General features: G+C 41.8%; 2 protein-coding genes and 1 long non-coding RNA gene across 3 annotated transcripts; all 3 read right to left on the bottom strand.

The window, feature by feature from the left end:
- Positions 1-25,909: 25,909 nt before the first annotated feature.
- Positions 25,910-27,642, bottom strand: kcna1b (potassium voltage-gated channel, shaker-related subfamily, member 1b). Its single transcript, XM_034163186.1, is given in 4 exon segments — positions 25,910-27,135; positions 27,138-27,412; positions 27,415-27,505; positions 27,507-27,642. Coding segments are annotated over 4 exon segments (1,491 nt in total). The 5' UTR covers positions 27,621-27,642; the 3' UTR covers positions 25,910-26,124.
- A 10,406-nt stretch (positions 27,643-38,048) lies between these two features.
- Positions 38,049-41,867, bottom strand: LOC117503902. The gene is made up of 2 exons (XR_004558689.1): positions 41,445-41,867; positions 38,049-38,513 (listed from the first exon to the last, which is right to left on the bottom strand). It is a non-coding gene; the product is annotated as an uncharacterized LOC117503902 (long non-coding RNA).
- Positions 41,868-43,414: 1,547 nt separating this feature from the next.
- On the bottom strand, positions 43,415-45,338 carry LOC117503901 (shaker-related potassium channel tsha2-like). The gene has a single exon (XM_034163187.1). It carries the CDS (start codon positions 44,949-44,951, stop codon positions 43,527-43,529), a length of 1,425 nt encoding a protein of 474 aa, XP_034019078.1. The 5' UTR covers positions 44,952-45,338; the 3' UTR covers positions 43,415-43,526.
- Between the last annotated feature and the right edge of the window lie 23,340 nt (positions 45,339-68,678).

The raw sequence follows: 68,678 nt of genomic DNA, 5'->3' as shown, positions 1-68,678 counted from the left end.
AGTCTTTATGACACCACAGAGAGCCCAAGACTGAATCCAGAACACATGACAACTCTGAAGCAGCTACAGAGACACAGATGCTTCACCAGTGTGAGTGGAACACAGAAAGACTTGGTGAAACGAAAACATGAATAAACATATTTACGCGCTCGCTGAGCGCTCCTCTAGTTTCTGGTGTATTTTAGGTTCCCTTTAGAAGCAGCACTTGTGCTGTTGGCACATGCACGGAAACATTTCCATACGACCGGAGCGCAAAGGCCAGATTTCTTCTTTGTGATGTTTCTGCAGCGTTGTGGCGACTCCTCGTGTTCTCTTCAAAGCTGTGGTGGGTCGGGCCCCGGGGCCCCTCTGCACTTATCCCAACATTACTTCAGTCTGTATGAAGAAGGATGGCTTTCTTCACCTCCACAAAACAGGCAGACCTACACTCCAAACTCTGACATGCCTGTGATCAGCATGTTGGCTGTTTGTTCTCCCACCAGCCTGAAGAACTCTACTGTCAGTGCATCAGTCACACATTCTTGTCTTCACAATAACTTAAAGTTTATCCTATTGTCACAAAATTTGAAATGCACATCCCAATTGAGAGTTTCTTGGAGGAGTTCAGATTTGAGCATGATGAGGTTTCATCTTATCAGCCCTTAGCTGATATTTACCTTGGATTATATAGTTATTATCTGATATTTATCCTTAGCATATTAGCCCTTATCTGATATTCATCCTTAGCGTATTAGCCCTTATATGATATTTAGCCTTTGCGCATTAGCTCTTATGCTGATATTTAGCCTTTGCCTATGAGCTCTTATGCTGATAGTCAACCTTAGCCTATTAGCCTTTAGCTGATATTTACCTGAGATTATTTTAGTTCTGATTTTCAGCCTTAGTGTTTTAGGCCTTAGATTATATTTCTCCTTAGTATATTAGCCCTTAGCTAATATTTAGCCTTCGTGTTTTAACCCTTAGCTGACCTTTAACCTTAGCATATTAGCCCTTAGGTGATATTTACCTTAGATTATTAGTTATTAGCTGAGATTATTATTTATCTGATTTTCAGCCTTAGTGTTTTAGGCCTTAGATTATATTTACCCTTAGTGTATTAGCCCTTAGCTAATATTTAGCCTTCGTGTTTTAACCCTTAGCTGACCTTTAACCTTAGCATATTAGCCCTTAGGTGATATTTATCTTAGATTATTAGTTATTAGCTGAGATTATTATTTATTACCTGATTTTCAGCCTTAGTGTTTTAGGCCTTAGATTATATTTCTCCATAGTATATTAGCCCTTAGCTAATATTTAGCCTTCATGTTTTAACCCTTAGCTGACCTTTAACCTTAGCATATTAGCCCTTAGGTGATATTTACCTTAGATTATTAGTTATTAGCTGAGATTATTATTTATTATCTGATTTTCAGCCTTAGTGTTTTAGGCCTTAGATTATATTTATCCTTAGTGTATTAGCCCTTAGCTAATATTTAGCCTTCATGTTTTAGCCCTTAGCTGACCTTTAACCTTAGCATATTAGCCCTTATCTGATATTTCTTTAGATTATTAGTTATTAGTTGTTATTTAGCCTTAGATTTTTATCCCTTAGCTGATATTTAACGTTAGATTATTAGCTCTTTGCTTATATTTAGCATTAGCATTTTAGCCCTAGCTTAATAGCCCTTAGCTGATGTTTAGCCTTATCTGGTATTTAACCTTATCTTATTAGCCCTTAGCTGATAGCCTTATCTGGTGTTTAGCCTTAGCTTATTAGCCCTTAGCTGGTGCTTAGCCTTAGCTGATGTTTAGTCTTATCTTATTAGTTCTTAGCCATTGCTGAACATTAGCTTGCTCTGGTGGCTCAATGATGCAGAGTTTATTGAATTAGTTGTGGATTCGGATTAAAGAAGCACAGACTTGTCAGAGTTGTGCATGCTAAAGTAGATGTTGTGTTTTTCATATTTCAGGTCCTTTTACCAAAATGTCCAAAAGTTAAAATGGCTCTCGCAGAGAGGAAGATTTGTGTGGACGCTGAGAGCGTGAGTGGGTTTCTTTGACCTATTTAAAAGGTTACTTTCTTCACCCTGCGGGAGGATTAGCAAAACAAAGCATGAGCACTATATTTATCTGTTCCTTATCTAATGGCCCCATCTCATCTCAGCTCCCCGCCTCTGGATTAACGCTCTGTCCTCAGACATGAATAATAACGCTGACATCTCTAAGTGTATGTGTGTGACTGGCCGGTGGCGTGGTCGTGATTTCACACACCATCCGCTGCTTGTGTGTCGCGCTTTAACAACAGCAACAACATGCTGAGGACTCACATACAGAGCCTATAAAAAGTTCACCCCCATGGCTTTTGCATGTTTGTATTATTGTTTGAACAAAAGGAGACATTTTAACATCAAAGTGGGAAAGAATCTCTACACCGTGACATAACGTATGAAACAAAACGGACTGTGTAAGTTCTCGTCATGTTTAATATAACTGCAACAAGAACAGGTCAAATGGAAATGAGTGAGGGAAGCCACCAAGATGGTCACTGCCTGAACTCTGTAGGCTTCAGTCTCTGTGCAGACAACAGCCAGTCACAGCTTCATGTGATGATGAAACAGAGGAAGCGTTTCTGTGATGTTGATGTTTGCTGATTTTGACATTGATTTAATCCCGTAGACTTTGGATCTGCTGCTTGACTTTTTCCTTTGGTTTGAAAACAGTTCAGTGGAAATGCTCATTAGCAGCAGTAGCAGTGCATCTGTAATTAGAACGCTAATTTGTGATGTGCAGTTGTTATGGAAGCTGGTTGTTAGTGGTTACCTGTTGTTATGGTTACTGTCTCCCTCTGTATCTGGCAACAAGACCTGAAGTACCAAACAGTGGGACTCTGTCTCATATTAATTCTATTCATTAATTACCTGCTGCTTGACCTTTGACCTGAAACATTGCTGAAAGCAGAAACAAATTTATTTTTGATTTTTTATTTTTTTTTTACAGGACAAAGTGTCTCATTAAGTGATTGTAAACACACGTGTTGATGTGTGATGTATGAATAGTCCAAGAAAAGCAGTCTCATATGTAAAACACTTCGTTTCCTGTGATGTTAGATATTTGTGACCAGTGCTCGGGTGTGCGGTTCGATTTATGTCGAGGGAGTTTGGCGCAGTGTTTTTTTAATTGTTAACACAGATTACGGAAATCAATCAGCATCATTGTGGCATGAAGCCGTCAACACATTCTATGTGCGAGCTAGCTGAGCTACTCGGCTAGGCTAACAGGGCTAATCTAGTTAGATGGCACTGAAAAAACACAACCTGGAGGTATATTGAAGTATTTATATGGTTACTCATAAAACATAAATCAATTGGTGCAGCCTGGCTTGAGCGTGATTTGGGCATCGATTAGCTTGATCCCGCATTAAAGAAGTGTGGAGCCGGCATGCAGGGCTGGGGGTCTGCTGCCTGTTGGCTCCGATCTCTTTACAACAACAGATTTTGTGCGTTAAGGAGCCGGACTGAGCGTGGGCCCCGGGGCCGACAGTAAGAGCCCGAATCAGTGCACGGAAACGTCAGAGGGCGCGCCATGCCTGCTTGTGTTTGTGCATGCTCATTGTCCTGGTGATGTGACTGTGTGTGTGTTTTCAGTGCAGTAGTCTAAGGCGGCTGGGGGCAGATTCGTGTACAGCACTGAGTTTAAGAAGTCTTGACAGCAGATGCCTGAATAATAACACGCAGAGAGGAAAATCAAGGACACGCCATCATGCGTGCTTCTGTTTTAAAGTAACAGTTCCCCCATTTCACAGACATCCTTCTTTTTATGTCTAAAGTGTCAGCTGATGATTGGACAGATGCTGAGGTGTTGGAGGTAGGGTCATGCTGAAGTTCAATCCAAAATGACATCAGTGCTGGTTACATCGTCAACTTTATTCCAGCTGGAATAAGGTTTACTGACAGAAGCTGAAGTGGCGACGTTCCGACTCTTGCAGCATCTCTCAGAGACAGAGATCTGCACATACAGCTGCAGAGATAGGTAAACGTGTCACAGTTAGACATGGAATCTCTGTAACGCATCACATGACAAAGAGGCCGATGTGGCGGGTGTTATGTTGGCGTGCAGCGTGCACATGCGTGCATGTGCAGCAATGTGGAAGAGCACTGTGAGCTAATCAGCAGCCTCCACTAGTCACAAATTACAGCTCCAGCTTGACCCTGATGGGTAACCCCTCCCACCCAGCCAGGCCCGGGTCGGACATCCCCTCCTTGATCATACCCACCTGTGTGTGTGTGTGTGTGTGTGTGTGTGTGTGTGTGTGTGTGTGTGTGTGTGTGTGTGTGTGTGTGTGTGTGTGTGTGTGTGTGTGTGTGTGTGTGTGGTACTGTGCAGGATATCTCTGCTTCCTTACAGCACCCCACAGACAATGCACATGTGCACATATGTGCATGCATGTGTTGTTGTGCACACTGGATGTGTTTGGGGGCGGTGGGGGTGGTGTTACAGACCTGAGCAGAAATAATAGGAACAGCCACCTGCTGTGCATATCACGTGTGTGTATGTTGAAACACTCCTGTGTGATGGTGCGTCATGTTTGGGCTGCTTGAAGTGCCGCTGAGCAGAGGCATGGATGCACAGTGGGGGCGGAACAGTGGATTATGGAGGGATTCTAATTGACATCTGTCCAAATCCCCCAACAGATCCCCCTCCTTTTGTATTTGTGTGTCACCCCACACACACACACACACACACACACACACACACACACACACACACACACACACACACACACACACACACACCCCAGTCGAGGGTATTAAGAGTGAAAAACATTAGAAAAAGTGCAGTATTAAATGTTCAGCTCACATATAATCTGTATGCATGTTTGCATGTTCAGTGCACGACCCCCGAGCACGCTGCCGCACGGGCGTGGAGATTTGCCCACACCATTAAAGTCATGACAGCCTTTATGACAAACATTTATATTGTCTTTAATGATAAGTGAGTCACGTGAGGTTTAGTCTGTGCTGTCATTTTCACAGCAGGAGTGTTTTAAACATATAAATTTGCAGCTTTTCACCTCAAACATGGCGCACAGTTAAAGCTGTAATTATTGATGTAAAAATATTCAAATTATTTGTGCAAATTAAATTTTTCGTGTTTTCCTTTAACGCCAAAAAACCTGGAATTTTAGCTTTATTTATTTATTTTTTGAGCAGTATTGTGTTGAATAGGCAGACTTTTGGGTCACCAGTTTGATCTTCAGACCGGCAGGTAGGGAAAGAGAATGAGCAGCACTGCGGTGCCCTTGAGCAAGACACTCAGTCATAAATGTAAATGTTTTTATTACGTCCACGGATGAGATTATGCTTTTGTTACTTTTGTTACTGTCTCTCTGTTTGTCAGCAGGATGTCCTAAATACACTTTTGGTGGAAAAGTAGACCTCGGGCTACACAATAACTAATTAAAGTTTGATCTCAGTTTAATCCTGATTCTACATTTGATCTGTGTTCTCTGATCCTAATTCCTTTGATGCTGTAATAAAGATTGCTGATTAGTTCAGCATTCAGGATCAACAGTCAGGATCCACTCCTGTTTCTTTTGACCCTAATTACAGGATCAAAGCAAGTTAGAGAAACAGCAATGAAAACATAACCTCTTCGGCAAGGTTCATAAATGAAAAATCAGTGATCAGGATCAAAGATGAGGGACCAGGTTCAAAAGACAGCAATCAGGATAAAAGGTCAAGATCAAAGGTTAGAGTACAAGATGAGTGTTTAGGATTAGAGGCTAAAAGTCAGTATCAAAGGTAAAGATCATAGATTAGGATCAAAGACAAGCAGTCAGGATGACAGGTCAAGATCACAGATCAGGATCAACGATGAGCGATCAGGATCACAAATCAACAGTCAGGATCAAAGGTCAAGGCTAAAAATCAGGATAAAAGGTGAGCAATTAGGGTCATAAGACAATACTTAGGATCACAGGTCAAGATCAAAGATGTGTGATCAGAATCAAAGGCCAACAATAAAGACCAAAGGTCAATGTCAAGCATTAGGATCAAATAGGAGTAATCAGGATCAGAAATGAACAGTTGGGATCACAGGTCAAGGCTAAAAATCAGGATCAAAGATGAGTAATTAAGGTCATAAAACAATACTCAGGATCACAGGTCAAGATCAAAGATGTGTGATCAGGATCAGAGGCCAACAATAAAGATCAAAGGTCAATGTTGAGCATTAGGATCAAATAGGAGTAATCAGGATCAGAAATGAACAGTTGGGATCACAGGTCAAGATCAAAGATGAGGGAAAATATCAGCAATCAGGATCTAAGAAAGATAGAGAAGTGATTAATGGAATAATTCTCTCACAACAACAAGACAAAATGCAAAAGGAAAATGTCAGCAGAGATGTCAACTGGACTGTTGGAGATTGGCGGCGGTATGCGCTCTGAGTGCCTTCTGGTTGGTTTATGTCGGCAAACAAAAAAAGCTGCTAAAGAAACATATAAGTGAAATGTTGTGAGCCAACACGCACTGACGCACACGTGTCACAGATATTCAACATGCAACCCGGAGCAGAGACGTAAGGACACGTTTGTTCAGCATGAGGGGACGCTGAACTCACCAGGTTTCTGCTGCTCCGCCTGCAGCCTGCACTCACACTTCATTACGTAATCCAACATCACACGCAGCTTCCTCCAGACCTCAGACCGTGGCGTGGCTGTGTCCGCCCCGATAATCATTCCTAAATCTTCCAACCAGCCTTATTTCCAAATGTGAGATTATCTTATTTAGAGCTGATCTGAAACCCACACCCTATTCAGGCGTTTCACAGAATAATGACAGCACGTTCACCAGTGAGCTAGCACGTGTTAGCACAGAGGCCAGGTGTGCCTTGTGAGCCAGAAAATCAGGCCTGAAACTTTCTTTTAAACATTTATTCTAAAATGTGGTCACAGTGATAACAAATTCGACAGGAAGTTCATCGGGAAACTTTCAGTTGTGTTGAAACGTGAAGCGTTCCCAGAATCGCCGGGTTTGTGCTTTTCTGAATATTCTGACCTTGTTTACTTTTGATTGTGTGATTGTTGAAGTGAGTGAGGACAGAAGCCGGACCGGTGGCCTCATCCTTGGTGGAGGATGGCGACTCTGTGACGTGTGAATCGTGGCCTTTTAGTTCGCTGTGTTTGTCAGGAAATAGTTCTGGTCTGACTCATGTTACATGTGTCCGCTTATCCATTTTTAAAGCCAGAAGTTCTAACCGAGGTTCTAAATGTTTGAGGCTTCACAGACGATGCTGGTCTGTGATTGAAGGATCTTCAATGAATCTCCGACCAAATGTGTCCTGGAGACAGTCTTTCCCTTTTTCTGTCTCATCATCTCTGCTGCTAGCTCCACCCCTGTAGTACCTAGACCACAAAAAAGTATCTCTGAGGTTGGGACTGTAAAAGCCTCACTTCAACTGTATGAGTATAAAATTCTACCCTTTGGGAACGTATCCACGAAGGTGTCAGTCAGTCCCCACTAATCACTGATCAGTAACGTCTCCTAGGGTTTTATTGGGTACCTTGTGCCTGCTGAGTTCCATCCTGATATATAAACACACAAATTTTTTTCCCCTCTCGACTTTGACATCTCCTCCTCTCCTCTCTTTCACAGTTCACAAGTTACCATGGTGACACACACTAGTATTTGCCCGTTGCCAAGGCTCGTCTCCATGTGAGCGCAGCATCCCTCCCACGGTGGCCTGATGGATCCTGTAGTGAATAATAAGAACGTACGTTTCCACAAAAAGTAGTTAAAAACATGTAGTGCTGCTGTGTAGCCAGCAGGTGGCGCTGCAGGGCTTTTCATGGACAGCAGGGTTTTTGTTTCATTTTATTCAGGAAAGACTACTGAAAGATCGCCACATGATTTATACTTTTACACCTGCTTTCGCCAGGAAGGTTCCGTTTTACATCAGTTTTAAATTGGTAGGATTAATTGAAAATCACACAACGAGCCTCAAACAGCCCCTCAGCATTGTGGGAGTTATTTTTGGATGGGAGGTTGTAGCCTGTTTCATGAGTTAAAAATAAAACATATCCAACAGATAATTATTGGTTGAAAAAGCTGTGCACCTGTCAGTCAGGAAAGACTGCTTTAAAAACTCCTATCTACAACCCTTTGTGACATCATAAGGCAGCATCATGAAATGCTAGGAAGTGGGTCAAACTTTGCCTCAAAATTAAACCAAATCAGTCATCTACTGTTTGAGTTAACATCTACACAGACAGACAGGAGAGCTTAAGCTCCGCCCATCACAGCTGGCAGACCTTTTCCAAGGCCCAGTAAAATATCTATGGAGCTTTGTGATGTCATAAAGAAGGTTCTGAAAAGATGCGCTATTTCAAAATGTCCAATCAGGCCTTGGCGTGCACTTTATGTATCGCCTTATTCACCACAACATGGAACCGCCTGGAGCCCTGGATGGCAACCACCTTAGCACACATTTCCAAAATAGCCATCTATCTGCTGCTGCCAGGTCAAACATGGGCGTGTCCTCAACACTGAGGCACCTGCATGTTGGATCATGTCCAGAGGACACACCACATGGACGAAATGTCTCAGCTGATGTTCCTTCACACTGAAGGTGATGCTCCTCGTGTGCATAAACAGCCAAGGTTGGTCACTTAAACTCCGCCCTCATTTTTTCTTTTTTTGTTGTTGTTGTTGTTGTTGTTGTTGGAGGAAAACTGTGAAGACATCTTCTTGGACACAGGATCATTAACTTTTATCATTATGATGACCTTCCTCAGACAACGGCAGCTCCTCCTCTTCCTGATCTGAAAGCAGCACCTGATTGGATGAAGACGATCGGCTCTTTATTTGTCATGAAAAGACTCTTCAAAGCATCCTTTTTCCTCCTGAAGCCTTTTGCTTGGATGCATTGTTCACAGCCTCTATTTTTAGGATTCTGTCTCCAGTGTGTTGGTTGCTGTATGTGCATGTGTACGTGCACAGGCACAAACTGGAGATCTGCTGTCAGTTTTGTTGTCTTGTAGAAGGACACGGCGAGTCCATGTGTGATGGACAAAACAACAAACAAAGGGGTAAAGCATGTATGTGCACGTGTCTAATGTACACACTGCACATACTTAATATGAACAAATACTTAACGTGCATGCTGTACATATTTAACGTGCATGTACCTAATGTAGGCGCTGCCATATTGTTGTCTTTAGATGAGAACTACTTTGAACTGACGTGCGTTTTTGATCACAATCATACAAATAGTTTTCAGACAATTCCACAAAACCAGTGCAATAATGACTCTGATCATGAGGAGAAACTCTGATATTTTGGTGTTGATCTGGATCCGGATGTGGATTCTGGATCATTTCATTGTTTCCTCTTATGTCACAAGACTTTGTTCCACATTTTTGCGGCTCCATTTTCTCATAACAACAAATGCTGCCATAATTTTTTTCAAATAAACAAACACACAACAATGAAACACTGAAGACAAATTTGATCAGTCTGTCACAAACTAAATGTGCAAAAACTCGCAGGCTTGCATGAATAAATTAAAATTCTAGAACTTGACCATAACACATGATCGTATGTGTTCCTGTGAAGCACAGGAATCAGTCGTCGGTTTTGTCCTGGTGTCGTCTGACCTGACCCGTTAAGTGGCTCCTGGTTTTGTTTTCTTAAAGGTCGCCCTCACAGCATCAGTCTCAGGTGACGGTGTTGTCGTCTTCTGCACTCTGCACCTTGTAATTGAAGGTTTTCAGTGGCTGTTTGTCTCTGAATCATACATCATTTAAACATCAGCTTCAGGCAGCTTTGTTTCCTATCAATCATTCAGAGCTGCTGTCCTGATGCCAGCGGCTCACTGGCTCCATGCTGGACCCACGGACCAGGCTCTGTCTGCATTACTGACCATTTCACATCCTGTTCCAAGCAGAACATCAGCGATCAGAGTAATCCGTCACTCATTAGAACCTTTGGTGCCAGAACTGGAGCAGAACTGGGGGAAGCGGGTCATGTGACCTGCTACATTTAGTGTTGCTCCTGGATGTCTTGTATCCAAGACTAAACAGGTGCACAGTCTGAGTAGGAATTGTATATCTGTGGAACTCGTGACAGTTTGTCTTGTGGATAAATGGTCAGTTCCTGTTGTTTTTGGAGGGGGCTTTGAGTCCCTAATGTGGCCTGTTCTTCTGAGCTGCTGATCTGCACCTTGGTGTTGTAAATTTAACGACTCCACCATCACAAATAGCAGCATATATGTGATCATCGAACCAAACTGGGAAACCGAGACTTCGCTGGCTGTATAGTCCTGTTATTACACACTGGTGACCAGATGCCAATAAAGATTACACGACTGGTAACGCTTTCCACAAATACAGGACTAAACGTCAACCAAGACAAAACCAATGCCATGTTCCGTAATGGATCAGTAGCCCAGCATATCAGATTGGATGGGAAGCATACAGACGAGAAAAGAAGGTTCCAATGGACAGTGTAGAGAGAAGAAAAACAAAGGACAGTGTCGGGAGAAGAAAAACCAAATGACAGCATCGTGAAAAAAAAAACCTTCCAAAGGACAGTGTCGGGAGAAGAAACCTGACCAAAGGACAGTGTTGGGAGAAGAAAACTGACCAAAGGACAGTGTTGGGAGAAGAAAACTGAGCAAAGGACAGTGTCGGGAGAAGAAAACTGAGCAAAGGACAGTGTCAGGAGAAGAAAACTGACCAAAGGACAGTGTCGGGAGAAGAAAACTGACCAAAGGACAGTGTCGGGAGAAGAAAACTGAGCAAAGGACAGTGTCAGGAGAAGAAAACTGAGCAAAGGACAGCGTGGAGAGAAGAAAAACAAAGGACAGTGTCGGGAGAAGAAAACTGAGCAAAGGACAGTGTGGAGAGAAGAAAAACAAAGGACAGTGTCGGGGCAAGAAAAACCGAATGACAGCATCGTGGAAAAAAAAAAAACCTTCCAAAGGACAGTGTCGGGAGAAGAAAACTGAGCAAAGGACAGTGTCGGGAGAAGAAAACTGAGCAAAGGACAGCGTGGAGAGAAGAAAAACAAAGGACAGTGTCAGGAGAAGAAAAACCGAATGACAGCATCGTGAAAAAAAAAAAACTTCCAAAGGACAGTGTCGGGAGAAGAAAACTGACCAAAGGACAGTGTCAAGAGAAGAAAACTGACCAAAGGACAGTGTCGGGAGAAGAAAACTGACCAAAGGACAGTGTCAGGAGAAGAAAACTGAGAAGAAAACTGACCAAAGGACAGTGTCAAGAGAAGAAAACTGACCAAAGGACAGTGTCAGGAGAAGAAAACTGAGCAAAGGACAGTGTCGGGAGAAGAAAACTGAGAAGAAAACTGACCAAAGGACAGTGTCGGGAGAAGAAAACCGACCAAAGGACAGTGTCGGGAAAAGAAAACTGACCAAAGGACAGTGTCAGGAGAAGAAAACTGAGCAAAGGACAGTGTCGGGAGAAGAAAACTGACCAAAGGAAAGTGTCGGGAGAAGAAAACTGACCAAAGGACAGTGTCAGGAGAAGAAAACTGAGTAAAGGACAGTGTCGGGAGAAGAAAACTGAGAAGAAAACTGAGAAGAAAACTGACCAAAGGACAGTGTCAAGAGAAGAAAACTGACCAAAGGAAAGTGTCGGGAGAAGAAAACTGACCAAAGGACAGTGTCAGGAGAAGAAAACTGAGCAAAGGACAGTGTCGGGAGAAGAAAACTGAGAAGAAAACTGAGAAGAAAACTGACCAAAGGACAGTGTCAAGAGAAGAAAACTGACCAAAGGAAAGTGTCGGGAGAAGAAAACTGACCAAAGGACAGTGTTAGGAGAAGAAACTGAGCAAAGGACAGTGTCGGGAGAAGAAAACTGAGAAGAAAACTGACCAAAGGACAGTGTCGGGAGAAGAAAACTGACCAAAGGACAGTGTCGGGAGAAGAAAACTGAGAAGAAAACTGACCAAAGGACAGTGTCGGGAGAAGAAAACTGAGAAGAAAACTGACCAAAGGACAGTGTCGGGAGAAGAAAACTGAGAAGAAAACTGACCAAAGGACAGTGTCGGGAGAAGAAAACTGACCAAAGGACAGTGTCGGGAGAAGAAAACTGAGAAGAAAACTGACCAAAGGACAGTGTCGGGAGAAGAAAACTGACCAAAGGACAGTGTCGGGAGAAGAAAACTGACCAAAGGACAGTGTCAGGAGAAGAAAACTGAGCAAAGGACAGTGTCGGGAGAAGAAAACTGAGAAGAAAACTGAGAAGAAAACTGACCAAAGGACAGTGTCAAGAGAAGAAAACTGACCAAAGGAAAGTGTCGGGAGAAGAAAACTGACCAAAGGACAGTGTTAGGAGAAGAAAACTGAGCAAAGGACAGTGTCGGGAGAAGAAAACTGAGAAGAAAACTGACCAAAGGACAGTGTCGGGAGAAGAAAACTGACCAAAGGACAGTGTCGGGAGAAGAAAACTGACCAAAGGACAGTGTCGGGAGAAGAAAACTGAGAAGAAAACTGACCAAAGGACAGTGTCGGGAGAAGAAAACTGAGAAGAAAACTGACCAAAGGACAGTGTCGGGAGAAGAAAACTGAGAAGAAAACTGACCAAAGGACAGTGTCGGGAGAAGAAAACTGACCAAAGGACAGTGTCGGGAGAAGAAAACAGACCAAAGGACAGTGTCGGGAGAAGAAAACTGAGAAGAAAACTGACCAAAGGACAGTGTCGGGAGAAGAAAACTGACCAAAGGACAGCATGGAGAGAATTAAGCCAAATTACAGAAAGTGAAATATTTGTTTGCGAAATCAGCGTAAATAAGACTATTTAAGAAATCACAGTGGCCTCCCACAGCATCATTGAAGGTTTTTCCTGAGCTCGACATGTTTTTTTGTTTGTTTGTTTGTTTTTATTTAAGTGAAGTGAGTAGAGATGTGTTTAAAGTTAAAGAACAAAAAAAATCAAATTTTCTTTCATTTTAATGTAATGTTATTAAGCCATACAGTCATATATGTGGGGTTTATTTGTTCCAGATTCAGTTTAATGTGATGTGACTTTAGACACTTTAGTCTCTGCTTCTGGATTAAAAAGTCTCCTTGTTACCTTAAAATAGCCAATGAGATATTTTAATATATTTTTCATGACTGCTAGTGATGAATATGATGGGCTGTTGATGAGTCGCCTTAACAAAGTGCAGCATCATAAATCCGCTCTCAGCAGCACTAATCTATTTGGGGAGTCAGTGGGACGGACGGACAGGCAGAGGGTCCTAAAGGCTGCTGGGCCGTCATGTGATTGGCTGAGCTGAGTGAGCTGTCCAATACGCCCCGCGGCGCTAAACGACAGGAAATAAACCCCCCACCAAACCACAGAGATGTGGCTGAGAGGCAAAGCATCTACAACTCAAAATGCTTTGGCCAAATGCAGCGAGGTCCATAATTATGTGGACATGGGAGAAGCTTTAGATGTTAGTTGTGTGTCGCAGCCTTAAGACTTAAAAACAAATCATGAATATCAGCCCAAAGTGTGACTGTGAGATTTGAGTTCAGGCTCATTTCATCCAAATTACCAGAACAGGTTTGGAATTAGGATAAGAAAGGAAAAAGAAATCAGCTGAGTTTGTCCATAGTCCAAAGTCCATCATGGTGGAACCCAACATCCTGCCTTTTCCCCCAAAACTGGAGATGGATTTTCATCCCAGGATGTCATTATAATGTCTGGATTTCTCTGGTTGTGGCGCCACCTGTCCATCAGAGACAGGAATGGCCTGGAATCAAACCAGCAGCCCTTCAGTGAATGAATAAAACACAGGACCACTACCTCCCTCGGCTCGCCGCTGCAGTGACTCTCTGCGCTCTTCAGGGTCAAAGGTCACCACTCGCCGATATATGTTTATATACTTAATATATATCATTTATATACTTAATAATATGGCGATGTTCGGAGAACGTGCACTGACGTTCAGATGATCGCTAAGATTTTTGGGAGCTTGCAGATCCAAAGCTGGTTCTGGTCTGGTGTGTCCCTCTGTGAGCCCGTATGGATGCGGCTCTTGGCACTCAGAACTCTGTGTCAGCAGACAGGAAAAGATGAAACCTAATGAAGCGAATGTTTGCGGTCTGCTGTGTTAGGCCGTCTGGTGCTTTGTTTTGTAGGAAGACGCCCGGCTGGCCCCGCCTCCACTCTGCGCCGCCTGAATGCACCGATGGGGGTTCAGGTCCGAGCTGGAACATGGTAGCGGAAAATGAAACTCGAGATGTGGAGGCTATTAGGTTTGCCGGATCTGTAAAGCTTTATCAGAGCCTGCGTGTGAGCGGGTGGTCACCCACACAGAACATCAGCGGGCGTCCTGTTTCCCCGCGCTCACTGATTTTCAGCAGACCTCTTACTCTGTCCAATTTATGGTGCTCAGGTCTGAAATTCACTTTCCTACTTCACTTTCACCCTGTTAACATTTTCCACAGATCAGGTCCTTCCTTCCTAAAAATCACAAAAGCAACAGGACACCAACGGAACCAGCAGATCCAGAGTTGATGTGAGGGAATGTCATCTAAAAAATGAGCCTTCATCTGTCCATCTAACCGTCTATCCATCTCTACCAGTCTGTCCATTTAACCATCTGTTCTTCTAACCATCTCTCCATCCATCAATCTGTCCAGCTAACCATCTGCCCATCTAAGCATCTGTCTTTCTGAGCATCTGTCCATCCATCTGTCATACCGTCCGTCTGCCCATCTAACCATTTGTCCATCATTCCATCCATCAATCTTCCATCTAACCATCTGTCTAGCCATTTGCCCATCTGTTTGTCCATACATCTGTCCATCCATCCATCAAAGTGTCTGTCCATTCCTCTTTCAGTATATCCTGTCATCCATCCGTCTAACCATCCACCTGTCCAGAAGCAGGTTACTGTATTTCCCAAACCAAGACCAGTAGCCGTTTACAGCTGGGACTGAGACAATGCAGATCAAGTGCTGTGCCCAAGGACACAGGCGTCCTGAAGAACAGAGCTGGAATCAAACCCAGGTCTACATATTGGTAGTTCAACACAATGAGGTAAAAGTAAAAACCTGAGGCTGATCTGGACCTAGTCTTTCCCTGACCTGTAGATCTTATCTTCTTCAAACAGTGTTGAAGCTGATCGTTAACGGTCTGTGGATGCCCAGCGGTGTTTTATTTCATCTTTTCCTCCTGCTGAAGTTAAACTGTTTATTCGAAAACTATTTTTACATGAATCACGCTGACGCTGGAGAACGCAGCGGACACAGTAAAGATCGCCGTGTGTGGATATCTGCTGAAAATCAAAGGACAGGGAGAGAGCCTGGGGCATAGTGCACATCAGGTTTGTGTGGGTGGAGGGAGATCCAGAAGAAAGAAGAAGAAGAAGAACAAGGGCAAAGGCAAAATCAGAGGCGCAGACAACAAAAAGCGAGTGCTCCTGTGTGAGGAGGCAGATACGCAACCACCAAGAGGAGGCCGCACAGGGAGTTATTTAGACAGCAACACACGAGCTGTGGCATCGGAACGCTGTCGGTATGACCGGATCTCATTGAACTTCATCCCAAAGCAGCATCAGTGTGCGGCGGCAGACCTATGCCACCGCCATTTTGGACTATCATAAAACACATAATAATGGCAGTAAAATGTTTCATCATGAACGGTGCTACAGAAACATCCTGTTATATAATGCATTACTCACACACAAATTTATTATATTTGTAGAAATTTGTAAAACCTAATTCAGAATTGAATTTATAAAAAAACTAGCTTATTTCATCTAAATCCATATTAACGCTGTAGATGTTAGCAAAATGCAAAGACTCGCCTGTCGTAGCAATGTTACGCTGTCGACACTCAGACCTCGAATAACGGGATGAGAACTTTCCTCTGGCACCCAAAAGACTTCAGTAAATGAAGGACTTACAAAACGTGTGAGGTATGGCGTTTATACGCGATCAAACAAATCATATTCAGAACGTTCCACCAGCTCCTTCAAATCTCAAACGTTTGTTTCCGTCTTTGGGTCAGCGGTGATGGAGTTTCAGCAATCCAGTTGTCACGAGTCCATTCCCAAGGCTTTAGCACCATCTTGTGGTGGATAGACTGAACTAAAGATTAGAGATGAGAGGGTCGGACTCGAGGTGACATTCTAACATTCCACCTTAGGTTAAACATGGTGCGAGATAAAGAGAACTTCTCACTCAGTTCGCTAGCCCTCAAAGAGAAGATGCTAAGAGTAAAGAGGCTAATAGTTAGATGCTGCATTTTTATTCTTTTCTTTTGACAACTATTTCTAAGACCCTAAAGAGAACCACTAATGAGCCATGGCTACACTTTATCATTTTATTTATCAATTATTTTGATACATTTTTTTTCCACTTATACACTTCATATTTTATGCATTTGTAGATATCTGCACACAACTTTGGCTTCACAAAGTTGGATTTTCCAAAGAACTAAATATAGTTTGATGAGTCATAGTTCCATTTCAGATATCTATAACATGGTCATGTGACTCATCTCTATCCTGAACTGGTGGGATATCTGTAGATTAGTTATCTCTCGTCAGATTGATTATTTCAGTTTTGTTTGTTGCTTTTTATTTCAGACTGACATTGTTTCCTCTTTATTTTGGTTTAGTGACGATGGATGTTCTAAACAGTTGGTCAGAAAATAAGCAGCAGAGTTTACTCGTATGTTTGAAAATTTATTGAACTGTTTGTTATATGATGAAATGAGAATCGACATAAATTGCGCTTGCATAGGTTACAGACTCTATGCTTCATCATTTAGTGACAAACGTACTGCAGCAGGAACCCAGAAAACAAAGAAATAAAATAAAAAGGACATCATGTTAAAAATGCACCAGGATCTCTTTCAAATCTCTGTTCAGTCCTCACATTTCAGATTTCTTTCTTGAAATTTACAGCATGATGGAACAGAGGTCACAAATTGATGCAAGCAAAAAAAGTTTTTTTTTGCGATTGCTTCTGAGCATCCATCAACACATATCATAATGACCATTTCTCTTTACGCTTCTAAAAATGTCGTTGTCTTGGTTTTTTAAAAATTCTCTAACTCCATGAGGTAAAGCAGAGTTTCTCAGCCTATACAGGTTGAACTTCTTTTTTATGAACTAGACAGATGGTGGAAAAAGTTGGGTCTGGTTTAGAATACAGAAGTTTTGATTGGAGCCACGTGAAGGGGCGGAGCCAAGAAATATACTTTCTTCTATGAGGTTTGGTGGGTTTATGGACTCTACGGAGCATCCGTCTAACTTAAGTTTTGATTACCCTTTAAATTATTAGAACACAGAAGTTTTTTTTGTTTTGTTTTTTTTTTATGTATGCTCCGACTATGGGTACACAAGGAATTTACAAAAGCATTTTGCGATTTTGAACATTGCTTAAAAAACAAAAACCAATGTAGTAAATTCTTGCCGGTCTTGGAGCAGTTATTGCTACTGTGAAGCTAATTATAAACCAAACACTTAAGATTACAACTGTAACATTGCGTCATTTAGAAAAGTTATCCAATGATTACATATGAACAAAATTCAGTTTCCTTGTAAACAATTTTTATCATGATAGCTTAACTGTCATGGCAAGCCATTCGCGACATTTTTCTTGCTAGCTTCTTTGCTAGCATACCAGATAAGATTAACAATTACTTGAATGTATTTCTACAATTCTCCTGTTGTAAAACTAAGTTTTATTGATCTTTTGCTGGAACTACATCAAATTACAGACAATTCACTCGCAATAGCAAGTAACAAGTTTAAGATGAATTTACTTCTGATGATTTGCTGCCCAAATGCTATGTGACTTCTGTCTTTTAAATGTCAAAACACACAAAGTTCTAAAATTTAAGGTCTTTAAAATAAGATTGTAACGTTGTGCTCATTATTAATTATATCTACAATGTAATACAAAATTGCAATAAAAATGATCGACCTGTTTACTGCCCAAAATCAAACAAAGCCAGTTTTCCTCTGGTTTAATTTGGAACCAACTCAAACATGTGGTAAAATCGCATTACAATCACGTCTCTTACTCAACCAGGTTAAGTCCTGGTTTGGCAGTTTGTCTGCTGTTTCTCTGGGAAATTCCATGCGGTTTATCAGAATTTTTTAAATTTCATTTATTTATTTATTTATTTTTGCTGATGACAATTAAGAATTCTAATATAATATTTAATTTCTCTCAGCCTCCAAATGTTCAGTGGCTCCAAAACTCAGGATGAGAAACTCTGCAATGAGCCAAAGAATAGTTTAAATAATTTTATATTTCAATGAATGTATATATATATATATATATATATATATATATATATATATATATATATATATATATATATATATATATATATATATATATATATATATATAGTGCTGTTGTTTTATTGGCAGCTGAAATTTTTAATGTTTAATTTAAAAAAATTAATTTCTAAATTAGAAATAGAATTTTTCTTCCTTTCATTTTTTAAAGTCTAAAAATAACAACAAAAAAGTTATTTATGGACACAAACTTAAAAGCATCCAGTAAAATTATTCACTTTTAGAAAATGCTATTCTTTATCTTTTACAAAATTTGATTTTGTTCAGTAAATATCAACATGTCGAGCTGCTCCGATACTATGAAATTAGTATAAAACCTTATTTGGTCCCAAATGGCGTGGATACATGTCAGATTTTGTCAGAAGATACAAACTACAACTATGGGATTAACAGGAGAAGAATAGCAGCTAACAAACGGGTGAAAATATAAACCGTCTCATGGATGTTTAACATGTAGCACCTTTCACCACTTTTAGTTTTTCTCTCAGACTGAAATGATAATTAAAGGGATTTTTTTGTTTAATAACTGTCACTTTGTCAGCAGCAGTTTTATTTTACGGACTTTAAAGTGATGATGCACAGCCACAAATACGTCCTCGCTAACTCGCCGTGCCGCCTTCACACCAGACATGGTCACCGAGTTAACGCGGTTAACTCGGTGAGGCCGATCTGTTGGCATTAGTGAGCTGGAGTACCCACGTCAGCCATAGTGGCAGTGGTACAAGACAGAAGAAAAATACTCCTTTGGAAAAAATAAAATGTCTATAGTGCTACCATGTGGCTCATTTAGAGTGAGTCAGCATTTAGATAAAGAAGATACTGCATTTATCTGCCCCCTGGTGGCCAAATGTTTGTCTTTCTTTTACAGGAAAATGTGCATCCGCATATTTAGAAAAACACAATGAAAAGCACTCTATGTGCACATCTTTGCGGTGACATAATAGCATTGTTAATGAAGATTGTTAGCAATAAGCTAACGTTACCTAAGCAGCAGAAGGAGCTAGCCATTGAGATTTTTTTTTTCTTTTTCATTGACCTAAAATGCTATGATATTGTTTGATCTCATTTAGTAGCTGTTTCTATTACATTCATCTCTGACCTGCTCCAGCAAATGTTTAACATCAGCTTGTTAGCTTTTAGCAACCTTTAACCTTAGCTTTTAGTAGATATTTAACATTAGCTATTAGCGCTTAGCAGACATTTAACATTAGCTTATTAGCGCTTAGCAGACATGCATCATTAGCTTATTAGTGCTTAGCACACATGTACATGAGTTATTAGCACTTGCTTCTTTGTGCTCAACAAAAATTTAACACTAGCTTATTAGTTTTAGCAGACATTTAACATTTAGCTAAATCACTTTTAGTAGGCATTTAACATAAGCTTATTGTCTGAGCAGATTTTCCAAATAGCCATAAGAATTAATTAGTAACAAATACTTTAAAAATTATATTGCTGATGATGTGTGAATATAGCAGGAGTGAAAAATGAGCAGGTACATTCACTTATTAGCACTTAGCAGACATTTAAAATGATTTTATTCAGACTTAGAAGATATTTAACATCATCTTATTAGCTTAACAGACCTTTAGCCTTTTAGCGCGTAGCAGACATTTAGCATTAGCTTATTGTCTTTGCAGATTTGCCAGCATAAGAAAAGTGTAAAATTAATTAATAACATACTTTTTTTTTTTTTTTAAAGTGTACGTTTTCTGCTGATAATATTGATGTGATGCTAAAATTGCTAAAGCTGTTGCTGATGTTTTTAGCTAAAGCTGATGGAGGCTGAACAACAATTGATGAGTTTACATATTTAAAATGGTAATGTTTGGAAAGATTTTGCCTATAAATACGCTTTTCAAATAATACTGCGTATAAAATTTTAATTATGTAATACAGTATATAAAATAGTTCCTACTTCTTGAGCGTGGTAAGAGACTAAGTTATGGTCATTGTGCTAGTTTCTTGGTTTTCTGATCGTGGTTGGTTCATTAATTATCAACTCTGTGGAAATTCCATCATCTGTTAACTGCCACGTTTCTCAAAAGCTGCATTCAAATCTGCTGCAACAGGACCCATGAAGAGAAACTGTTTATCCGAAAATAGTAATTACTAACCCCTGGACCTGAAGTCTGGAATTATTTAAACAGTAATTTATTCAAAAGGCTATTTTTGACATTTGTCATTTAGCTCTGTTCATATGGTTCTGAATAATGTTATGTTTTATCTACACACCAGATCTAAATTATTCATGACGATGAAAGTATGTTGTTAAAATTGGTAAACATTAATGATGAAATGGCTTTATAAAGTTACAAATATTACCATCAATAAAATCCCAAGTGTCAGGATTATTCTGCTCTTTTTTTAAGGTGGGCACATGCACTGGTGCTGTGTGCAACAGCATCCACCACGGCATGGAACCACCCTGGTAGACTATGGTCCATCTCCACCTCTCGAAAAATAACCACCTGCCTGCTGCAGCCAGATGTAACGTGGGCGTGTCCTTGACCTTCTCCAGCCGCTGGTGTCCTCAACACTCAGACACCTGCGTGTTGGATCATGTCCACAAAAATGCACCACATGGACAAAATGTCATTGCTGATGTTCCCTCACAATGTCAAGTAGCCTCCTCATTTGAGTCTTCCTCAGTCATGGGTGTACACAAAGGGCTGAGATGGTGCAGGTTTGTCTGGGTACTGATTACTTGAGAAGATGATTTCAAAGATAATCAAGACATTAAATTGAGGGAAGCTCATCATTGATAAATGTATCTCTTGAAGTGAACGGTTTCAAGGACAACCTGCACCATCTTGTCCCTCAGTGGCATAGGGTTGGATGTGGTCATGCATGGCGCCAGTGCATGCTCCTTGACCTAACCTGACCTGGATCTGGATGATGTTATAGAAGTAGAAATTTATGCTAGCCAACACTGTGTAAAATACTGACATCAATCAGAGGCAAATCTCTGAAGAAAGGCATCAATATTTTAACCATGTTGCTGTCTCTTGATGGTGAAGAGCCACTGAAAAAACAAAAAAAACTAAAGTCTAGGTCGTGATTTAGAGCTGACTTACTCCAAAACACTACTAAACCAAGGTGATGCCCTAAAAAATCCAAGTCAGTTAGGAAAATATCACCAGCAAAATATAGTGTGATAAATAAATTCATAAAAATTCCAGAACTAAACAAAGTACTGTTCTGAGGACAATCCCTGAACTCCGTAAATTTAAACTGAACAATTCTCCCATGACAGTTACCGATGTTGCACTGATCAAGAACCATTCTAATCTGGACCAAGATGCAACTCTTCATAGACGAAGACGGAACTTTTAGGCAAAAAATGTTAATGCCAGTTTGAGCAGTGCCAACTGAGCTTTGGGAGAACTTTTCCTTTCCACGGCGCTGCAGCTGTGCGTCATCACTCAGAAGCCCCGGAATATTTTATTTTTGTCTAAAGCGTGACATGTTGTCTTTAGATGTGCACGGAGACGTGCGTCTTCACGGCAGGTAAAAATAAGCTGCACGGAACAAGCTCTTTGTTGTCTTGTTGGAGCGGGAGGCACTTTCATCAACTCTGTGATGACGTGGGGTTCAAGGCACTCACAACTAATTTTAGTTATGTCTGAAATTTCTAAAATATTTCTGCTTTCCTTCTAAAACAAAATGGGGTCACATTTCACATAAAATGACATCCAGATCCCATGCACTCAAAATTCAAACCCTAAAATAAATTTTAAAACAGGAATGTAAATCTGAAATTTCTTTTTTTTTTTTTTTTTTTTTTTGAGCTCATCAGATATGTCAGGTTTTTTTTTTTGTTGTTGTTGTTGTTGTTTTTTGTTTTTTTTTTTCAAAGTTGATTTGTTCCCGTTTCTGCAGTCGTTCCTTCATGCAGCGGATCTTGTTAGCTTGAGGAGAATTCTCCAAAGTTCCCCCAGAAGTGCAGGCAATTTAATACTGACGTCATGCATTGAATATACGTAGCTATACCGTAGCTAATTAGGCCAAAATGCGAAGTATTTCAACATGCCATGATCTTCGGAAACAAGTGCTCCTGTTCCCTTAATGCTTCAACATTTCACACTTTTGTTGTTTTTTTTCCCCCAAAGAAATAACCAGTGCACTTTTGGTGGAAACAAAAGAGATGAAAGCAGCGATCCAGGGGAAGATGAAGGTTTTCGAAAAGTTCAGATGAGGTAAGGTCTCGTACATGCCGATGTAAGAGAGAAGAATCTCCACATGCGTTTTCTGAGCTTGGTATAAAGGTTTGTTGCAGCAGCAGTGCACGTAATCCTCCGTACCGATAGTTTCCAAAAGTCTTCCATAGACAAGAAGCAAAAAAAAACCCTACATGCCATCAGTATTCCACTGCCATGCGTCCTCGGACTCTTCGATCTCAGGCCCACTTTGTTACCACTGCCAAGGCCGTTTTCACTCAGCTTCCCAAACTTAGTTCATGCTTCGCACCGTATAGGGAAGCCGCTCTGTTGGCTCCCTTCACTTAAAAGATTCATTCATTTGGGTTTTTTTGTTGTTTTGTTTCCAGCTCACGTGTCACAGCTGGTCTGCATTTATTGCTCTTCACCTTAAAGTTGATCCTTTGACTAATTTGACTAATTGTTCATTACAACTTCCTGCTCTGAAGCAGTGAATATACAGGAAGCACGTGTTTTTATTGGATTAAAAAGTAAACAATAGTGATTTGTTGAGTTGTGGCCCATTGTAAAAGACGTATATGGGCGGGGTTTATTGCAGTCAGCACTGCCCTGTTTGCCACACAACAGGTAACTCCAAAAATGGTGCAGATGTTTCCTGGTGTGATTACAATGAGCTTCAACTGGTCAAACGAAGCACGAAGAAATGCTCATGTGGATTCTCCAACAAGGGAACAAAGTGTGTTTTGTTTCCGTGTGTGTGAGCAATTCTGTCCCAGAGAGCAGAGAGACAAATAGAAAGTGTGTTGTGGTGTGTGTGTGTGTGTGGTGGTGGGTCGACATGTCAGAGTGACTCTGCACGCCGTCGCTGAGATGTAGTCTCTGTCCCGTGTCTGTGCGAAGCATGAACCAGCACTCACTGCTAGGGTTAAGGAAAAACTAACAGACCACCTGAGAACTGATACCAGGACTTTCTCTGGTGGATGCACATAAATGAGCGGAACAGGAAGGTTGTATAGTTTGTATTTCTGTCGGACAGGTCGGGTCCTTGGTGGTGGTTTGCTCTTTGAGTTGAGGTCGAGGCTTTGAGAAGAATCCTGGGAGGTGTTGGACTTTTGACAAGTTCCTCAGTCACATTAGTAAAATGTTCACTCTGTAACTTCTTACTGTAATCCATCGTACTCCTCAAGTTCAAACTCAATTCTTTGGTGTCCTGGAGGGGGAAATAAGCCCCCGCTTCTTTTCTGGGAACGTCTGGGGACTGGTTCGTGTCTGACGATCTACATTTTGTTGACAGTAAACACCACCAGATAAGTTTTATGTCGGTTTCCTCAGTCATGATGAATCTTATGTGAGATTTTCTCTTGGAATTCCGATTTCTTGACTGTTCATATTTTACTGAGAACAATGGATTACAGGATTAGTTTTACCCTCAATTTAGTCATTTGTACCTTGATTCAATCATTCAGATCAGTTAATAAACTACATATTTATGGTTGATTATTTTCCCTCTGAAGATAATCCTGTTTTTATATTTCTTCATCAAAGCTTCAGAAGGTGCGTCTTCATAATCAGGCTGAAGCTGAAAGATTTTTGTGCATCTTGATCCAAAATCCATACGGATCTGTGTTGAAACCAATCACAGCTACGGCATGAAGTGATATGCTTTAATGAGTTCACTTGTCATTTGGATTAAATATCTTCCTGTGCACAGCAAAGAAATCTGTTATTTTCCTTTTTAGAAAACTTGTATATCAAAGTGACATTATCAGAGGGGGTTAGGATTTGTCTGGTGGATTTTTAGCAGGATTTCTCAAAGACTAATAAACAGATTTTTATCAAACTTGGTGGAAAAAGTTGTTTGATCTGGAGTCTGAACAATAAAATTTAGGTGCAGATCTGCAAAAAGGGGTGGAGCCAGAAATATAAAAAATACATTTTAAAATGGTCTGTTATTCATTTTTTACAAAACCTAATGAAAAGTTGGACGAGTCTTGGAGGAGATTTCATTAAAGGACATGTTCCACAGAATTCCTAACAGCTCAGATTTTTTGGCTATTAGAGGTCATGTGATGAAATACTTGTATTATTTTGTGCATACACCAATCAAAACAAACAGCTACAAAGACTCATTTTCTGACGGTCTTTACGTCACTCTGAGCAAATATCCCAGCACGCTGTTGGATGGATTGTCAACAAACTGCTGCTAACATTAAGAAAGGAGCAGCGGACTAATTGCAAAGTTTACATGCGTGTGATGTTGTATCATGATGATTCATTTTTAAAGTGATAACGGTTCATTTTGTTGCAGTCACAGTATAAAAATTAAGCTGAGAGTGAAGTGTCGGTCTCTTCTCTGGATGCGGCAGTGAATCGGGTGGCGTGCGCAACACTCGTGCACATTTGCGCACTGGAAGGAAGTCCATTAACTCCCGAAAATAACATTCATAACTTTTCCAGGCTCACAGGTCCACTGATTTGAGTGAATGCTGAACCATCACTTTCGTATGAATGGTCAGCAGTTTCATGATCTGAAGTTGCAACGTTTGCCATTGTGCTGTTTTCTGCGTTTGCTCAGACTGACATCACCAGCTGAGAAATGACAAGTAAAATGTTTTCCAGAAATGCACCTGTGACTCTCCGAGTGAGAGCTTTAATTATCAATAAAGTACGTTAGTGACCACTAATCGTGACCACATACACATGGATAGAAGTACATCGTGAATTTTTAGATGTTGTGTTGTTAAATAACATGCAACATGTCCTTTAACGTTTAGGGTGGATCTTGGTAAAGAGGTGGATTGGGAAATTTTAAAATAGATTTTTGAAATAGTGAATTTCCCGGATCCCAGCTCTCCAGCCCTTTCTGTGTGGAGTTAGCATTTCTCTCTGTGTTTGCATGGGTTCTCTCTGGATAGAGGAAAATTCCTGGATACAGTAAGTTACTAAACATTTTACTAGAACCTGTCTACCTATTTTATAAACGTTGGGTCTGGCCAAGAATAGAAACCACAAAAATGTGAAATTTCTGTTTTAAAATAATTTGCAAAATATGGAATTTTAATGCATCCAGTTTTCATTAAACTTGGTAAACATATTGGACCTATGTAAGTACAGGAAGCATTAAATTAGGAGCTGGATCCACAATCCCATCTGAACCAGACCACTCCAAAATTTTCAGTCAAAACATAGAAAGATGGCAAAATTATACATTAAGTGTCCTTCTAGTTACACCAGTAAGGTATTGAATGGCTTCATTATTATATATATATATATATATATATATATATTATATATATATATATATATATATATATATATATATATATATATATATATATATAATGTGTGTGTGTGTGTGTATGTATGTAAAACTACGGAAAAAACAATAAGAACTAAATAAGGAAATTTGATGTTTCAAATGATTAAATTGAGGGAATCATTGATCAGAAATTTTTTCATTTCTTTGTCATCTTGACCTTTTGCAGACGCACCTGTGCCAGAGTATTTTCATGACATAACTGAGCAGCTCGTTCATCACGTGTGCCTCAAAATCTTCACACATAAAGTTTGAATGGATCATTGGTGGAAAATGCACCAGTGAGGTATAAAGCATCCGTAAATTTCTACAATATTTACAGCGGTGGCTAGGGGGCGCTTCATACGTCGGTGAGGAGCTTCACCTTGTTGACACAGTTCTGGCTCGGTGCCGTGCAGTTGGCAGTCCTGAGGTTTGCTTCCCTAAAATTGTCAATGCTGTTCTTCATGTCCTCATCAATCTCCATGTATTCAGACTTGCTGACCACCGATGAGCTGCGGCGGCTGGAGTTGGTGTCCGACACCAAGTTCTGGTTGCTGACATTCAGCAACTGGGCCTGCTCCTCCCCGTCTGTCTCCCTGTGGTAGAAATAGTTGAAGTTGGACACGATGACGGGGACGGGCAGTGCGATGGTCAACACTCCAGCAATGGCACACAGCGAACCCACGATCTTGCCTCCGATGGTCACGGGGTACATATCCCCATAGCCAACTGTCGTCATGGATACCACAGCCCACCAGAAAGCATCGGGGATGCTCATGAAGAAGGATTCCTTTTCCTCTGCCTCTGCAAAGTAGACAGCGCTGGAGAACAAAATCACACCAATAAAGAGGAAGAAAATGAGCAAGCCCAGCTCCCGCATGCTGGCCTTCAGAGTTTGCCCCAAAATCTGGAGCCCCTTGGAGTGACGGGACAGTTTAAAGATTCTGAACACCCTCACCAGACGGATGACCCTGAGGATAGCCAGAGAGGTGGCTTGTTCCCCTCCAGCCTTACCCTCTCGGTTACCTTGATCATCAGCTAACTCTGTTCCGAGCGTGATGAAGTACGGGATTATAGCCACGATATCGATGGTGTTCATCATGTTCTTGAAGAATGCTGCCTTACTGGGGCAAGCAAAAAAGCGAACTATTAACTCAAAGGAAAACCAGATGATGCAGAGTGTCTCCACAACAAAGAAGGGGTCTGTGAGGATATTTGCTTTGTAATAGATGGTGGAGTTCCCCACTGTCCGCAGCCGATCGTTGGGGTCCTCTTTCAGTTCCGGCAATGTCTCCAAACAGAATATGACAATAGAAATCAGAATAACCATCACTGAGACTATTGCAATTCCCCGGGCTGGTCCAGAACTCCTTCTGGATGCTCAAATAGGAGCCATATCTGTCTCTGGAACTCTTTCTCTGGCAAAGGCCGCTCCTCCTCCCGAATGAAGCCCTCATCCTCTCTGAATTTCTCCATGGCCTCTGCCCCAAGTTCATAAAACTTTATCTCCTCTGAGAACATATCCAGCGGCACGTTAACTGGCCTCCTCAGCCTGCCTCCAGACTGGTAGTAGTACAGGATGGCATCAAAACTCGGGCGATTCCGGTCGAAGAAGTACTCGTTTCGTAATGGGTCAAAGTAGCGCATTCTCTCTTGGGGTTCCCCAGGAGAGTATCCGGGAACTGGGCAAGAGTTTTCAACTGGGTCTCGAAGCGAAGCCCAGAGATATTGATGACCACATCGCTCGCAGCAGTCGTGTTCATCGTGGCCATCATCATCAGGAGGGTAGGGGTCCTGCGGGTGTCCTGGCAGGGTGGCGGTGTCGTCCACGTTGTCTGTTGATACCACGGTCATCCTGCCTGGTGGCGGGAGAAGGGGGGGTTATCAGGTTGGTGCAACCCTAGTGAAGATACTCCTACTGGAGGGGAGAGCAGTGCAGATCCTCCATCATCATCTCCACCATCATCTTTATCTCAGCGAAGCTTCATCTGCCACCTGAAAGACAAAAACTCCATCTAGTCTCCGGAAGCTTCCTGCAGTACGCCAGTGCGCGCGCGCTGCATTTTACCGCATACATCAACTTTGCAGTGTCGCACTGTGCGCACTGTGCGCTCACAAACTCTAAAATCGGCTCTGCTCACGTGATTAAACAGAAAAGCTGCACATTTACCTGTTTGCGTGAGTTCCATGCGCACCTCTCCACGGCCGCAGCGTCAGTGTCGCTTTCAGGATCCGTGAAATATTAATAGACTATGTTGTCTTGGTCAACATCCTCTTGGTGTCAGTTTTCAGCGTCGATCCGAGGAGGATGATGAGGAGAAGGAGGAGGAGGAGGAGGAGGACCGCGGCGCATTTATCCAAATCATGCTGGAAAAACAGCGCAGGTGGAACCGGACGCGAGCTGGTGGGAAAAGTCTGAGGAAAAAAACGGGTCCAGCTCCAGATCCCGCGTCCGGGAGGAGCGCAGCGCAGACTGTGACTCCGCTAATTTGGAAGCATATTGCAGGATTCATGTACGGGAGAAAGCGGAGAGGGAGGGGTGACCGAGGGAGGGGGGATTCGACGCAATGCAGACAGACTGTTATTAAAAAAAAAAAAAAAAAAATCTGCTGTATCTGCAGAGCTGCACAGTGACGACCTGTCAGATAAAGTGCTCAAAATGCCAAAAAAAAAAAAAAAAAAAAATCATACTTATGCACCATTTTGTAAGAAAACTTATAAAATATATCAATTTAAAAATCACTTTCTGCATGCTGTGATATATATATGCATACGTGTGTATACATCCATCCATACATGTATGGATGGATGTATACATCTCATAATACTCATAACTCATAACGACATTGTGGATTTTTGCAAATTTATAAAAAAAAAAACAAACAAAGAAATGTATCTAACTATTCACAGTCTTTGCCATGAAGCTCAAACTTCAGCTCAGGTGCATCCTGTTTCCACTGATCTTCCATGACATGTTTCTACAGCTTAATTGGAGTGCACCATTTTGGAATAAGGCTGTAACATAACAAAATGTGGAAAAAGTGAAGCGCTGTGAAAACCAGCTCCTCCTTTATAAATAGTGTGTGTGTGTGTGTGTGTGTGTGTGTGTGCGTGTGCGTGTGCGTGTGCGTGTGCGTGTGCGTGTGTGTCACTACAATGACAAAAGAAAATAAATAAATCACACGACTGCGCTGTTGGGCCAAAAAAATAAAATGGTGAAAAGTTGTTTCTTTCATGCCCTTCAAACTGACCACGTGTAAATATTTATTTCATTATTTGCAGGCTTTTAATTGTTGTTTTGTTGTTTGTTTGTTGCCATAATTGCAGCAACATTTCAAGCAATGGGTCACATTTCATTTTTGTCCCAAAAAAAAAAAAAAAAAAAAAAAGGCTGCACCTTGCGATCCGCGCATGTTCCCAAAAATCAGCTGCTGATCACTTTGCACTCTGTTAGTAGAAATCATCTGGTGTTGCCATGGTAACGGTGAGAAACCAGCAATGTGCTGAAGCTTTATGGACAGATCAATACATTTTATTGTCTGATATCAGCTTATGAAATGTAATAGTGTTGTCATGTTCTCATGAAGTCGTTTATTCACTTTTTTTTTACGTATACCCGTTGAAAGATGTGGTTTGTTCCCTGAAGAACGTCAAGTCTTTGTGTTCCAGCTGGAAGATTATTATATTTGTGTGCATTATATTGACACGTTTGTAAATGAAGAAATGAACAATTTAACAGCTGATGAGCATTTTGTCTAATTACAAATGCAGTAGCACAAAGTTGTCATGATTCATACACTATAATGTACCTGATTTCAACCCAAATACTATGATAAGCTCACACAGTTTACTTTCAGCTTCAGTAAACTGTGACAGACCATTAAAATACCACCGGGGCGTTGTTTCAAGTACTGTCACCTTTGACCCAGCAAATACAGCTGGTATCAGTGCTATAACCCTTAATGACAACAAAACGGAACATTTTCCGTCCAGTTTTGTTTTGCAGCGACACCAATGTGCTTCAGTGGATAATTATCAACTCAAAAAAGATAATTGTTGGAAAAACGCAAAGAAATCACTTCAACTGGTAACAACTAATTAATCCAAATTAAGTTAAAGTGGTAAAAAATAATTAATTTGGAGAAACCTTTATTAGCGTTTGTGTTAATTAGTGATCTGTTGTTATTTTAACTTGAATGTGCAGAAACAAGTGCTGGTTTGTTTTTCATAGAGAGGATGTGGGGGAAAAAGTTCCTTCTTTTCTTTTGGGTGAGTTTAAAAGTCATTTTGTGTGACAGGACCTCCAGAGGTCTGAGCGTGTAGGTGCAGGCCTCCTGTCACCAAGACGTAGGCGGGTTTCACGTGTCTGAACCAGAGCGATTTGAACGTTCTGTGTAACGTACGACACGATGCTAATGCTCAGCGTGGAAAAGCTGAAAGACGTTATCCCACCTCATATCTCACAGCCAGCAGAAACTTTAAGACACGCCCCTTTGTTCCAGCTGCTGCTGAGTTCTCCAGGCCTCCTGTGATTGGCAGGGATTTGTTTTATTTGACTCCTTGTTAGCCAAACGCTCTGTGTGACATTCAGCAGATCACACGAACATGAATTCAGCTTCACACAGCGGTTCTGATCAGTTCCGTAGTTCCAGTCCGGGTCCTCTCTGATGACAGGTTCACGTCCATGTTTCTATGTTGCCTGGCTGTCTGAGGTTTTGGTGGCGGTATCCTGGGTGACAGGATGTCAGCTCAGATGGCAGCCTGTGCGGCTTTTCAAAGAGATGATGAGGATGGCGGATGAAGAGCCCCTGTGGAACGCAGGCTTAATGAGGATGTTGGCCCTGATTGGGCCATGAGGCAGGAGATGACAGGACTGGGCATTGCCACTGGGGACATGAGGCGGCGACGTCCCTCCTCCTCTTCGTCCTCGCTGATGTTTATGGCGGGAACAATGGGGACCAGAGCCGTGGTCGTTCCCAGCATGAAAACCAGCTCTTCCTTTAGTTTGGAGGTCGTTGTCTGCAGTAGCACAACTGACCTTTAAGTTATTTTGACACCAAGACTACGGGAAGTCAGATTGATTGAGTCTGAGAGTGTGTACTTATGCTAAGAACACAAACACTTGATGTGGGTGGTCGCTAATAAGTCAACTGACTGAAAGCAACCGAGTGCACTCAGTGTGATTTTACACTGACTGATCCACCGTCGTCCTTTTCCTATCATGCATTGCATTTCTCTAGCCTGTCATGATGTCACCAGTTAGGATAGTAAAGCAATGCTAATGTTCTGACCAACAATGGCACCAAAAAAGTAGGCCAAGCTCCTGCACACCATTTCGAGAAGTAAGTTTTCTTACACCCAAATATTTTCACCAGGTTTTAAATACTTAAAGTTCAAATACTTGAAGTTTTGACCTGGCCATTAAATGAGGCAGGTCTCTATTCAAGGTCAGGTGTTTAATCAAGGAAATGCAGTGTGCTAAGAGTGTTTTCTCGTTCACATCAGGCTTCCGTACAGTTGTTCAAAGCAGCATCTGCAGCTTCTGAATGTAAAACCTCATTCATAAACATGCAGGATTCTTATATAATGCGGCTGCAGATCCTGGTCTTATTTATATGCCCTGAGGCATGCTGGGTAAAGACCGTGGCCAATTCATTCAGTGTCCTTCAAGACCAACACACGGCCCTCAGAGGCCACCAGGGCCCGGCTTCAGGGAGCTATTATTAGAGCCAAGTCATGGGTGAGACGAGGCAAAGTGACAGAGCAGGAAGGAAGGATAATGGACAGAGAGAGAGCTGATGATGACGAGGAAATGAGCGAAAAAACAAGACCTGCAACACAAACCAAAACATAAAGTCAAAGCGTGTTACACTAACGTCCACATCTGTCCACTCTGAGGGAACCTCTACTGATAATAAAAACAGCAGTTCAGTACGTGATGAACACATGAAGAAGAGCAGCTTCATTTCTTCAAGTTGGCCAAGGTTTAAAATTTCAGCGTTCAAACTAGCTTTTAATGGGGTTTCAACTGGGCGTCAATGGGCTATCAGCTGAGTGTTAACGGGTTTTAAGCGGGTGTTAACGTGGTTTCAGCCAGGCTGTTAACAGGGTTTCAGCCAGGCGTTAACGGGTTTTAAACCCGGCATGAGTGGGATTTTAGCCGGGCGTGAGGGGGGTTTCAGCTGGGCGTTAACGGGTTTTTAAACCCGGCATGAGCGGGGTTTCAGCTGGGCGTTAACGGGTTTTAAGCCCGGCATGAGCGGGGTTTCAGCTGGGCGTTAACGGGTTTTAAACCTGGCGTGAGTGGGGTTTCAACCGGGTGTTAACGGGGTTACAGCCGGGCGTTAACGGGTTTTGAGCCAGACGTTAATGGGGTTTCAAGCTGGACATTAACAGGGTTTTAGCTGGGCGTTAACGGGTTTCAGCTGGGCGTTAACGGGTTTTAAGACGGGCGTTAACGCATTTTAAACCCAGCGTGAGCGGGGTTTTAGCCGGGCGTTAACGGGGTTTCAGCCGGGCATTTCATCAGACTTTGAACCAGGTTTTCAATTATTAGATGAGAACACTTTAAAGTGTGCTGGGCTTCAGGATTCAGGAACCATGTGGTCATGAGACTCGTTCAGCTTCACTATGAGTGAACATGCTGTGCTCCGAGTGAAAAGCTCCATCAATAAATGATGTCTTACAGAAAGTCTGTCTGACATGGTGTCTTTGCGCACATGCGCACACACACACACAAATAAATGCAAACCTCAAAGCAGCCACACAGAGGTCCTAAATCCAACCAATCTCTTAGTCTGGCGCTGTGCTTGTCACATTGTCTCTATTAGCTGATCCAAATGACTGACTCCTGATCCAAGGAAAATCCTGTTGTTTCCAAGAATGAGCATCTCTGTCCACATTTTATCTCAAAATAAGTGGAATTAATTTACTCTTGAAATGCTCATGTGACTCTGAGGACTCTTGGCTGGATCATCATAATCCACCTTTCACATAAACAGTCTGTGAAATCTGGATCAGGTCTGACTACAGCCGGGATCCGAAAGAACGGTCTGCGCGACACGTTATGACATCATCATTTTGTCTTCAGCCATTACTGGATGTTGTCATAGCCACAAAATTGTCTCAGGTCTCACACGGGATTATCAATAATCCAGAAAGTCTGCTTTCTAAACCCTGCTGCTCCAGTTGAGTTATTATTGTCTTGGATTGGAGGGATGTTTATTTCTAATATATGTGCAGTCAAATGTCTTTTCCTGCAGGTGACTCTTCTCTCAGCAGTACGGGTCTTTTGAATATATTTTTATAATTTCTTGGGTTGTACCATCAGCAAACAGAGTCAGAGGGGACACGCAGCAAACACGCGGAGCATCATACGTGTGAATCCCGTGTGGCCTGTTGCCATGGTTTCATGATGTCAGCTGTCAGGACTCTGATGTTTCAGTGCTTTTGTTTTCTCCTTTTCCAGCGAGCGTCCCCTCCTGTGACGGTTAAGTGGTACAGACGACCAACCTTTGGAAAAATAGACTGAAGAATCCCCTCAAAGAAAGAAGCTAAAAATAGAAAGCACGCCATGGTGGCAGTGTGATGCATGAAGCAGGGATTCCCTCCAGGCTGCAAATGATAGGTAAAATCTACCAACAAACCATGACTTCTTATTCTCCTCTAGAAAACACTTATATATTAAAATAATAATTTTTTTGTTAATTCCTCAGCAGTAATGACACAACAAACAATTATTTCTCTATTGATTCATCTGTTATTATCATGAGGGTTTGCTTTTTTTTTTTTTTTTTTACAATTAGGTAATATTGGGAGGAATACCATCACAGATAAGCTAGCAAAAGTTCAAAAATCTAAAAAAAAAAAATGTAAGAAATCTTCTTTAAACCAGTTTTCTGTTGAGAACCAGTTCCAAGACGGTTAGCGCTGAATTTCAAGCACTTTTATCATCCATTAAAGCTCATTTAAGCACTTATACTCATTGCATAGAACATCTTCAAACCAGTTATTTTAGATTGAGCTAAATTAAAAAAATGCTTGAAAGCATTTTAACACCAATTAAAAGCAGACACATTCTCAACAATAATAATAATTTATAAAGAATTTTCAGGTCAGATATTAAAAAGTGCTGTACATCTGAAAACAAAACCATAAAATTAAAGACTTAAAGTCCACAGGCTGTCAGACTACTGAACTCTAAATAACACACAACTATGATAATAACACTGCACTAAGCCACTTCTTTAACACTATATGTCTGTTGCTGTTATCAATGTGACTGTATCTTGTATGTCACCACCTTACCTTTCATAACTCATCTCAGTTTTTACTATTTGTTATTACCTGTGCAATAACTTGCTACACAACTGTGCAATATGTCATGTATGTGCAATATGAACAATACTACAACCTGTGAATACTACAACCTGACTACTGCTGACTATTACTGTATTATTATTATTGTTATTATTATTATTATTATTATTTATTTATTTTTTAAATATGCTTATATTTTCGGTATTTATATTGCATGCTATTAGTACTTCCTGCGAGTTTGAACAGTCCTTCTCATCCTAAGCATTTCATTGCACTGTTGACTCTGTGTTAAACTGCATATGATCAATAAATTATCTTGTATCTTGACTTATTAAAATATAACCATAAGTATAAATTAAAAGCAAAAATGTCACAAAAAAGAATTTAATAAAACAAAACAGTTATTCTTAAAAGATTCCACAAAGTGGCTTAAATAGTGCTACATGTGTACAGGCTAGGCTAGCTAGATTGAAAATTATTATTAGAATGAATAATTATTATCTATTATTCTTGTCTTATGATGAACTACATATACTTTTGATGTGTCTTTGCAGCAGTTTATACTCATTGTATAAACCGGAGTGTGTGACATCACACACCACAAGCTAATATGTTAGCCGCCTCCATTAGCTCACAGGCCTTTGGTACAAACATGACTTATTGGGTGTCAGTGTTAATTTGGGTGACAGCGTTCACAAAATTTGAACTCAAGTGTTAAGAAGGCACTTGTGACGAACCACGTAAAGTGTTTCCGCTTGTTTACACATCCTTGCTAATGACACAAGTTGATGAGTCTGACGTGTTTGGAAGCGACTTCGCTGATTCACACAGATTGTTCATTTTTTTATGATCAACAGTAAAGAATCGTGAAAATGATTTGCGTTAACAACAAAGATACATTTTGACCACGTGAGCACAGTTAATTTATTTCTCAAACATAAAGCTTTGTTAAGCTTCACATAGCAACCTGTAAATCATTTACATTACAGAACATTAAAAATATAAAAGGCCACATTTAGTCACTACTGTCATACAGCAAAATGATATGAGATTCAGAACACAGATGATACAACGTGAGGATTCACACTGAGTTTTCTTGTTTGATTTTTATTATTTTTTTAACAATCATAAATACGTTTTGGTGCAGCAAGAAAACACGAAGCATAACAAAACACGACCTCATACAAAAAGACAAACTTGACATTATTTTTTCTCAGAACCTTTCATTCTGTTAAAACCGGAAAAAAATTAAATATATAATTTCAGAACTACATACACATTGTACATAATTAGTCAATCAGTTCTTTAATTGATAATGATCAATTTTATGAATGGAAATATGATCTGTTTGGAATGTTCCATCTACAATTACAATAACTTGATTTCATCTTTGTGTGGTGGCAAAATTTTAAAAGTAATAAGCAAAGAAAAAAACTTTCTCTTCATTATCTTAAGAAAAAGTTCATTTACATATTAAAACGTTAGTAGGAAAATATTTTTTTCACAGTGACGTCTGTCTTATGATGCAACATTATTATTTTTTTCAAAATGGAATATTTTCTTTTTTCATTTTAAGATGAGATCTACAGTGAATTTTCAGACTAAATATATTCAAGTCCTGATACAATATGACTTCATTTCATATCACTTTTGAACAAGTGTTTTTCAAACTAAAATAAAAACTGACATTTCCAGAATAAATTCAGAACAAGAAATATTCTTATCACAAGAATATCATTTTTCAGTCATCATCCGTAATCCTTGTTTAGATAAGTGACAAAAAATAACTTTATTTCTCAAATTTCAGATTCCACCACTTGCGTTCATACTGTGTTAGAATATTTAAACAAAAAGAAAAGCACAAACACAGTTTGTTTTAATCTTGAGATAGCGAGATGATTAAACCAAATTCAAGTAAATGAATAATTACCAGCATTCATGGCCACTAGGTTCCTGTAGAAATACTTTTTGTTTTTTAAACTGTTATTTTATTTTCTTCTCAGGAAAAAAAAACAAAACAGGAAGACTTTTTACTGGACATTCAATATATTATAATTTGTAATGCACTATTTCTACAGTTTTATCTTTACAGTGCTGATATAAATATGCTTTCTTGTTCTTCAGATGCATTTGACAGGGTAATTAGCTGAATCAGATCCTGATTAAGGCACTATGAAGTGGTGATGCACACACAGAAGCAACCACACAACCCACATTTGCTGATGATGCATTATTGCTTTATGATGGACGGCTGTTTGTAAGTCTGCTGGTTTTCTGTGTTACAGTCCAAATCTTTGCAGTTTTGCATTAATTACAGACATCTGCATTTAATGAATCCAATGATGACTTAAAGGTGAATTACTTTTGCGCTTCGAGAACTTCCTGTATTACTGAGGTTGCAGGGTCAGAGTTTCTCAAAGTGTTGAAATTAAATGTAATTTGTTTTTGAAGCATTTGTTTTATTTGAATCTCTTTGTGATGTAGCAAGGTGGGAGTGTGATAACGTTATAACGTCATAAGATAGCTAGCCATGTTAGCTGACTTGGTCAACTATTATAGCATCTGTGCTAGGTTAGCTGAATTAACAATTATTTGAAGGCTGTAGTCCTGACTTACAGTCTAAATGACTCCAAACTAAATTAATCCAGTTTTGGAGCCTTTATACTCCAATAAATTATACTGGATTAAGTTGCATAATGAGCTAATATCATTTTCACTTATTTTCTTTGCATAGCCTCAGAGAGAAGCTGCATTGGAGCAAAATTACTCAATTACAAGCTAGACCCAAAATACCAGCCCTGCTCTGATTACATTAATTACTGCATTTTGACACCTTCAGTGAAATGAAATGAATTGAAATTTTCAACAAAAAATCTGTCAAAATATCTTTTTAAATCTGCTTTTTCCTCAATATTGAATTGTTATGTGTACAGTGGATGTGTAGTTTTTCATATTGCACAAGAAATATCAGTTTCTTGATTTATATCAATGTGACTGAATAGAAATGGAACATTTACTCACTAAAAAAAAAACAAAAAAATCAGATGTGAATATCTTGGATGAATCAAGCTTTGACTAGAATTGATCATTTTCTATAGTAATTTTTATTAAATGACTATATAAGAAGGTTATTTATTATATTCAGTGTCCATTCAATTCAGACTCTGTTATTCAGTCTTAATGGATTTCTTTGCAAACTGACATTTATGATGCTCGTAAGTAACTCTGCTGTGATGTACGTCACAAACCTTATTTACAGACAAAAATAATTTCTTACTCTAAATTTTGATGTGGACATTTGATGCCACTTGCTGGTCATATGAAGACCATGGGGACCAGTTATAAGCAGGTGTGTGTGTGTTTCCCAACATCTTGTACCTGTTGGAATTATGATGCAGCAATTTCTCACCCCACAGTTCTTAGCAGACACTCTCTGGCACCACCATCTGGTAGAATGTGAGAATAGCACCTGAAACATCAATGCTGTCAGAAACAGAAATGTAATTATGACTCCTGTTTGTATTTCGAGGCACCCGGTTTGGAAATCAGCTCCGATTCAGCTTCTTCCTGGGTTTTTTTTTTTTTTCTTTCATTTCTTCTTTCAGATATGAAGCGGTCACAAACTTTGGCAGCATGGAGCCGTTTTTCAAGCGCAGCTTATAGGAAGCGGATGTGCTGATGATGAAGCTGATTCTGATTCCGATTTGGATTGTGATTCTGATTCCGCTGGTGAAGGTGATGTAGAGACACCAGCATCTTTCAGTTGTTAAAGCTAATATGGATGGCGATCGGACACTGAGGTAGGTGTTATTGATTATTACACGTACAGCATTCTGATCATAAAAAAGCCAAACACTAACATTCAAATCATCCAAAGAAAAGATGATGGCAAATAAACAGATTTTTCAAAATTCTATTCTGTGCAAATAAACAGATTTTTCAAAATTCTATTCTGTGCAGACGTTCTTTTCTTTTCTTTCTTTTTTCTGGAGTCGCTCCACTCGTATCAAGGCAAAGTTGAAAAGTAAAATGGAAACATTAGCAAAAATGTTGAAGTCTACAAAATAATGAAGTCATTATTGTTCTTACAAAACATAGAGTGTGATATGTTAAAAAATAGAACTTCAGTGGCCAAACAGAACAGATTATTGATTAGTTATTATTCCTGCTTCTGATTGGAGCCGTCAAAACAAAAGCCAAACATGCTGGAGAGTCCAAGCGTGAGAACTTTTGTTTTGACGATGATATGTGATGAACAAACTCTTCTTATATCCTCGTGAACATGTGAACAACCTTCAGACATTTAAAATATTCATAGATTCAAGATTCACAGTCCGAGTGCAGTTTCACCAGCTGGCAGCATGTGGCACGGATCCGTCCATCAGCACACGTCCTCTTTGAGTTTGGAAAGCCGTCGCCGTCCTCACCCTGAAAATCAAACAACAGTCACACCCACTGCTCCTATACAGTCACAGGAACCCAGTAAGAATCATCACACCAGAACTGATCCAGATCCTGATCAGATCCAGGTTCTGTTTCCCACACAGATCTTCCCTGTTGTCTTTTTCTTTATCAAACAGTTTTTACTTTGTGACTTCACAGAGATGTGTTTTGTGTGTGCGTGTGAGACCGCCCACTGCTGGTCGACATTTGTTGTTATGTCTGATCGATTGTAAAGAAAAACACAGCTTTTATGTAATGGCCGTGTGCACCGTGTCCCATCACGTCATCGTTTGTCACACTTTTACTCGTCTTTGTTTCCAGCTGGTCTCCAGGCCATCGTCATCATCACTGAGGATGAAGGGCAGAACTGACCAGCAGCCATCACTTCCTGTTTATTGTCTGAACGCTGACAAACTTGATGTTGTTTTCTTCCTGTAGTACTGCTGGTGCTGATGTTGAGCCCCCGATTCCGAAGAAACAGATTAAAGTCTGCGAAAAAGTCTGCTGTGATCCAAAGGTAAACAGGATTAAAGTGGGGCTTCTCTGCACACTCCCACTCTGAGCAATAGCAACAATTTCAGTTTCATGTCTTGCTCAAGGGCACTTCAGCACTCAGACCAGCAGCTGTCAGGGATCAGTGAGATCTCAGCTATAGGGTGCCTTGATAGAGTGGCGTCAGCTCAGAACATGGTGCCATTTTGGGTCCAACTGCGCTGAAATACTGAATGAACCTTTAATGTTTTCAAATTAGAACCACATACAGCAACACATCCAGGTACAAGTGCTATCAAAATAAATATAAAAAATAGTTAAGCTATCAAATTTACATAAATTTACCATTTATGATGATCTATTTAATTAATTTAAAGCCTGATTTATCCAGCTGCTGCTCTTTAACTCTGTGTCATGCAGTGACATGTGTGACAGTTTTAAAGTTCTCCGTCTCTACATTATGCTTTGGACTAATTTAACCCTCATCAAGCTTTTCTTTCTACAGTCATCACCTCCAAAATCAAAGGTAAGCTGAACATTTTCCTCTTTTACCGACTCCATGCTGTAAATGTGATGCAGACTTTTCTGATCCATTTATCAGCGTGCGAGCTATAAAAAACTGTTATGATATGATGGCAGACGAAGGTTTAAAAGCAGAAAAGTGTCAAATCACAGCCTTTTGTGTTTGATTTAACAGGTGCATGTCAGGCTGCAAGTCCGAGTCTGAACACCGTTTGAAAAAAAACTCAACGGTCAGACTTTTAATCACTGGAATGATTCCTCTCCCACTTTCCACAAATCGGGGAGTGTCAGAGCTAAACTTTAATTTGTACCTCTGTTACTGTGCACGTCCAGACTGCTCTGGGTTTTTAATGGAAATACATTGTGATCAGACGGGACATTTTATCTGATATGAGCGACAAATCCGCTGTACAAAATCCGTTATATACGGTGTTTATTACATGCAAAACAATACAAAACTGGGACATTTTTTGTCCGGTGACTGTGAATATCTGTTTTATACGACGGCGGTTTAGTTGAGTTTTACTCTACATGGGACTGAACGATGAATTTACCTCACAAAGCTTTGATGGTGATGTCAACTTCCATCCCACACAGCTGACTTTATTTTCCCAAATTTTTCTTCTGTTTGGATCTGAAGGGAATCTGTACATCTTGAAGCCCTTGTTTTGTCTATTTGTGCCTCCAAATGCACAACAACACGGCATCATAAATAAATAAAATAGCTGGATTTGCATGCAGACACATTAACAGCCAACAGTATTTTTGCCCCAAGATGGCACAACGAATCACGTTGAACGTTTTTTTTCTTTACTCCTCATGTCGCAAATCTCTTTAATAAAGAGACTCTAATCTCATCTGAAACACAGTGGTGGTTAAAATGTGAGGCCCTGCCGTTGTGTTTACGTTACGTCCGCTACACGTTCAGCGAACCCTAGCAGACACTGCCACCTGCTGGCAGGCAGCAGTACTGCGCTAACAAAGTTAAAATACCGACTAAAACCTTTCACAGGTGGAAAAAAAATTCATGATATAATATTTAACACGATGCTTTATCAACAATCTTTAGTGTGAAATCAAACATGTTTAATTATTTCATCAGGGATGTGTTTAAAAATAACATTTTAAATTAAATTTTACAACTATGTAATGAATTGTCTTGATCTGTTAAAACTTTAAATCAGTTGATCACAAATTAGTCGCATTAGTCGCAGATTTCAAACATCTGATATCTCGTTTATATCTCTTTTAAAAGAAGGAGCAGGTGCACAATTTAAAACCATATTAAACAAATGTAAATGGATTAAAAAAAACGCTTCAATTTTTTATTCTTTTAAAAAGATTTCAGGCCACTTCAAAATCAAGTATTTGGTGTTTGGGCTCAAATTTACATGATGATGTTTGGTTTAAAAATCTGTCTGAAAAGCCCTTCAGACTCACTTTAATATTATTCAACCCTAACCCAGTTTACACCAGTTTCCATGTGGTTGTGATGGAGAGAAATCTAGTCTAAAAATCATCTAAAATCTGATTTCACACCTGTCTTGAAAGCCTCGTAAAAATCCAAAATTTTTGAAGGAGACAAGTAAAATGGAAGAGGAAGCAGTGGCAGCAATTTAAACCAGATTATCTGTAATTTCACCAGATTAAATCCAGTTTGAGATACTGACTGAGTTGATTAAAATGTGCATACATTATTTGCTGGTTTACTTAAAATCTGTTTAAACCAGTTTGTTGAAGGTGTCAGTCAGTTTAAAACAGAAGCAGAAAATGGTTTCATTTTAGAAGCTGCACACTTTTGATAATGTTACTAATTAATCGATTATCAAAGCAGTTGATTGATATGTTTTGATCAGTCGATTGGTTGTGAATGAAGGCAGTAGGTGTGGTTTAGTGACTGACCTCCGTTTACGCCCCCTGTCGGTCATTCAGGTGATAATCCCCCTGACGCCACGGTGGAAACGGCGCCCCCTTCAGATCACAGTGAAAACGATGGCCATAGTAACTCCAGTGTTGGTGTAACGGCCCTTCGAATCCTCAGCGGGATGGATCCAGGCAAGTAAAGGTCAAAGGTAAAGAGGCGTGACCTCAAACAGCACGTGACCCGACTCAGTTCATCATCAGAAAATGTTTTCTTTAATCAACTTACTCTTTGGAAATGAGAAAATATTTAAACTACTCAATTTTAACTTTTGTGGGAATGTCTTTGGGTTTTGGATAAAACATTTAACAATGTCAGTTTTGATTCCAGAACAAAACATATTCACATTTTACAGACTTAAATGATTAATTTAAAGAAGTTTAACAGAATTTCTGTTCAGAGTTTGACTTCAGACTCACAGCTGTGCTACAACTAAAGATTTTTTCAGTACTGATTATAATTTGACAGTAAATAAATTAAACATTAGGCCTATAAAATGTCAGAAAGTGATTTTAAAAATGATGCACAATATATACTTTTTCCTGGTGTGGAACATTTTGAAAATCAGTTTAAACCAGTGAAAAGTCCTGCTTTAAATCAGTTTCAGGTGCAGATTTGATCCCAGAGTGTGTAATTAAGACTTTGACGCCCAAAAACTGTTGAATACTGGTCCAGAACAAGATCAAGAAGAAGAAATCCAGTTTAAACCAAACCATTGCTGACTTATGAAAATTGAATAATGCAAAAATGCAAAAAATAAATAAATAAATAAATAAATAAATAAAAATAAAAAAATGTCAAATTATTTTGGTCAATCCTTAACTGACCAAAATAATTCTTCCTACCTTCTGGCTGTAGGTTCAAAGCCCCAAGGTGTAGGACAAAACGCTACAGGAGTAGTTTTATTTCAGTGGCAATTGTGCACTTGAATAAATCTTAGCAGGGTTTGCACGTATTTATATATATTTATCTATCTATTTATTTATTTATTAGCCTTTTGCACATTGATTTTTTTTTTTTTTATGCTGGCCATCTTTAAGTGGTTTCTCTTGATGCCTGTTTGTACTCTTTAGTAAGTTTGTGAGTGCCCGGTTGTGTCTGTGTTATGCTTTTGTTTTGCATATGTTCTTTGTTTGTGTTTTCAGTGTTTTTATTGTAATTGTTGTGCCTGACTAACATAGTCGCCCTTTCTGTTTGTTGCAAGACAAATCTACCTACGGGTACAAATAAAGCCACCTCATCCTGAACCTAATTGTGGGGAAAGCAGTTGGTATATTTGCATCCCATACAGAAGGTTGCAGGTACAAGGCCCCTTTGCCTCCATCTGGTGACGCATCAGCAAAGACATCCAGTGTAAAACTTGACTGAGAGCTGATTTAAAACTGTTGAACTTTCAATTTAAATTGGTTAAATTTGAGAAATTAGGTTTAAGATGTTGCCAAATCAAATCTCATGTTGCCTCATTGTGATGATATGTCAATATTTTAGTGTTCAGTTACTTTATAAAATGAAAACTTTTTTTTTTTTTTTTTTTTGGTATGACGTCGCTGATGAAGAACTGAACTCTGGCTCCGGTGTGTTTGACAGACAGGTCACGTGATGTACCCCGAACCAAACAACATGGAGGATCCAAAACATTTTTTGTCCTCAGAAAAGGCCCAACGGTTACCATGGAAACTGCATCCACACAGGATTGCAGAGCCGCTTTGTATCCACACGGTGGCGCTATTGTCTGCAGATGAGTTTTTGAGCTTGCAGGTTTCCAGCCCTGAACAGTTCTCAACTAATTTTTGTTTGTGATAATTGATTATTGATCCCGTTGATCGGTAAGTTCCTGCGTTCCTCAATGAAATTAGTGACTGAACAGGCGCGCGCACAGGCTCCGCGCACGGTTCCGCAGACACAGACATAAAACACCGTTTAAAAAAAAAAAAAAATTTAAAGTGCTGATTGATGAGTTTTTGGAAGACGTTGCTCTCCAGGGGTCTTTATGACGTAAAATTATTCCTTTTGATGACAGGGCGCGACACGTGCGCCGTGTCCATCGCGTGCGCCCGCGCGGCTCACACGTCGCTGTAGGTTTTCTGCGGGCTGCAGTTTGTGTATTTGACCAAGTCCGAGTCCTCGCTGTCCACCAACTCGGACTTGGACAGGGACGACCTGCTGTCGCTCTTCTTGAACTGTCCGAACTGCTGCTGGCCGCAGGTCACGTGCGTGTACTGCAGCTGCTCCTCGTGCTCGGTCTCGCGGTGATAAAAGTAGTTGAAGTTGGACACGATGACCGGAACCGGCAGCGCGATGGTCAGCACGCCGGCGATGGCGCACAGCGAGCCCACGATCTTCCCCCCGATCGTGACCGGACACATGTCCCCGTAACCCACTGTCGTCATGGAAACCACCGCCCACCAGAAGGCGTCCGGGATGCTGCTGAAACCCGATTGCGGGTCGTCGGTCTCCGCGAAGTAGACCGCGCTGGAGAAGAGGATGACTCCGATGAAGAGGAAGAAGATGAGGAGTCCCAGCTCCCGCATGCTGGCCTGGAGAGTCTTCCCGAGGATCTGCAGACCCTTGGAGTGTCTGGAGAGCTTGAAGATCCGGAAGACCCGGACCAGGCGGATGACCCTGAGGATGGCCAGGGACATGGCCTGCTGTCCGTTCCCCTGATACTCCGCCAACTCCAGACCCAGCGTGATGAAGTAGGGCATGATCGCCACGATGTCGATGGTGTTCATGATGTTCTTGAAGAACCCGGCTTTGCTTGGACACGCCAGGAACCGAACCAGCAGCTCGAAGGAGAACCAGACTATGCACAGAGTCTCCACGATGAAAAACGGGTCCGTGAACGGGTTTGGCGTCTTTGCGCGCGTGGTTCCATTCAGCGCCGACGGTCCATCCGGGGTTCTCGCTTCCTCTCTGAACTCTGGTAAAGTCTCCATGCAGAAGATGACGATGGAGATGAGGATCACCAGCACGGACACGATCGCGATCCCCCTAGCGGGTCCAGAACTTTCCGGGTACTCAAACAGGAGCCAGACCTGTCGCTGGAACTCGTTCTCGGGCAGCGGGCGCTCCTCCTCCTTGATGAAGCCCTCGTCCTCCTTAAAACTGGCCATCACTTCCTCCCCCAGCTCATAGAATTTGAGCTCCTCCATGAAGATGTCCACGGGCACGTTGACGGGTCTCCGGAGCCGCCCGCCGGACTGGTAGTAGTACAGGATGGCATCGAAGCTGGGTCGATTCCTGTCGAAGAAGTATTCGTTCCTGAGCGGGTCAAAAAAGCGCATCCTCTTCCTTGGATCCCCCAGCAGGGTGGAGGGGAACTGTGCCAGGGTCTTCAGCTGCGTCTCGAAGCGCAGCCCGGAGATGTTAATGACCACGCGCTCGCAGCACTCCTGGTTCTCGGTCCGCTCCGGATCGTAGACATCCTGCGCGGACAGGGCGGCCAGTGCCACGGACTCATCCAGGTTCTCCGCGGGCACCACTGTCATGTTTGTCTGTGTGGCGTGACGTCTGGACTCCGCGGTCACATTCTGCGCGTTTTTAACGGGCTTTGCCCTTCCCGTGGTGACGTGTGCGCGTACGCGCCCACAGTGAAGGGGAATCAAAACGCACGCACCCTCTACACTTGATCCAGCTATTCAGGAATAAACACATTAAACCAGGATTTTAGCAGTCAGCGCGCGCGCGCTGTAGAGCCGTGCGTAAAGCTCCGTGAGGAAATGTGCAAGATGTGACGCACGGTGCGCGTGTCACAGAAGCGCGTTTGGTCCTTTTGGAAAAGTAACCTGTGGATCAGGATTCTGTTCTCTATCCGTCCGTACACTAAATGCGTGCACATCAGCTGTGCGTTGTCTTACCGAGACCAGCGCAGGGGCACGCACGACTTCCAAGACTCCGCGCGCGCGCGCGCGCGCGTGTGTGTGTGTGTGTGCAGGCATGTTGCACGTCCACTAAAAACATGTAAATGACACGCAAACATGTAAATGCCCCTCTGTCAAAATTTCAAGGGGACAACTCAAAGAAACATCAGCCTGATGACGACATAAAGGCCGTGACGTATTTGACTAAAATAGCTACATGAAAAGTTTCCCATGAAGACCCAGAGATCAGCAAGATATCGCATGACAGGCTTAAAAAAAGAAGCAAAATACACTTTGGATTCCACCAACACAGCCATTCACAAAACAACCCGAGGCCCGTAAATATTTGGACTCTTTATTTGTCCAAATATTGTTAAGGGAGGTGATGGTCTAGTGGTTAAGCGTTGGGCTTGAGACCAGAGGATCCTTGGTTCACATCCCAGCCTGACTGGAAAATCACTAAGGGCCCTTGGGGAAGGTCCTTAATCCCTGAGTTGCTCCTGGTGTGTAGTGTGTGTAGGGTCCTTGTGTGGCAGGACCTTCACATCTGGGTGAATGTGAGCCATTATTGTAAAGCACTTTGAGCATCTGATGCAGATGAAAAAGTGCTATATAAATGCAGTCCATTTACCATTTACTTAATTTGTCTGTTGCATATTAGACTTGAAAACAAAACATTTTCTGAACCTGCTTATTGCAGTTAAGTGAGAGGGCTGGAGCTGAGCAGTTACAGGCGGGTTCACCCTGGACAGACCGGCGGTACCTCTCAGCTGGACGCTGAAAGCATAAAGAATAAATATTTGCTCTTAATGTAGTGGTACTTTCTGTGTGGCTAAAAGTAACTGGACAATTATTTCCTGTCCAAGTGTGTTATTCCTCCACTGTTTGACAGATCAGCAGATAAAAGGTCTGAGATGATTTCATGTGTTCCACATGGTTGACAAATATAAAGAGTTTGACAAAGTGGAGACAAATTTTCCATACCTAGGCCATGATGGGGCAGCATGGTCCCACAGGGCTCCCCCGGCCCATCACAACCCTATAAATTTGGTATCATTAGAAAGTTTAGGATGTGTAGATTACAAAAATAACTGGTAACAGTAAAAATGCCCTCATTCAAAAGTGAATGAGAGTGTATGAAGGAGACTAGTGAGGGAAGCCAACAGGACATTCCTGACAGGTCTGGAGGAGTGACAAGCTTCAATGGCTGTGACTGGAGAGCCCTGTGTGTGTGTGTGTGTGTGTGTGTGTGTGTGTGTGTGTGTGTGTGTGTGTGTGTGTGTGTGTGTGTGTGTGTGTGTGTGTGTGTGTGTGTGTGTGTGTGTTGCTTATACTGTCACAGCTTCACAGTGAGGGCTCCTCATCTTACTGTAATGATCATAGTGTATGTAGCAACACCCCACACACACAACATATCTCACACACACACAGCCCACCTCACACACACACACCCCACACAACAGACCTCACACACACAGCCCACCTCACACACACAACACACCTCTCACACACACACACAGCCCACCTCACATACACACACACACACACAACACACCTCACACACACACACACACACAGACAGCCCACCTCACACACACAACACACCTCTCACACACACACACAGCCCACCTCACATACACACACACACACACAACACACCTCACACACACACACACACACAGACAGCCCACCTCACACACACAACACACCTCTCACACACACACACAGCCCACCTCACATACACACACACACACACAACACACCTCACACACACACACACACACAGACAGCCCACCTCACACACACAACACACCTCTCACACACACACACAGCCCACCTCACATACACACACACACACACAGCCCACCTCACACACACAACACACCTCTCACACACAGCCCACCTCACATACACACACACACACACAACACACCTCACACACACACACACACACAGACAGCCCACAGAACACACACAGACACACACACACAGACAGCCCACCTCACACACACAACACACCTCTCACACACAACACACAGCCCACCTCACACACACACACACACACACACACACACACACACACACACACCACACACACACACACACACACACACACACACACACACACACACACACACAAAACACACCTCTCACACACAACACACAGCCCACCTCACACACACACACACACACACACACACACACACACACACACACACACACACCCTCACACACACACAGCCCACCTCTCACACACACACACACACACACACACACCTCTCACACACAACACACAGCCCACCTCACACATACACAGCCCACCTCACACACACACACACACAACACACAGCCCACCTCACACACACAACACACCTCTCACACACAACACACAGCCCACCTCACACACACACACACACACACACACACACACACACACACACACACACACACACACACACACACACACCCTCACACAGCCCACCTCTCACACACACACACACAAAACACACCTCTCACACACACACACACACACAAAACACACCTCTCACACACAACACACAGCCCACCTCACACATACACAGCCCACCTCACACACACACACACACACACACAACACACAGCCCACCTCACACACACACACACACAACACACAGCCCACCTCACACACACACACACACACACACACAACACACAGCCCACCTCACACACACACACACACACACACACACAACACACAGCCCCATACAACACAACCTACCTCACACATGGAGCTGGTTTATTTAATGGTGCGTAGAACCTAATTCGGTAATCAGACACTTATCTTTAGGTTTAGCACAGTGTTAGATGTGTTTTTGTTTTTTTTTTTGGACTGTTGCTAGCTACAACACCTTTTTGCTTTAGCTGTAGTTAGCAGTTAAATTGTTGTTTTTCACAGATAGTGATGCTGTGGGTTTGGTCCCACGAGTGAGCAAAAGGAAAACAGGAACAAACAACTGGAGGCTCAAATAAACAAACATTACAGCAAAAAGTCCTCCAGTCAAAAAGCTGAAACCTTCGAGATTAAAAACCTGCTCCTGCCACCGTTACCTCATTCACTCTGGGAGTTTATTGCTTGAGGACTTTGAGCTCACTGGGGTTTGTCTAACTGTTGATGAAACAAAGTGCTGAGTGTTTATGAGTCTGGATGATGATTCAGTTCCTGACGGTCTGAATCACAGAAGATGACCTCAGTGTTTATTCCAACACAGTCTCCTGTTCTGGGTCCTCGGAAGCAGCATCTCTACATCTGGAGTAGGTCTCCGAGTGCCTGCTAACCCTAGTGGTTGGACTGTGTCTAACTGTAAATAGGATGGTTAAATACAGAAGACAGATTTCATGATATGTGCAGTGACAGTAAAGGCCTTTCTTGTTCTCATTCTTTTTGCTCACATCTTGGAATTTTGTTGTCTTGCAAAGATGTCAGCATCACTAAACACCTCATACCTACAGGCCCTCCATAATGTCCTACGCATCTCTGGATCTCCAAGGCTGATGACCCAAACACATGAACGTCACTGCTGTTACTGAAATCACAGATTTTAGTGTGGATCCAGGACTGTCTCAAACCCAGACAACAATTCACCGCTCAGGTTCTTAAGTGCTGTTATCAGGATAGCCATTGATTCCACAAACATCACAGCATCGACCTTGAAGTCAAGGACAGTAAACCTTTCCTCACCATCAGATACACCTAAATTTCATGAATCCACAAACTGACTCAACAGCCAGTCCATGCAAGCATTGAACAGCGTAGGAGCCAGAACACATCCCTGAGGAATCCCAGAACTCACTGGGAAGAAGTCAAAGACTCCGCCCCTACTCTACAGAGTACTCAGAGTATCTATGTATAGGCTGGATATGATGATCTAACGAATTCTTAGGATGTGTCAAAGAGACAACCAGATTATAAACAGATGAAATGCTTCGCGAAAATCAAAGCAGGCTACCGAGAACCACTGCTGACATTCATGCTTGCATTCAGTAAATACTTGCAGCACTACGTAGGATGTGATTGATGGTTAACTTGAACGTGGAAGCAGATTGCTCCGGTCGCTGAGCTACAACTAGATGGTGATGAATCCTGTTGAGATTGATCCCTGCAAGCACCTTCTCTGGAATGGAGAGCAGAGTATTACCTCTGTAGCTGTTGCAGTCCAGGCAATCACTCCTTTCCTTTCCAGACAGGAATAACAAGTTCTTTCTTCTAGTCTGTCTCCAAAATGGAAACAAAATTTGCTTGCAGCGACAGCAGAAGAGGATCTCCACCGAACTGCAGGAGTTCAGTCCTGATCCCACAGATCCCAGCAGCTTTACCCCCACCTCAGCTGACTGGCAGATCAGCCACCAAAACCCACTGCAGATGTCCATCATCCTGACAGGAGGATCAGAATTAGATACGGCTCAAAGCAACCAACCATGTCAATTTACTGAGCTTTCACATGCCCTACAACTATAGTGCATGTGATGGGTACTGCAGTACATGCTCTGTGTTGGTTTTTTTTTTGGTTACTGAAGAGGTTTTGGACCATGAAACTGGCAGCATGGCCTCTCTGGCACAAAGTCTTCATTTCTGATCCTAGCGTTCCCAGAGCTTTTGGACGGTGCTGCACTCGTGATGGATGGAGCTATTCTTATTACCACGACCCATTACGTAAATCAGTCCCTAAAAATAGCCCTAAAAATAATTTTAGGGACTGAAAGGATTTTAATTGTTTGCTTTAGACCCCCACCCATTAGCATTAGCCAGTGTAGCTAACAGTTATTCTAAGCAGACGCTTGAGAAATGAGAAATCCAGGAATAATAATGATTTGTCCGAGTTGACGTCGTTCTCTGGACCCGTCCCAATTTTTTATTGTCTTAACAGATCTACCGGGTTCAGACAAAAATGTTTTGTTTCTGTTCTGGACCATATGTTCACCCTCCAGATGTAAACGGACTAATGGTGACTTCAAGGGGGAAAAATGAAGATGGAATCCAGCATTTCTAACGGAGTTCACTTCATACATCAGCTGCAGTAAAACTGATCCAGCAAACTGTGACCTTTGACCTCACAGAACATACGTCAAAACAACAGCGTGGCCCTGAACTTCAGTGGCTTCCTAAATTATGATAAAATGCTTAAACTTGAAGGATTTAAAAATGATGACGACTGCGTTGAGCTGTGGAGGTCGATGTATGTGACTCAGAAAAAGCAACAGTATGACCTCCAGCTTCACGAAAGTCCTCATGTGTCTGAAGATTCTTAAACATCCAATCAGGATCAAAGGTCACCAAAACAAGATTAAAAGTCAGTGATCAGTATTAAAGAGTAGCTATTAGGATCAAAGATCAGCAGTTTGGATTAGAGGTCAGTGATCAAGACCATGGGTCAGCAGTCAGGATCAAATCTCACAATCAAAGATCAATGATCTGGATCAAAGTCCGGCAATCAGTATCAAAGGTCAACTATTAGGATAAAAGACCAATGATCAGCATCAAAGTTCAGCTATTAGGATCAAAAGTCAGCAATTGGTATCAGAGGTCAGTGATCAGGATCAAAGATCAGCGTCAGAAGCAAAGGTCCACAAACAGGATCAGAGGCCAGCATTCAGGATCAGAGGTCAGTAATCAGGATCATAGGTGAGTAATCAGGATCAAAGATCAATAGCACCAATAGCATTTCTTGTATATTCGTCCATGAATTGTTCTGTGATTTATGTTTGTAGCATGGCCCAAGCAGAGGGTCACCCCTTTGAGTCTGGTCTGCTTGAGGTTTCTTCCTCAGAGGGAGTTTTTCCTTATCACTGTTGCTCTGGGGCTTGGTAAGGTTAGACCTTACCTGTGTGAAGCACTTTGAGGCAACTCTGTTGTGATTTGGCGCTATATAAATGAAAATAAATTGAATTGAATTGAAACGTCAGCAATCAGGATCAAAGGTCAGCGAACAGGAGTATAATGTATGTCTCTGTACTGAAGGCTCTGTCTGAGTGCTCTTCTAGTTTGAGTATCAATAATCATGTTTGTTCAGGTTAAAGTGCCCTCGGTGTGATTCTGCAGCTTCTTGATTAGTCGACTTTACTTCCAGTGACACGGCGTCCTTCTTAACAGTGGTGGTTTGTTATCTGCAGGAGAAGCAGGATGTTGGCGCTGATACTTGATAACGCCTGTTAGTCATTGTCCTCAAACACAGAGGTCAGAGACGCTCAGCGAGGACGACAGCTGTCAGTCAAAACTGTTTCATAGATCATCAAGCTCCAAAAAACCCACTCGGATACGAACCAGAGCTTCAATAAAGTCGCACCAGGTTTCACATTAAGAACATTTTTCCCACTGTGGGCGTGGCTTAAGAGAGCCACAGAAATTCAATCATAAGATTAGATTCTTGTTCTAAGAAGTCAGTGTGAATTTTATTTCCTTGTAGATAAGAAATTTGGAATGTTGGTGACGCAGCAAGCTGTCGTGCAGAAGCAATTCAGTTTCAGTCAGGTTTTAGAATTCATCATAGTACAGAAACAGCATTAGTGAAGGTTACAAATGATCTTCTTATGGCCTCAGACAGTGGACTCATCTCTGTGCTCGTCCTGTTAGACCTCAGTGCTGCTTTTGATACTGTTGACCATAAAATTTTATTACAGAGATTAGAGCCTGCCATAGGTATTAAAGGCACTGCGCTGCGGTTGTTTGAATCATATTTATCTAATAGATTACAATTTGTTCATGTAAATGGGGAATCTTCTTCACAGACTAAGGTTAATTATGGAGTTCCACAAGGTTCTGTGCTAGGACCAATTTTATTCACTTTATACATGCTTCCCTTAGGCAGTATTATTAGACGGCATTGCTTAAATTTTCATTGTTACGCAGATGATACCCAGCTTTATCTATCCATGAAGCCAGAGGACACACACCAATTAGTTAAACTGCAGGATTGTCTTACAGACATAAAGACATGGATGACCTCTAATTTCCTGCTTTTAAATTCAGATAAAACTGAAGTTATTGTACTTGGCCCCACAAATCTTAGAAACATGGTGTCTAACCAGATCCTTACTCTGGATGGCATTAACCTGACCTCTAGTAATACTGTGAGAAATCTTGGAGTCATTTTTGATCAGGATATGTCCTTCAATGCGCATATTAAGCAAATATGTAGGACGGCTTTTTTACATTTGCACAATATCTCTAAAATTAGAAAGGTCTTGTCTAAGAGTGATGCTGAAAAACTAATTCATGCATTTATTTCCTCTAGGCTGGACTATTGTAATTCATTATTATCAGGTTGTCCTAAACGTTCCCTGAAAAGCCTTCAGTTAATTCAAAATGCTGCAGCTAGAGTACTGACAGGGACTAGAAGGAGAGAGCATATCTCACCCATATTGGCTTCTCTTCATTGGCTTCCTGTTAATTCTAGAATAGAATTTAAAATTCTTCTTCTTACTTATAAGGTTTTGAATAATCAGGTCCCATCATATCTTAGGGACCTCATAGTACCATATCACCCCAATAGAGCGCTTCGCTCTCAGACTGCAGGCTTACTTGTAGTTCCTAGGGTTTGTAAGAGTAGAATGGGAGGCAGAGCCTTCAGCTTTCAGGCTCCTCCCCTGTGGAACCAGCTCCAATTCAGATCAGGGAGACAGACACCCTCTCTACTTTTAAGATTAGGCTTAAACTTTCCTTTTTGCTAAAGCTTATAGTTAGGGCTGGATCAGGTGACCCTGAACCATCCCTTAGTTATGCTGCTATAGACTTAGACTGCTGGGGGGTTCCCATGATGCACTGACTGTTTCTTTCTCTTTTTGCTCTGTATGCACCACTCTGCATTTAATCATTAGTGATTGATCTCTGCTCCCCTCCACAGCATGTCTTTTTCCTGGTTCTCTCCCTCAGCCCCAACCAGTCCCAGCAGAAGACTGCCCCTCCCTGAGCCTGGTTCTGCTGGAGGTGTCTTCCTGTTAAAAGGGAGTTTTTCCTTCCCACTGTCGCCAAGTGCTTGCTCACAGGGGGTCGTTTTGACCGTTGGGGTTTTTCTGTAATTATTGTATGGCTTTGCCTTACAATATAAAGTGCCTTGGGGCAACTGTTTGCTGTGATTTGGCGCTATATAAATACATATTGATTTGATTTGATATTATGTATGCAAAACAAAGTTGTCTTTTCTATTGATCTGGTGCATCTTCATCTCCTTTTAATGTGGACACTGTAAAATGACAACATTTGTTGTGTTTGAGTTCTTGTGTTATCTGTCGATGTAAGAAAATGTAATATAAAAATTAAAAATAGTGTTTATTTTGACATAATATATTTGACATACAGTCACAGAAGCCCGCAGTGGATTTGTCGGGTGGTTCTGCCTCAAACGTGGGACGTGTATTCCAGCGTCGCATTAAGCTGTCGGCGGCATCACCACGGGTCACCGCAGGCCGTTATCGCCTCATCGCCAGACACTGTGCAGGAAGAAGAACTGAAACTAATTCGCTGCCTTCCTCCCTCAGGTTTGGAGGTGAGGAGGAGGGGCTTACCTGGCAGGCCAGACAGTCTGTAGCCGTGGCAACCTGGGATAGTCGTCTTCCTCGCACCATCAGGATGCAGAGCGGCAGAGATTGACCTGTCACATCCCATTGGCTGGATAATTTGTTTGTGCAGCGCTCACAGTCATTTGTGTTGGTTCCGGTCCAATCATGAGCAGACAAAGGACCAAAATTATTGGGACGGGAAAACTCACCAAACTCACCATAATGTTAACCATCGCACAGACCTGAACCTGAACCACGACACACAGCGTACACACCCAGATCACCTGACTGATCAGTGATGGTGATAACAAACAAATGTGTTTCTGACACGTTGTGTTTGTTTCATTTGTGGTCCTCTTAGCGGCTAATTTACATGTGGACATGTGAATGTGACACCTGAGTCCATTTCGTCAGGATCCAGAATCCTGATCAAGGTCACCTTGAATCTGCATGATTTGGAGGCTTTGCACAGAAACCTGATGCTGTTCGTTTATATTAAAATGTTTTAAGTATGATTGCTCATTATTTTGCCGCAGTAGGTTAGCATGAATGAAGCTTTGATTCACTGATCTGAAACATGGTTTGAAATGTCACCGATCAGGTGATCAGAGCAAAATGACCACAATCAGAGACTGGAGACCTTCAGATCTGGACCTTCAGGAGACATTATTTTCTATGTCAGGAAAGAAAACTGGGGAAAACAAATTTCCTGTCACTATGTCCAGAGAATCCAGGTTCTCTTTCAGACTGGACTGAGCTCAATCAGAGGCAAAGCTCTGGGCATTGGGACAAGAAATGTTCCGATCTGTTAATGAAAAACAAGAGTTAAAACCAGCCAACAACAACCTCATCAGATCTCTGTGGATCTGGTTAAAGGGTGGTTCAGGTTCAGGATTGGGGGCATGACCTGGACCTGACGGATCTGTTTTGGATCCTGGCTGGTGACCAACAAATCAAACCTGAGCCGAATGTTCTAAAAGTAACAATCTACCGGCTGGGCATTAAGTGGGCGTGGCTAGATGTCCTCTGGAAGGGGGTGGCCATGTGTGAGCACCTCAGACCTGGACTAGACCTTGACAATCTGGAGATGGATTCACAAAAAACAGGTGGAACCAGGAGGAGTTCTGTTGCGGGTCAGAGAAGGCTCCAGGTGATCAATGACAACAGCGTGGCGAGCGAGTCGTAGCGTTTTGTCATATTTTAAACCACATGGATCAAATCCAAAATTGTTTGCAGACGAGGCAAATTTTGATCATATTGGTGTTTAAGTTTGTGAATCTTTAATTTAAACAAACAAAATAACAGTGATTCTGAAGAAATCCTGTTTATGATGTAAATCGTTAAAAAAAAAGTGATGTTAACCTTTAAAAATGTCTTCTTTCTTCCTCTCTGCTTGGTGCTGTGAATGTGCCGCCGCTCGGCTTCAGATAACGAGGAGGAGAAATAATACGATTATTGCAGCTCTCCTCTGTGAGACGACCCCAATTCAAGGACGAGGTGTGAGCCACAAAAAAAAAAATCTGCTGCCTTTCACAAGAACGCTGAAACAGAGAGCGTTTAGAAGGACGCCGCAGCGTCACACCTGAACGAGATCAATCCAGTTTAAATCAGATCCGGTTTAAATGTCACTTCTGTAATCAGACCTGGTTTAAAGGTCACTTCTGTAGTCAGAGCCAGTTTAGAGGTCACTTCTATAATCTAATCTAGTTTAAGGTCACTTCTGTAATCAAATCTAGTTTAGAGGTCACTTGTGTAATCAAATCTAGTTTAGAGGTCACTTGTGTATAGAGGTCACTTCTGTAATCAGATCCGTTTAGAGATCACTTCTGTAATCAGATCCAGTTTAGAGATCACTTGTGTAATCAGATCAAGTTTAGAGGTCACTTGTGTAATCGGATCCGGTTTAGAGGTCACTTCTGTATTTGGATCTGGTTTAAAGGTCCACTTCTGTAATCAAATCTAGTTAGAGGTCACTTGTGTAATCAGATCAGTTTAGAGGTCACTTCTGTAGTTGGATCGGGTTTTAAAGGTCACTTCTGTAATCAAATCTAGTTTAGAGGTCACTTCTGTAGTCAGATCCGGTTTAAAGGTCTCTTGTGTAATCGGATCCGGTTAGAGGTCACTTCTGTAATCGGATCTAGTTTAGAGGTCACTTCTGTAGTCAGATCCGGTTTAAAGGTCACTTGTGTAGTCAGATCCAGTTTAGAGGTCACTTCTGTAATCGGATCTAGTTTAGAGGTCACTTCTGTAGTTGGATCGGGTTTAAAGGTCACTTCTGTAATCAAATCTAGTTTAGAGGTCACTTCTGTAGTCAGATCCGGTTTAAAGGTCTCTTGTGTAATCAGATCCAGTTTAGAGGTCACTTGTGTAATCGGATCTAGTTTAGAGGTAATTTCTGTAGTCAGATCCGGTTTAGAGGTCATTTCTGTAATCGGATCCGGTTTAGAGGTCACTTCTGTAGTCAGATCCGGTTTAAAGGTCACTTGTGTAATCAGATCCAGTTTAGAGGTCATTTCTGTAATCGGATCCGGTTTAGAGGTCACTTCTGTAGTCAGATCCGGTTTAGAGGTCATTTCTGTAATCGGATCCAGTTTAGAGGTCACGTCTGTAGTCAGATCCGGTTTAGAGGTCACGTCTGTAGTCAGATCCGGTTTAGAGGTCACGTCTGTAGTCAGATCCGGTTTAAAGGTCACTTCTGTAGTCAGATCCGGTTTAGATTTTATTTAATCCAAACAAATCCAGATTGTTATGAGACTTTATCCTCAAGGTCGAGGCACAGTCTGTGTTCAACATGTTTAACACATTGTTCATCTTTACCTGAAGTTTTAAGATTTATCCACTAGTGGGCAGATTAGTGCTAAATCATCTCTGGTCTTCTTGTGAAACTCGACCTTGCATTACTTTTTTTTCTGTATTGTTTTTCAGACTCTATAAGAGTCGAGCTGCTTCGTTGCTTCAGTGAGTCTTCTGTGAAGATCTTCCACCAACGAAGGTCCAGATGACGTACAAGCAAAAATAAGTCAGGACACCAACACCTGCTTAGGACCAGAACTCCTTTGAGGTCCAGATGGATGCTGAGACCTTATGAGTCTGGATCTGTGGCATCTGGTGAGTCAACCCGCTCCTTAAATATCTGCACGCACCGGAGATCTCGACTCGGGGTTACGAACCAAGTCAGAGCTGAGTAAATGTAAAAAGTCCTTATGGTGGCCTCCAGGTCACAGTCACAGGTTCTAACTCCTGGATGGAGGACTAAATGTCTGTGAAGAACATAACAGAACAGCAGGAGGCCCCACTGCTGAAGTTCCTTTGGGCAAGAGTGTCAGCGTCCAGCAGGTCAGACTGTTTATACTTTATCCATCCAAAAAGCTCAACGAATCTTCGACACTCACAGACACAACCACTCGAGGTGATTGCTGGTCCCACGTTTTTTGACTTCTCATTTCCTGTGTGGTCTCTCACGGCCACCGTAGCACCTGCGCCGTGTCTTTTCCACATGTGCAGCCCCTCGGCATGAAGAGTTTTTTGCCGACAACAGAAGATGAACCCTCGGTTTGATCTCCGTAACCTCAGGATGCCTGCTGCTGATGTGACGGGCCAAGGGCATGAGGGTAATAGAAGCTCTGACAGCCCTCCCATCGGCGACATCGTTGTGACGTCAATGTGGATCAGAGAGACGCGATGTGTCGACATGAAATCAGAACTTGAAGTCTGGTTTGATGGAAGATCATGAAGAGTTCATGACCTTTCCATGACCTTTATGACTGTAAATTTGGATTCATGCTCCGCGAGTTCAAACTCAAGGAGGAATTTAAGTCTTCTTCATTATTATGGCTTCCTTTTACACACATTTTAAAATAAGTTTCTCTTTCTCTCTCGTTTGGTTGTCGTCTTTTCTAATAAATAGAGTTATAGTTTTTTTCCATTTGTTTTTGGTTTCATTCATCAACTGAATTTTTGCATAATTACGTTTAACATAGAAACTGAATTATGCGGATAATTTCGGTTCTTGTGCCAAAAATTCTTATTTGACCTTTGACCTTTGCTGATGTCCATCAGGTTGAGTTCTGGGCCGAGCCGGATCATATCAGAGTGTCGAAGAGAGAAGAAAAGTGTCCAGAGGGACAGAATGAAGAGGTGGGAGGACAAAGTGTGACAGGAGACGCGTCTTAGTGTTTGCATTACCATTGGCGGACTGCAGGAGGCGCCGTGGCGTCCGGCTCCTCTTACTGTGACCCTGCTGAGGTTTGGGTTTCTAACCACGTGTCCTGGTAACCAACACCTCTGAGGTTTGACCACCTGAAGGACAGCCGCGTGGAGGCGTGGCCTCTGCAGAGTAATTTGATTACTTTCAAGAACGTTGCTTCTCTGGAGAAAAATCAGCCGGACGATAACAATTGATAAGGAAAACAAAAACAAAAAACAAACCCAGACGTTGGAGCAGGAAACCTTTCAAAACTGCAGCCTTGCTGGAAGAAATAAACGCTGCGACGTCGTGAGCTTTGGATCCGTGCTTCCGTTTGTTTTAACACATTTCTCTTGATCTTGCCGAACCAGACACAATTCAGCATTTATTTATTTATTCGCGGTCTGTTAGAAAGTATCCCGACCTTTTAAGTTTTTTTCAAAATCATATGGCTTTGCATCAAGTGTGATTGCATCAGCCACGCTGAACTTTCATGCACTATGCGATGAGTTTTTTTCACTGCCTGTCGGTGCATCCTTCTCCTGTGAGCAGGCATTTGTGTGAGCAGTGGTCCACCTTCTCGTCGTTTTTTTATTTACGCATAACATGTCTGACACACTTTGGAGCTTTGCTGCCCTCAATTTTTTTCCAGACCCTGTGAACGACCTCCAGGTGGACACCGTTCGGAAAATTAATATGGCTTTCAGGGACGATTTTATGGGGATTACACAGATTAAGGAGTGTTACTGCCACTTTAAGGACGGCCCACAGCGTCTGAGAGCGCGCCGCGCTCCGAGCGCCAATCAACATGCTCACACCCCACTGAAACAACCAGATCATTTCCAACATGAAGGCTTTGTTGATCCGGGACGTCGTCTGACTTTCACAAAAAGGCAGGAGATGTGGACATCAGCACTTTTTCGGCACATTCCACTGTTACAGGACTTTTTTTCATGGAAAGAAAAGCGGAGGATTGCGCCACCACAGCGGGGGTGAGCCTGTCGATCGGAGCGCAGCGCGCTCTCAGACGCTGGGCCGTCTTTAAAGCGGCAGTAACACTTCTTAATCTGTGTAATCCCCATAAAACCGTCCCTGAAAGCCATATTAATTTTCTGAACGGTGTCCACTGGAGGTCTCTCACAGTTTCTGGAAAAAATTGATGCAGCAAAGCTACAAATCGTTCAGACATTTATTCACAATAAAAAAATGACGAGGGGTGGACCACTGCTCACACAAAGCCTGCTCACAGGCGAATGACGCAACCGACAGGCGTGAAAAAACTCACTCATGCCCACGAAGGTTCAAGCTTGGCTGATACAATCACACGTGATTCAAATCCATATAGTTTTTGAAAAAAATAAAAAGGTCGGATACTTTTCTAACAGACCTCGTATTTATAGTCATTAAAAGCTTGACTGACAATTTGTTTGCATAAGAGAAAATGTTGATGCCTAAAATATTTACACAGCTCATATAAATCTGAAAATTTACTGTTTGGTGAGAATCAAACCAGCATCCAGAGCTCGTTAACTCATTTAATTACAGCGGGCCACATGTCTATTGTTTACTTTAACCTCTAATATGCTGCAAGCGCCAGCTAAAATTAAAACATCAACGTCCAAATATTTATGGAATTCAGCTGAAGACATTTTCAGATTTAATGTGAATATAATCAGTGTTGTTGGTTTGAAACTGCACACGGACGAGTGAGCGAGACTCTGACGGGTCAGAGACAGCTGCAGCGTAGAGTCACACCGCTATGTATAGACACACACACACACACGTGCGCACATAGACACACAGTTCTTGCTCTAACACTTCACCAGGTCGTCTTTATGTCTCATCTCTTCTTCCCTGAATATTCATTTTCTTGCCACATCTGTTTATTAATTTTGTGACGCCGCCCAATCACATGTCTGTTTCCATGAAGACTAAAACAGCAGCTGGAGCTTTGAGCCTTCAGAGTAACGAGAATTAATGACACTGTGTGTTTTCTTTGATGGATCCTTTAAATCCACCTCCTCGTCTTTGTGACACCATGACAACTCTCATGATCAAGAAACAAAAACATCTTTGTGTGAACATTATTGGATCAGACCTGAACCGCGCTGCTGGTGTCATCAGGACGCTCACTGGGGTCGCTGTTAGGCCTGATATCTCCATCAGTCCACATAATCCAGAACAAAACTCCTCTTTGTTTCAAACAAGTGCAGTCGGTCATTCCGGGCTTTTATGGGATGCTGTAAAAGAATTTGCAAAGCAAACACGGATCAGGACATAAAACATGCCTCTTGTCAGTTCTGTCAATTGTTTGTGTACTCTGGAATGCATCCAAGGGACACTTTGTCAATCATCTACTTCCTGATCGATCGTCAAACTGTCACGCTGCTGATGCAAATCATCAGAGCCCAACACGAGCTAATTTTTCACAGATCGCACAATGGCTCCTTCAGCAGCAGCAGCGTCTGAAGAGTTCACGTCAAGAGGTCGTAGTGTGCAAAATCAGCGTTTACACTCACATCAAACCTCCACTTTCTGTGGGCCCAAACAGCTCGTTTTTGTCTTCTGTGACATATGTCAAGAAATATTCAGTGATTTGGAAACATTCTTGTTTCCTTTCATAGACTAGTTTAAAGACAACTGGCTGTAAAAGTGATGATTTAGTGAAGTTGTGTTCAAGGGGATGATTATCTCGAGATTAAAAGACTTCTTCCAGGTGTTCTTCTTCCACCCTGTCCTCTGCGTCTTCCTTTGTCACACTGACCACCTGCGTGTCCTCCCGCAGCACGTCCATAAACCTCCTCTTTGGCCTCCTTCTTCTCCTCCTACCTGGTGGCTTCATCCGCAGCATCTTTCTCCCTCTATACCCTGCACTCTGCAAACCATCGCAGTTTTGCCTCTCTGTCCTACCTGTGCTGTCCCTTTGATAACTTCATTCTTAATCCTATCCACCCTCATCACTCCCAAAGAAAATCACACCATCTTGGGTTCTGTCTCCTGTCTTTTTGTTAGTGCCACTGTCTCTAAGCCATACAGCAGAGCTGGTCTTGACAAAAATCACTCCCGCCACTTTTCTCAAACAACTCCACCCTGCCTGCACTCTCTTCTTCACGTCTCTACCACATTCTCCTTTACTTTGGACAGTTGATCCCAAGTATTTAAACTCATCTACTTTCACCACCTCTACTCCTTGTAACCGCACTATTCCACTGGCCTTCCTCTCATTCACACACATGTACTCAGTCTTGCACCTACTGACTTTCATTCCCCTTCTCTCCTGAGCATATCTTTACCTCACCAAGCTCATCTCAACCTGCTCTCTACTACAGATCACAATGTCATCTGCAAACATCGTAATCCATGGAGACTCCTCTCTGATCTTGTCCATCATCACCTCAGAGCTGATCCTTGATGTAATCCCACCTCTATCTAGAACGCTTCTGCCATTCCTACCACACATCTCACCGCTGTCACACTATTTGTACATATACTGCACCACCCTCACATATTCTCTGCCACTCCAGATGTCCTCATATAATACCACAACTCTTCTCTTTTTTGTTTCACAGAATGACAGCAGAGTAAGATGTCAGTCTGGCAGGTTCCTGGTTAAACAGATTTCTGAGAAACTCTGACTCTTTGCCAGTAAAGACCAGAGAATGGATTTGAGCTCATGACTCACTGTGGAACAAAAAATGCATGTGCAAGTAATTAGTGCTGATCCTAAGCCTCCGTGAGAGACGAGTACTGTCTAATTCCAGGCAGATATTCGTATTTCTTTGTTACTTGTGATTAGACGGCGTTGACTGGACTCTGATGGTCCACTGAGCGCGATGATTGTGTCCCTATTATGGAGCCAGAAAAAAAAAAAAGAAAAGATTAGCTCTCAAAATGTGTGGAAACATTTTAGTTTGGAAACTTGGAAGTGAAATAATAAAATTATTGTCTCGTGTTCAACAAATTTCCCTGTGGTGACTCAAAACAAACAAACAAAAGCCTTCTGCTTTTGGATTAGGAAAATCCCAAAAAGGGACTCCAAGTGAACTTCACATTTAAAAGTATAAATCTGCATCACCATCACATCACAACCTGTTGTTGACCTTTGACCTAAAGAGGCAGCGTGCCATGAAACCATGTCACCTGATCTGACTTTGACCCTTTTGATGCCAACACCTGAACTCATCATGTGGATCGATTTAAATGCTACACGTTTCATATTTATTATTTGCACTTTATCTGCTCTGAACACTTTCTGTTATTTAAAATATTTCATATTGCTGACTGATGTTAGCGACGGTTAGCATGACTCTGTTGGATTTTTTCTGAGTCATGGTTCGCTGATCTACCTTGTGCTGAATCCAGATCCAGTGCAAAGAGAAACTTGTGCTCCTTTTTTTTTAACTTGTGGGTAGAAGAGCGCCATAGTGTGCCGTTGGCGGTGACAGGTGCGCCATGCACGTTGGACCGCAGCCGCACAAAGTGCTGCCAAATGTTGACAGGAAGACGGCGGCACCACAGCTGTCCGTGTTCAGACGGCCACGGAAAAAACAGTGAGGATAAATAAACAGGCTGCCAGCATGAACACAGCTCCGGTGTTATTTCCTTTAAACACGCGCCGCATACATGCTCGCTGTTTCTCTGAGTCAACAAAAACCTCCCGTCAGCAATTTAAGCTTCAGATGAAATAATCAAAAGACCAAAATAAAATAAATCCTGGAATTTTACCATGAAATCTGAGTGAAAAGCTGAATGTTTGTTGATGGAGAGTCGCAGGCTGGCTGCTAACGTTTAACACAGTGGAACGAAGGTGTGTTTAAAACAGTCTGATTTCTTCATCTCATTCTACTTTAAATGCTCTGCTGGATGTAAAAGTTTGAAGGGTTCAAAAACGTTTGCTGTCAGTCGTAAGGAAAAACGTATGAGTAAAAATACAGTCACTTCAAGCCAAGTACTTATTATTCAACTAACTATCAAGCTAGCTAGCCTAGCCGAGTCAAGCAGTTTGCTGAGTTAGTTACATGAGTGCTAGTTCAAAAATAGGTAAGTACAAATGCATTTACTTTAAGTATGTAACTTATTGTTCAAGTCACAACTGTGATAGCTAGCCTAACCCAGTTCAGTGGTTTTGTTGAGTTAGCTAACGTAACATTTTAGCATGCAGCTAATATGCCCACTTCAGAGGGTCAGAACCTGGATTCTAAACCACTTTAGACTGATGAAGCTGTGCCGCTGAGCACTAAAACACCTACAAACAAAAATAAGGAAGTCTGGTTGTGATATCTGTGTATTGGTTTGCAACTGGGTTCAATCAACAATACAATTGTTATTTATGATTAAAATTTCACAAGAAAACGATGATGAATCCTAAAAGAGTTTACACATCAGGACCTAAAACCTTTTAGGTTCTTCAGTCCGCCTGTTTGACATCCATCACAAAGTTTAATAGTTTCTCTTCAGACTCATTAGTTTTGGGCAAAAAAACAAACAAACCATAATGTCCGGTGACAGTTTGGTTATTTGGTTAATTTTATTACAGAGATTAGAGCCTGCCATAGGTATTAACGGCACTGCGCTGCAGTGGTTTGAATCATATTTATCTAATAGATTACAATTTGTTCATGTAAATGGGGAGTCTTCTTCACGGACTAAGGTTAATTATGGAGTTCCACAAGGTTCTGTGCTAGGACCAATTTTATGCACTTTATACATGCTTCCCTTAGGCAGTATTATTAGACGGCATTGCTTAAATTTTCATTGTTACGCAGATGATACCCAGCTTTATCTATCCATGAAGCCAGAGGACACAACACCAATCAGTTAAACTGCAGGAATGTCTTTCAGACATAAAGACATGGATGGCCTCTAATTTCCTGCTTTTAAATTCAGATAAAACTGAAGTTATTGTACTTGGCCCCACAAATCTTAGAAACATGGTGTCTAACCAGATCCTTACTCTGGATGGCATTACCCTGACCTCCAGTAATACTGTGAGAAATCTTGGAGTCATTTTTGATCAGGATATGTCCTTCAATGCGCGTATTAAGCAAATATGTAGGACTGCTTTTTTGCATTTGCGCAATATCTCTAAAATTAGAAAGGTCTTGTCTCAGAGTGATGCTGAGAAACTAATTCATGCATTTATTTCCTCTAGGCTGGACTATTGTAATTCATTATTATCAGGTTGTCCTAAAAGTTCCCTGAAAAGCCTTCAGTTAATTCAAAATGCTGCAGCTAGAGTACTGACGGGGACTAGAAGGGAGAGCATATTTCACCCATATTCGCTTCTCTTCATTGGCTCCCTGTTAATTCCAGAATAGAATTTAAAATTCTTCTTCTTACTTATAAGGTTTTGAATAATCAGGTCCCATCTTATCTTAGGGATCTCATAGTACCATATCACCCCAATAGAGCACTTTGCTCTCAGACTGCAGGCTTACTTGTAGTTCCTAGGGTTTGTAAGAGTAGAATGGGAGGCAGAGCCTTCAGCTTTCAGGCTCCTCTCCTGTGGAACCAGCTCCCAATTCGGATCAGGGAGACAGACACCCTCTCTGCTTTTAAGATTAAGCTTAAAACTTTCCTTTTTGAAAAAGCTTATAGTTAGGGCTGGATCAGGTGACCCTGAACCATCCCTTAGTTATGCTGCTATAGACTTAGACTGCTGGGGGGTTTCCCATGATGCACCCAGTGTTTCTTTTTATTCACCTCTTTTTGCTCTGTATGCACCACTCTGCATTTAATCATTAGTGATTGATCTCTGCTCCCCTCCACAGCATGTCTTTTCTTGATTCTCCCCTCAGCCCCAACCAGTCCCAGCAGAAGACTACCCCTCCCTGAGCCTGGTTCTGCTGGAGGTTTCTTCCCGTTAAAAGGGAGTTTTTCCTTCCCACTGTCGCCAAGTGCTTGCTCACAGGGGGTCGTTTTGACCGTTGGGTTTTTCTGTAATTATTGTATGGCTTTTGCCTTACAATATAAAGCGCCTTGGGGCAACTGTTTGGTGTGATTTGGTGCTATAAATAAAATTGATTTGATTTGATTTTATTGAGGTCTTGGTTGTGTGTCCAGGATAGCCACGCCCACTCACAGCCACACCCATTTCATGATTTGATTGATTACTTTAGTGACATTAATAGGATGGCTGCATTTTTTAATTCCAGTCCATTTTCTTAAATTTTATTAGCTTTTTTCTGTGGATGGAAACGAGGCAGTATAATTAATGAAAACAGGATCACAAGGTTGAAGACATTTCTGAACGTGTTCCTTACTGATCCGATCATCCATTTGGTGAAGACAGGTGTGATTTAATTTTTTTGTTGTTGTTTTTGTTTGTCACTCGGAGGAGCTCGGAGTTGAGCCGCGTGCTCCTCCACGTCGAAAGGAGTCAGTTGAGGTGGCTTGGACATCTTTTCCGGATGCCCCCTGGACGCCTCGCTGGAGAGGTGTTCCGGGCACATCCCATCGGGAGGAGGCCCCGGGGAAGACCCAGGACACGCTGGAGGGACTACGTCTCTTGGCTGGCTTGGGAATGCCTTGGGGTTCCCCCGGAGGAGCTGGAGGAGGTGTGTGTGGATTGGAAGGTCTGGGCGGCTTTGCTTGAGCTGCTGCCCCCGCAACCCGACTCTGGATAAAGCGGAAGAAAATGGATGGATGGATGGATGTTTTTGTTTATTTATTTACCAAGCTCAGAAGTTTTCACACTCCATAAGATAAGGTTTGTTGCCACCTATGGGTTGCCGCAGACTTTACTCGAGTGCCCTCTGGTGGCCGTTTTTGGCCGATGAAAACATCGCTGAACGCAATACAAATGCATGTAATTTGGTCACTTTTCAAAGGGGTCAGACTTGTCAATAAAGTCAGTTGAATCTACAATGGTTCATTTCAGCTCAGCTTGGTGTATAAATCTCGTCGTTCCGGGCAGTGACAGCCGTCAGCTGGCTCATAGAAGCAAGTTAGAAACAAAACAAAACCAGCTGATTTCAACAGACAATCAATGCAGCCTGAGTGTGTTTTCATCGGGCAGCCAGTTGCGGAAGTAGGAATTCTCGCCTTCGGATTGGCCACTTCGCCGGAAGTGACGTGGCTCCGCGCGAACCCATTGGGGGAGCAATGAGCTGACGTCTTAATCATATGGAATTTTGACCAAAATGAACATTTTCTGAATTGTTTGAAGGACTGCTGCTGAACTGTATCTGAATCTTTTCATTTCTAATATCACCGTCTTCTGGTGTTCTAGTTTGCTGACAGTTTGTGGGAAACTTCTTTCCCTTCATTAACCTCAAAACCCGAGCGCCTTGGGCGTCTGCTGCTGCCATAAAGCACTGATGAATGCTGGGTAAGATGGCTGGCATTTAGCTGCAGCCGTGCTGTGGGAAGCCGGCCATCTGTCACGCTGCATCACCAGGGCTGAGGATGAGCTGGGGGGGGGGGGGGGGGGGGGCGGGAAGGGCCTCCAGGCTTGGCTCAGCCTCTGTGATCCCTGCGTGGCATTTCCATTCACCACGTGACCACCTGAGCGCCAATGAATGAACAAACAAATATAATGCATATGATTTAAATGACACAGTTGAATTTTAATTGAATTTACTCTCATCTGCTATATTACGTGCACATATAACATAATAACAAGCAGTGTCTCCCACATTTACTTTGACTTTTATTTCTTTGCAGACAGCAGGAACCAAAGATGTCTTTTTTTTTCTGGTCAGTTTCATTTCATTTGTTAATATCTATCTATTTATTTATTTATTTATCCATTTTTATTTCAATTTATTTCATTTATATAGCGCCAAATCACAACAGAGTTGCCTCAAAGCACTTCACACAGGTAAGGTCTAAGCTTACTAACCCCCAGAGCAACAGTGGTAAGAAAAACCTCCCTCTGTGGAAGAAATCTCAAGCAGACCAGACTCAAAGGGGTGACCCTCTGCTTGGGCCATGCTACAAACATAAATTAATCAATCAATCAATTTCAATCAATTTTATTTATATAGTGCCAAATCACAACAAACAGTTGCCCCAAGGCGCTTTATATTGTAAGGCAAGGCCATACAATAATTACGTAAAAACCCAACGGTCAAAACGACCCCCTGTGAGCAAGCACTTGGCTACAGTGGGAAGGAAAAACTCCCTTTTTAAGGAAGAAACCTCCAGCAGAACCAGGCTCAGGGAGGGGCAGTCTTCTGCTGGGACTGGTTGGGGCTGAGGGAGAGAACCAGGAAAAAGACATGCTGTGGAGGGGAGCAGAGATCGATCACTAATGATTAAATGCAGAGTGGTGCATACAGAGCAACTGACAGAACAATTCACAGACGAATATACAAGAAATGCTATTGGCGCACAGGACAGGAGGATCCCCAACAGGAATACAACTCCCAACTCTGGATGGCGCTGCACCTTAAACAGAGAGAAAAAACAGAATCAGGCATCAGAAAGACAAAAATACTGTATAATTTGCCAGCATTAAACAACAAGAAAAACAGAGAAATACTAAGGTGATCACCGGCCACTAGCCCTAAACTTCACTAAAAGACCCAGAATTTAGGTAAAGTTGAGGCCGCAGCCCGCTCCAATTACTAATAAATGAATTAAAAGAGTAAAAAGCGTAAAACAAAACTGTACCAGTATGCTAGCCATATGAAAGGGAAGTGCGTCTTAAGTCTGGACTTGAAAATCTCCACAGAATCTGACTGTTTTATTGATGCAGGGAGATCATTTCACAGAACAGGGGCACGATAAGAGAAAGCTCTGTGACCTGCAGACTTCTTATTCACCTTAGGGACACAAAGTAGTCCTGCACCCTGAGAACGTAAAGCCCGGGCCGGTACGTAAGGTTTAATTAGGTCAGCTAGGTAGGGAGGTGCCAGTCCATGAATATTTTATAGGTTAGTAGCAGAACCTTAAAATCTGATCTCACTGGGACAGGAAGCCAGTGAAGAGACGCCAAAATGGGTGTAATGTGGTCGAACTTTCTGCTTCGTGTCAAAAGTCTGGCTGCAGCATTTTGAACCAATTGGAGACTCCTAATGCTAGACTGCGGTGCTATTTATCTGCAACACATTCCAAAAAGTTGAGACACTAAAGCAGGGGTTTTCAAAGTGTCCCCCCCCCCCCCCGACACACATACACACAATTTCAACATCTTTGTGTGTTTCTTTTTATTCTTTTACACGTTAAACACATTTAAATATATTTTGTGTGTTTTTAAGTTGCTGTCTATGCATTTAAACATTTTACAGCCTTTGTAAACATTTTTAATGTTTTTTAAAAAACTTCCTATTCTTCTATTTTTACCTTTTGTCATATTTTAAACATCTTTTTTTTAATATTTAAACATTTCTGTGTGTTTTTAAACATTTGGCATAACATAACATAAATAATATTAATTAAACTTTTAGACATATTTAGTCTCTCATCTAGTCTCACTTCTTGTTTAGTGCGAGCAATGTGTCTGGGTCTTCGACGAGAAGATCGTCCTCTACTTTCTTCTTTGTTTTTTGGTTGCCTCAAACTGTCTTCTCACTGGTAGATTTTCTAAAAATGTATCCATTTTGTTCCTGGGATGTTAGCTAACAATGTTTTCTTTTTCCTTTTTTCCCCTTCTTCTTTTGTTGGTTAACAGTGTTTACAGTTATTTTTGCCCC

The sequence above is a fragment of the Thalassophryne amazonica genome, chromosome 22, assembly GCF_902500255.1.
Source record: "Thalassophryne amazonica chromosome 22, fThaAma1.1, whole genome shotgun sequence".
Lineage (NCBI taxonomy): Eukaryota > Metazoa > Chordata > Actinopteri > Batrachoidiformes > Batrachoididae > Thalassophryne > Thalassophryne amazonica.
The sequence above is the reverse complement of the archived record's forward strand: the minus strand, read 5'-3'. Positions and strand labels throughout refer to the sequence as shown.

What these genes read in the sequence shown, in the direction of transcription:
- LOC117503901 (XM_034163187.1), bottom strand. Translation starts at nt 44,951, where the DNA reads ATGACAGTGGTGCCCGCGGAGAACCTGGATGAGTCCGTGGCACTGGCC.